General features: G+C 53.6%; 3 protein-coding genes across 9 annotated transcripts in view; 1 reads left to right on the forward strand and 2 right to left on the reverse strand.

The window, feature by feature from the left end:
* Positions 1-427, forward strand: part of NPAS1 (neuronal PAS domain protein 1) — a 15,772-nt gene extending 15,345 nt beyond the window's left edge. The window contains exon 11 of the mRNA XM_037059275.1: positions 1-427. This exon is cut by the window's left edge and continues 100 nt beyond it. Coding sequence (XP_036915170.1) covers positions 1-364 — 364 coding nt within the window. The 3' untranslated portion in view covers positions 365-427.
* A 163-nt stretch (positions 428-590) lies between these two features.
* On the reverse strand, positions 591-2,878 carry TMEM160 (transmembrane protein 160). The gene is made up of 3 exons (XM_037059282.1): positions 2,644-2,878; positions 1,540-1,632; positions 591-938 (listed from the first exon to the last, which is right to left on the reverse strand). Exons 1-3 carry the CDS (start codon positions 2,849-2,851, stop codon positions 673-675), a joined length of 567 nt encoding a protein of 188 aa, XP_036915177.1. The 5' UTR covers positions 2,852-2,878; the 3' UTR covers positions 591-672.
* A 9,326-nt stretch (positions 2,879-12,204) lies between these two features.
* On the reverse strand, positions 12,205-50,777 carry ZC3H4 (zinc finger CCCH-type containing 4). 7 transcript variants are annotated; one of them, XM_037059311.1, is made up of 15 exons: positions 50,694-50,777; positions 49,434-49,590; positions 34,109-34,328; positions 33,687-33,797; positions 31,691-31,913; positions 29,613-29,764; positions 28,866-28,962; positions 28,621-28,757; positions 27,967-28,074; positions 26,437-26,548; positions 25,839-25,948; positions 20,348-20,712; positions 19,814-20,157; positions 16,832-17,083; positions 12,205-15,741 (listed from the first exon to the last, which is right to left on the reverse strand). In XM_037059311.1, exons 2-15 carry the CDS (start codon positions 49,583-49,585, stop codon positions 14,225-14,227), a joined length of 3,900 nt encoding a protein of 1,299 aa, XP_036915206.1. In that variant the 5' UTR covers positions 49,586-49,590; positions 50,694-50,777; the 3' UTR covers positions 12,205-14,224. The 7 variants fall into 7 exon arrangements, with proteins under 7 accessions (XP_036915206.1, XP_036915197.1, XP_036915226.1 ...); XM_037059302.1 differs by having other exon boundaries at positions 49,714-50,754; XM_037059331.1 differs by lacking the exon at positions 50,694-50,777 and adding an exon at positions 47,961-48,022 and having other exon boundaries at positions 49,434-49,520.
* Between the last annotated feature and the right edge of the window lie 10,171 nt (positions 50,778-60,948).

Raw genomic sequence — 60,948 nt, forward strand, 5'->3', positions numbered from 1 at the left:
AGAGACGAAAGACGCGGAGGACAGCGGGGAGGAGGAGCCGGCTGGCCACCCAGCTCCACCGCGGCACGAGTTCACATCCGTCATCCGGACAGGGGCCCTGAAGCAGGACCTCGTGCGGCCCTGGGGCCTGGTGTCTCCCGGGGATCCCCCACCTTCCCTGCTCCACGCAGGCTTCCTGCCGCCCGTCGTGCGGGGGCTGTGCACACCCAGCACCATCCGCTACGGCCCTGCGGAGCTGGGCCTCATGTACCCGCACCTGCAGAGGCTGGGCCCAGGGCCCGCCTTCCCAGAGGCCTTCTACCCACCCCTGGGCCTGCCCTACCCGGGGCCCACAGGCACCAGGGTGCAGCGGAAGGGGGACTGATGGCTGGGACAGCCTCCTACAGAGCTGGACCCGGGGGATGGGTGCCAGCCCCTGAGGGGGTCAGGAGACTGTCGGCCCCATTGGGCGCTTTCATAATTAAAGACCTGCTCCCCAACTGCAGCTCAGTCTCTGGGGGCCACAGAGCTTGTCCCTCCTCCCTGCCACCCCTTCCCTCCCCCCTCCCGCAGGCCCAGCCTTCCCCCCGTCACAAGAACCACCGCTTGGAGCGAGGGGAGGGTCAGGTTTTAATGTCCTGGTCCTTGGACCCAGGCTGGGGGTCACCCGGCCACTGCCTGCAGCCCCGTTGCTCACTCCGGCGGTGGCCGGCCAGCTTCGTCGGGGCCTTCTGTGGTGGCTGTCCCATCATCCTCCGGCACCAGTTCCATGTCCAGCTCCAGCTGGCCCATGTAGAGGCCGACAGCACAGGCCCAGAGCAGGCCAGCAGCCAGCACGGCGCCCACGCCAGCAGCTGCGCCCCCCAGTGAGAGCTGCATGGGCCCCCGCAGCGCCGCCAAGCCCACCACGTAGGAGGCACCGCCCCACACCACGCACAGGCCGCCCAGCAGGAAGAAGCCTGTGGGAGAGGGTGAAGGCCAGAGTCAAAAGAGGGGCGGGCCCAGGGTCCTGGGCTGAAGGAGAGGGGTGTAGGAGGAAGGCCAGGGTCAGGGAGGTGGATCCTGGAGACAGGGCAAGGGTAGGGGGCTGAAGTGGACTTACAGTGGGGGTGGGGCAAACTCAAGGGCAGAGCAGGGGTCAGGGGTAGTACAGAGCCAAGGTCACGAGGCATGAGAAGGTATCAGAGGGGTGTCACGGACTTAAAAAAATGGGGTCCAGGAGAGGTGAGGGGGCTGGTCTGAGAGCAAAGATAGGGTTGGAGGGGCAGGGGCTGGAACCAGGACCCTCATCTTTGCTCTCAAGTCAGATTAGAGGGGCAGCCCCACAGCCATGCCCTGGGCTGCCCACTCTGAGGGGTCTAGTGCTCACAAAGTGGAGGTGGGGTAAGGGGGCGGAAGGGGGACACAAGTGAGGGCGAGACAGCTTCCGGTGGGGGAAGAACGAGGGGTTCTACACTTACACTGGGGGGAATGGGGCAGGAGGAAACCTACACTCACCAGGGAAGGGGTTCCGCATCCCCCAGGTGGGGGGACAGGGCAAGTGAGGGAGTCCGCACTCACCATAGGCAGCCTCCCGACCCATGTCACTCTGCATGAAGGAGATGACCCCAATGCCGGATGCCAGGAGGCCATTTCGAAACCAGGACAGGAAGGCTTGGAGGGAGGTGGAAGAGGAGGGAGAAATTAGCATCAGCCCAAACCCTGCCCCCAAAGCCCCTCAGTCCAGTCAAACAGAGGGCATCTAGTCATCCCACCACCCCATCCTGCTCCAGATCCCCACCATGTCCCCAAACCCTCTCTGGTCTCCATCTCTGAACCCCTTTTCTCCAAACTCGGCAACAGTGAATAATTCAAGTCTGCAGGATGGAACGGAGGATCTAGGGCCGAAACTGCAGAACCTAAATCTGAGGACAGGAAGACTCCAAGAGGTCATCTTGGTCCACCCCCTCCCCATATGTATATCCCCACAGGCTGCCCTCACTTCTTTCTCAGCCCTCCTGGCACAAACTGTTCCCCCTCCCCAGATGTGATGCCACTCACATCCGTTCAAGTCCCAGGTGTGGGCGCTAAGGGGCTAACTGGGTTACAAACCACTCATCCCTACACCATCCCATATCTAGACGGCCCATCCTCTCCAATCCTGGCATGAGGCCCCGCCCCCTGCAGCCTGGATCAAACTCGCCCTCCAATCATCCCATAGGTTCTCTACTATTGGTTGTTCCCTCCTCCAATCAGAAACTTCGGCCTCTTCTGTGGGGATCCGTACTCCCGCCTCATGCAGAGTGGTCACCTCTTCAGTCCCAACTGGCTCTTCCAAGGAGGACCCTTCTTGTAGACAGTTCCCCCGCCCTTAGCCCTCTTTGGAAGCCTCTCTCGTCCGGACAGCACAATTCCATCAGGCCGCCTGTCCTAGCCAGACCAGCCTCCCCGACCCCTACAGCACCCCAGTAACCCGTCCCATCCGCGAGCTCTTCTCCTTTGCGGACACACTGCGCTCTTGCAGCCGGCGCTTCCCTGCGCGTATACGGAAGCCCTTCTGCTACTGGCGCCGGGGTCCTATTTCCAGCAGAAGCCCCACCCCATTCTCCGATTCGCGAGCGCGGACTGCTCCGCTTTCCCGAGCCCCGTCTGCCGCCCGGGACGACCCCGACCCCAGCCCCAGACCTGTCTCGTGCGCCTTCCGAAGGAGCCAGGCGTCCGCGCGGTCCAGCTCAGACACGGGGGGCGGCGAAGCCCCGGCGCGGGGGCCGTGGCCGGGGGCGAAAGACCCCCGGGCGCCCCCGCTCCGGGGCCGGGGAGGTGGCAGCAGCGCCCCCCGGAAGCGTAGTCGGGCCAGGCGGGCGGCCCGAGCCCACCACCAGCCGCCTCCCATGGTTCGCACTACAGACGCCGCGCCCCGCCCCGCTTGCCTCACAAGGCATCCGTAGGCTGAAATACTCGTCACTCACACAGAGCGGCTCACCCATTGGCTTTGCGCGCGCCACTCAGGTTCAGTGTGCGCCGTCCATTGGTCAGAATGGCAATGATTCCCTCTTCTGTCATCTGTGCCGGTACTATGCGTCCTACTTTGGTTCTGCTACTGGACTACGAATCCCAGCGGTCTCTGTGCCCGGGTAAGGCCGGTCTTCAAAAGCCGGAGGCGCGATGTCCACCAGGACTTGTAGTTTTTGTTGATTAATTTTAATTCCAATAGTCAAAAAAACAAAAACACCTGGCTGGTGTAGCTCAGTGGATTGAGCGCAGGCCCGCAAAACAAGGCGTCGAGGTTTGATTCCCAGTCAGGGCGCATGCCTGCGTTGAGGGCCAGATCTCCAGGAGGGACCCTGGGAAAGGCAACCACACATTGATGTTTCCCTTCATTTCTCCTTCCCTTCCCTCTCTCTGAAAATAAATAAATAAAAATCTTCAAAAAAAAGCAAGACTTTTGCAAAATCTCGAAGAACCCAAAGGAGAAAGTGAAATTCACCTGAAATCCCCCAATGAGCGATTTCTTATATTTTATTTTATTCCTGTTCTGTATTTATTCCTGTCCTATATTTTATTATATTCCTGTCCCGTTTTTTGTCTATGCAGATGTAAAATAAGATGCTCTGAAAAAATAATTTTTTCACATAACAATAAATCATTAACATTGACCGGTGGTGGTATCTTTCCACAGCATAATTTTTAAAATTATTTTTTAAACATGGGACAAGATGCAAAAGGTACAAAGGCGTCTAATGACGCTTTTGAAGTAACTGCCACCGGTGTCTCCGCCAGCCCATTGCGTGCCCTGTCCCACAGATTCAAAGTTAGCGGTTCATACTGAGGCGTTCATTACAAGGATGTAACACAAGTGATTCCCAGGCTCGAGGTTGCTTCCTAAGTCGCCTGCTATAAACAACTTTAGTTTCCTTGCAGGTGTAAGTTTATGTCTGAGTCCGCAGGGACCCGAACCCACCGGCAAACTTATCTCAAGCTTCTGCCTCTGGGTCCACATATGGCTTTATGTACCCCCTGTTGACCTTAAACGTGTCTTTTTCTCTCTAACAACAACAACAACAACAAAATAAATGGGCCCGGCTAGTGTAGCTTAGTGGATTGAGCGCAGGCCTGCAAAGCAAATGACCGTGGTTCGATTCCCAGTCAGGGCACATGCCTGGGTTGCAGGCCAGTTCCCAGAGGGGGACGCACGAGAGATAACCATACATTGATACTTCTCTCCCTCTCTCCTTCCCTTCCCCTCTAAAAATAAATGGATACAATTTTTTAATGGGTTTATCCGGGAATAGCAAAGAATTACAATTCAGGACAAGCAAGCTATAGAAAAACAGTAGGCAAATTCAACAAAGGAGACAAGCACGATCACTTACGGGAGAAGAAGGAAAGGGTTAGGAGGTCTCGTTTTGAAGGAAAACCCATTGGGGAAAAGCGCGAGTTCCGGGACATGACAGTTTCTCAGGGCCGAGCTGCTGGGGGAGTCGATTTCTGGTAGGAGATGCAATGTACACGCTCTCCTGCTGGGGCCCACGACTGATGATTCTTTCCGGTTGCCTTTTTTTCTTTTGAGTCCTGTCTGTAATTGACCATTTTTCCTATAATTGACATCAAGTGATACTGTGTGAGAGCTCCCCCTTCTGGCCGCCGACTTTATTTTAGTTAGGTTTTCCTTTCCTGACTTTCACTGTCCTTTCTACCCTGTGGCGTAAATGATCTCTATACTTATCTGTCAAGGCCATCAGTGTATCAGCTTCCAATGGACTGGTCCTTGACCGGCGCATCTCCGTGTCTCCCCACTCATTGTAGGTCGGGGACTTGGCAAACACTAACAGCAAACATTCACTACTGACTTTCTCTGTGCCTGGAATGGTGCTAGGCACATTATGTGCATAATGTTATTTAATCCTCATTGTAACCGTAGGAGTTAATGATTAGAATATTGTTTTATAGAGAAAAAGGAGGCTCAGAGAAGTGAGGTAATAAAAGTTAATGTTTATTGAGCGCTATCCAAGTGTCAGACTCTGCTCCCGTTTTACAGGGATATTCTCATTAAGTCCTCAGAATAACGCTAAATGGCACACAGTATTCTTATCGCCATTTTATAATTTTTTAAATTTATTTATTTATTTATCTTTAGAGGGGAAATAAGGAGATAGGGAGAGAAATATCATTGTATGGTTGCCTCTCGTGTGTCCCCTGCTGGGTACTGGCCTGCAATCATGTGCCCTGACTGGGAACTGAACCTCGATCGTCTGCTTTGCAGGCCCGCACTCGATCCACTGAGCTACCAGCCAGGGATCTTGGTTCCATTGTACAGAGGAGGAAGACAAAGATTAGATCGATTGCCTTAACTCACACTGCTTATTACTAATTACGTAAGTCCAATGTGAAATTACCAGCCACCCTGTGAGTTTATGCAGCTCAAACTCATTCGCGCTTGCATGCATCCGGCACTTACTGGGCCCTTGGTCGCTAACTGCATTATGCTACACATTTTGGTATAAATCGGCAAACAAAACAGACAAGATTCTCTGTCCTGAAGTTCCTCAATGTGATCAAGAGCATTTACAAAACACCTACACATATCGTCATTTTTAGTGATGAAATAGCGACTGTTTTCTCTGTAACAACGGAAACAAAGCAAGGATTTCCGCCCTGGCTGGTTCGATCCTCGTTCAGGGCACATACAAGAAGCAACCAATGAATGCATAGCTAACTGGGACAATGAAGTGATGTCTCTCTCCCTCTCTCTCTCAAATCAATAAATCTTTTTTTTAAAAAGCAAGGATTTCCACTCTCCTCACTTCTAATCCACATTGTATCAGCAGTCCTAGGTATCGCAACAAGGCAACAAAAAGAAATATAAGGCACTGCCCTGGCTGGGTAGCTCACTTGGTTGGAGCGTTGCCCCCAATACACCAAGGCTGCAGGTTTGATCCCCAGTCAGAGTACATACAAAAATCAACCAATGAATGCATAGATAAGTGGAACAACAAGTCAATTAAAAAGAAAAAGGAATACAGATCAGAGGGAAGAAGTAAAATTGTCAATATCTGCACGATGTGATTGTTCATGCAGAAAATTCTAAGGAATCAGAATAACTACTAAAATTAAGTGAACTTTGCAAGGTGGTAGGATCCAAGATCAATATACAAAAATCAATCCTACGTTAGTAGCCTAAGCTGGAAGCAATTGTAACCTGTGACTGAAAATAATCCCCTTCACCATAGTACCACAACCGGAAATTCTTAGGACTAACCTGAACAAGAGACATGCAGGACTTCCACACTGGAAAGAACAAAACCTACTGAAAAAGGTCTGAGCGAGTGGAGATGCACGCCCTGCCCACGGACTGGAAAACTCACTCCTCCGGAAGCTCACCTTCTGTGCAAACAGGCGTGAAGCTTGCTAGGTAAGTTCTAGGGAAAGTGCAGTGGACCCAGGGAGCCGAGAGAGGGCACCCAACCTGCCCTCAATACGGGGTCGGCAAGGGGGTGTGGGAGTCAAAACCTGAGCTCGGAGTTGAAAACCCTGCAGAGAGCAATCCTGGTCTGAGACAGCTTACTCTACAGTGAGTGTAGGAGACTGAGCATAAATAATAAATAAACTCCACTTATTTGCTACCACGAGGTGGTTTCCTTGCTTGCTTGTGGGCAGCTGCGAGAACGACATTTTCTGATCTGCTCCGGGAGCAGGGGCGGCGTGAAGAGATCTTTTGAATCCAGAACGAGGGCTCTCCGCCCACCCTAATCGCAGCCAGAGCAAAGCCTCTCCAAAGGCACTCCGTTCAGTTCCTGGGTCGCTTTCAGCATCCCCCCGCCCCCCCAGTCCTGCCCACTAGGGAGCCTGGAGGGTTTGTGCAGGGGCGGGCTGCATTCGACTGACCTGTTGGGGTCACTCCGCCTCCCTGTGGAGGACGGACTGGAGCAGAGACTGATGGGAAACTTGACGATGAACAGGTGGCCCTGACTGGTGTGGCTCAGCTGGTTGAGCATCGTCCCACAAAAGCAAACCGTCACGAGTTCGATTCCTGGGCAGAACTCAGGCCTGGGCTGTGAGCCGGTTCCTGGTGGCAGGCGAGCCAGAGGCCACCAGTCCATGTTTCTCTCCATCCCTTCCCCCTCCCTTCCCCCCTCGAAGCACCGAGTTTTTCAGACTATAAGACGCAGGTAGGTGTTAGAGGAGGAAAACCCATTTTGAAGCAAAAAAATATGGTAAAATGTTTAATGACATAAGTAACATAGCACCCCCCCCCCAACATACACACAGCAAGCCAGGTAAACTACATTCGGACTATAAGGCACACCTCCTTCCCTCCCAAATTCGGTGGGGGGGGGGGGGTGTCTTATAGTCCAAAAACAGTAAGTAAAATCTCCAAAAATCTCCAAAAATAAGAGGAACAGGTGACCCCGTCAGTAGCTACCTCTTTCCGTTCCTGGCCCAAATCCTCGATAACTTTCACCTGGACAGCGGAAGCCTGCCGACTCATTCATCACTGGCCCCGGAGCCCCTCCACGGGGATTCTCCATGTACTGACGTAGCAAATGTTTCCCGAGGACCTGCGAGGTACCGAGGTCTGTTGGAGACACCGGGGACATCCCAGCGGGCCACACAAACCACGCACAAACAAAGATGCGCTCCAGCTTCTGGCTGTGACAAGATCAGGGAGGAGGGACCAAAGAATAATTAAGGTAAAAACCCATCAAGTGTAAAATCTGTAAAGAAAATGAATTATGGTGACGCGGTAGAGAGGGACAGGCGGAGGCAGCCGGGCTCCACCACAGTCCCAGCAACTGGGGGAGTCTCTTCCTCCCACACCCCGTCAGGGCTGGGCTCTGGGACCAACAGAACGCTGTGGAAGTGACAGAGTGGGGACCCCCTGCCCCTATGGGTCTCTGGGTGACTGCTGCCTTGGCCCAAACCTCATGAGAGACCCAGAGTGGCACCCCTCAGCTGACCCGACCCTGTGGGGTTCCTGACCCCCAGAAGCCTGGGGACCATACCCTGGTTTATGGTTTTAAGACACTAGGCTCTTCGGGATGTGCCATGTGACAAGAAGTCAGCCATGCAGTGATGAGGAAGAGCAGGACTGCTCCAAGCGGAGAGGACAGCACGTGCAAAGGCCCTGAGGCTGGAGTGTGCTTGAATGTAGAGGAGTAGCTGGTGTGGGGGGAGCAGAGTGCGTGATGGGGAGAGTGGGAGGAGAGGAAGTCCCAGAGGAGACGAGGGCGGGGAATTGTTGAGGTCTTCTGAGCTGAGGTGAAGAATTTGTATTGTATTTTAATTTTTTAAAATTTACTTTTAGAGAGAGAGGGGAAGGGAGGGAGAAAGAGAGAAAGAGAAACATCGATTGGTTGCCTCTTGCACCAACCACGGGGCAGGCCCACAACCCAGCCATGTTTGATTCCTGACTGGGAATCAAACCAGGACAATGCTCAACCCACTAAGTCACAGCAGTGAAGGCCACGGGAAGTTTTACATGAGTATGTAGTCCTGTCTCTCTCTAAATCCTTCCAGAGCTCTCCATCCCCCAGGGGGCCCAGCCCCACCTCCCCCTCGCCCTTTCACCTCCTGTAGAAAAGAGCTTTCATTTTATGAAGAGGGCAATAGGTTCCAGAGCTAAGGTGGGGGCTGCCTTTGGGGAGGGAGTCCAAATGGGCTGGAATAGAGAGCCTGCCTGCTGGCAACAAATGCTAAGCATTAAATGGGCTTAAGTGGAAACTGAAAATATTTGAGACACATTGTTCACATTCTTGGCTGGTGAAATGGTGAGGGGAGGCGGGGGCGGGGGCACAGTGGGGAGTTGAATGCCAGGAAGGGCCAGGGCATAAAAAACAAATCCTCCTTAAAGAGACAGAGCTGAGCACCGGCTAAATGCCTTGGCACCCGCGACCACATCAGTAGTTCTGCTAGGAATCCTCACATCCTCAGGAGCTTTGACAAAACACCAGCACTCCAGCCCCACCTGGACCAGCGCCATCAGCGTCTGACCGGGCGTCAGTCTTCTCTTCCGATGAATGGAAGTTTTTTTACTCGCCACAAAGAACGGTAATTATGTAGCAATACATAACTGTAGTCAGATAGAGCGACATGGATCAAATCATCACATCGTACCACTTAAACTCAGTGTTATATATATAGGTCAACTATATCTCAATTTAATTTTTTTTCAGAATACATTTTTATCGAGAGCTCACTAGGCCCTGGCCGGGTAGCTCAGTTGGTTAGAGTGTCTTCCTGTTATGCCAAGGATATGGGTTGGGTCTGTGGTGAGGGCACATACAAGAATCAGCCAATGGGTGCATCAGTGAGTGGAGCAACAAATCAATGTTTCTTTCTCTTCCAAAAATCAATACTTAAAAAAAAAAAAAAAAAGCTCACCAGCCCTGGCTGGCATAGCTCAGTGGATTGAATGCGGGCCTGGGAATCGAACTGGCGACCCTTTGATTCCCAGGCCAGGGCACATGCCTGGGTTGCAGGCCCAGTACCCGGAGCTCAAGAGGCTGTTTTCTCTCCTCTCCTTCTCTTCCCCCTCTGTCTAAAAATGAATAAATAAAATCTTAAAAACATAATTTAAAAAAAGCTCACCAGATGTCCAGAATGGTCCCGAAAACTGTGGACACGACAGTGGACCAAAGGGACACTAGCTTTTGTAGCAGGACGACTTAAGAGTGTGAAGGGAAGGACAGTGTCACCTGGTGTCACCCACAAGTCAGATGCTTATCTGGGCTGTCCTCTAATCCCATCAACTGCAGTCTCCCATCGTCCCTGGGCAGGTGCTCACGGCCACTCACGCCTCACCCTGCCTCACTGTAAGCTGGGGCCCTCGCCTCCGCACGGCCGGGGCAGCTCACTCCAGCTGTGAACCAGCACTGAACTGAAACGTGTCCCCTTGTCAGTTTCTCCAGAACAGGCCCTTCCTGTGACCCACACTGGTCAGTTACTTACTTCCCCATATCTATCCAGTTTGCACTGACTGCAAAACCCTCTTACCACAGAAAAACAATACTTTTTTTTTTTACAAATCCTCACCTGAGGATATGTTTGTATTGATTTTATTTTTTAGATTTTATTTATTTTTAGAGAGCAGGGAAGGGAGGGGGAAAGAGAGGGAGAGAAACATCAATGTGTGGTTGCCTCTTGTGTGCCGCCCCCAGGAACCTGGCCTGCAACGCAGGCATATACCCTGACTGGGAATCGAACTGGCGACCCTTTGGTTTGCAGGCCTGAGACACACACACAGAGAAACACTGATGGGTTGCCTCCCGTATGCACCCCCACTGGGGATCCAATCTGTAGCCAAGGGTATGTGCCTGATCGGGAATCAAACCCACAAACTTCTGGTTTATGGGACAATGCGGTAATCAACTGAGCCACCGGCCGGGGTAAAAAGCAACACCTTTTTCTGTTTGATTCTGAGCTGATTGCAGATCTTTGAGAAGGATGCTTCCCCCTGTCGCCGTGGTCTTTTTGAGTCAAGTTTCTCCTTATCTCAGTCCGAATATGTTGTTCTTGGACAATTTCTGTTAGGTTCCCGTGCGTTCTTCCTGTTAATTCCTAGATTTCTTACCACATTTATCGCTTTGAGGAAGATTCTGATTTCCTACTGATTTCCCAGCTGGTCAAAGAAGCACACTGTTGGTTTTTAAATTTGAGTTCTAATTTCAAATCCCATGAAATCCAACCTTTTCATGGGTGCAGTTCAGGGGTCTTTGGTGTCTTCACAGGGCCGGGCAACCATCACCACCATCCACCTGGGGAAACTTTGATTATCACTGAGAGAAGTACCATCCCATGCCCGCTCTCCCCCTCCACCAACCGGGCCCCCACAACCACTAATTTACTTTTTGGGTCTGTGGATGTGCTGATTCTGGACATTTCATAAGGAAATGGAATCATTCAGTACGTGGCATTCATGCTTTTCTCACTTGGCATAGCGTTTTCAAGGGTTACCTTGTAGCCGCATGTGGACCAGTACCTCATTCCTTCCTTCTTGTCTTTATCCACACCTAAGGATAATGCTTTTGTTGATTTCTAGAGAGAGGAAGGGAGGAGGGGGAGGAAGAGCGATCAGCTGCCTCCCATAGGCCCCGTGTGATTAAGGATCCTGAGGTGGGAGATTACCCTGGATCGCCCAATCTAATCTCGCAGGCCTTTAAGAGCAGAGACCCTTTCCCAGCTGTGGTTGGAGGTGTGCCCAAACAGTGAGGGCCAGAGCCACACAATGCAACGCTGCTGGCTGTGACGGGGGTGGGGCGGGGGAGCCGTGGCCTGCAAGGGTGGCCTCTGGAAGCTGGAGAAGGCAGGGAAACAGTCCCTGTTCCTTCGGAGAGGAGAGCGGCCCTGGCCAGTTGGATTTTGGCCAGGGGCAACCTGTCACACTTGTGACCTCCAGAACAGCAACTCATTTGTGTTTTTAAACCACTAAGTTTGGAAAGTATATACCGCAGCCATGGAAAACGAATCCACTGAAACACAGAGGCCAAAGGCAGTCCCATGGAGACAAGACCCAGTACTGCTCCTGGTCACACCCTGGTGGAGCAAGAGGTCCTCCGATAAGACGCCTGGTTAACGAGTGGGTGGTGTCTGCTATCACACAGCGCCGTGGTTCTGGAGACCGGGAGTCCAAGATGGAGGTGCCAGCGGGTGAGGCCTGGTGCACGCTGCTCCCGGGGTCCCAGACGGCTGTCTTCTAGGTGCACCCTCGCCGGGCCGACGGGCCAAGGACATGACGGGGGCAGCTCCGCGGGGGCCTCCCTCGTAAGGGCACTATTTCCATCCTGGGGGCTCCATCCTCCTGACTGACCACCCTGATACCATCTCACTGGGGAACGGGTTTCAGCGTATGGATCTTTTAAAATTTTAAACAGCTTTTGAGAGAGGGAAACATCGATTTGTCCCACTCTTTTATAAATTCACTGGTTGATGATCCTTGTGTGTGCCCTGACCGGGGACCACACCCACCACCTCGGTGTGTTGAGGTGACGCTTTAGCCAACCGAGTCACGCAGCCGGGGCCACACTCTGACTTCTCGGGACACAGACACTCAGTGTACCGCAGCCAGCTCTCCTGGGGCCGGTGCGCTGGTCGGCCTTGCCGTGTGGGCCCCCGCTGTCTCTCTGCGGGAGACTGAAGCCACTGAGGATGGAGGCTGCCTTGGGGTTGGCCGTGTGAGGCCATCTCCCACCCTTCCTGCCCATTCTGGGGCTCGGGGGACAGGCGCCGGAGAGACACCAGAACCACAGACTTTTTAAAATAACTGCACCCTTTAATGGCAGTAATACAATTATTGGGTTAAGAGAGCACAGGAGAGAGGGCGGGCAGCGCTTCTGGAAGACGGACGGAGTACAAAAGGGTGGGGTGGAGGCATGCGGCGTCATTGTAAAAATACAGTACGTTATATACATATTTGCACCATCAACTCTCAACTCTGAAATAGTATTTACATTTTTGTTACAATCCTGGTTAGATCACAATTTTTCTTTAAAAGCTCGGCCTGGTGGCAAACGAAGATCTGGGGTGAATTCATAGTCCCGTGAGGTTCTTAGGCTGAATATCAAAGAAGGCTCCAGGTTCTATTTCATCCACAAGTTTCCACTTAAAAAAGGTATTTAATTTGCTTTTACAAAAGAAATTTCTCCGGAGAAGAACAAGACCACCGCCGCCCCACTGTGCGTCCCCACCTACCGTATAGGCGCCGAGCGCCGCAGCCCTGCTCAAGGCCAACACTGGTGGCCGAAGAAAAATCTCATGTTTAAAAAAAACAAGACAGAAAAGACACAGACACGCCCAACCAACCCAACCCTCACACACTGACCCTGTGGGCCTGCCTCTCCCGCCCTCGCCTCTGGCCCCAAACTCAACCATCTGTTTCCCAAGAGAGGGGTCTGGCGCGGCAGCCTCGTCCACCTCCCACACCAAGGTGATTGGGGGACGGAACCCTCGGGCTGGGTCACCAGACCTTCTCCTTTGCCAGGGCCTTAAGGGAGGTGGCTGCGGTGGCCAGACAAGTGATGGGCAGAAAAGGCTGGCAAGGACTGACATGCTGGCAAGGACTGACACACGGCAGGAGGGATCCCCCAGGCCACGTCCAGAGGGCAGGCCTCCTCTGGAGCTCCGTAGACAGGACTGGACCCGAGAGAGGCCCGGGGAAGGGGGGGGCGGGGGCAGGACACAGGCTTCTGGCCCCATCCCCCCTGCAGGAGGTCCTGGCCCCTCTCCTAGAGGACCCAGCAGTCCCACCCAGCCAGGGGCACTCTCCAGACCTTCCCTCAGCCCCTTTTACAGAAGGGCCCACAAATCCAGCAACCTGACACATCTCTGAAGCTGTGAGTTCAGAGCCAAACACATGGAGCCCAGGGGCCCTGGAGACACGGCACAGGCAGGGTAGAGACAGGGGAGGACACAACACTTGGCCGAGAACCCGCTAGAACTCCTGTGGGGAGCCTGGGGGGCAGCCACACCACGGATCCTTGAGTGGTCTCCAGAGGCACCAGGGCCAGCACACTGGGCACTCTAGCATCTGAGGACCAGGACAGCCCCAGCCCAAAGGGAGGCGAGTACGGCTGTGACAGGACAGGAGCTAATACTGACAGAAAACAGGCGATCTGCGGAGCACGCCTCCGGGGTGCAGCTCAGGGCTCGCCCCCCACCGCCCTGGTGCCTCCAGGCCCATCTCTCACCCTGGAGTCTTCTGTCCAGGGCCCGGGTGCAGGGTCAGGGTCAACGGTGGACTCCAGGCGGTGGCTCGAGGACCGTGTGCGAATCCATGTGAGGTGGCAGCAGGAAAGGGCTCGTCTCTCCCAGCCCCGGCAGGTCCCCAGGGCTCTGTCCTTTTTCTTGGACATTTGTTCACCCCCCATCCCCGGCGGGTCCTGCAACGCGGGTGTGCAGAGCCCAGGGCCTGCACAGCACCTACTGTGTTCCCTTTATCCTGGAGGGGCACAGGCAGAGGGGCCAAGCTGTGCCCAGGAAACCCACCAGAACCCCAGTTTTCAAGGAGTCCCTGAAAAATAGGGCTGGAGTGCCGGCTGGGCACTGGTCGCTGTTCCCACGCACAAGCAGGTGCTCCCAGCAGCACTGACCAGAACTGAAGGGCATTATATACAATTTATCTGTTTTAAAAGGAAAGTGTTACCAGAGAGAGAAAAAAGAGAGGAAGTAAAGAAAGAATACCCAGACCCCTCCCCCCAGGGTCCCAACTCTGGCCGCTGCGCTTAACCACCACCTAGGAAGGGTGGGGTGCGGGGCTCCGCCCAGCCTGACGCTACTGGCAGAAGGGGGAGGCCGTGGGGTCAAAGCCTTTAAAAACATCTTTCAGGGACCCTGCGTCCTGCTCGCCCTCACGGGCCGGGCTGTTGCCAGCGAACGGGCTCCCAGAGCCCGCCTTTGGTGCCTGCTTCACAGTCCCGAAGAGGGTGGGCACCGGCAGGTTGTGCACCCCGGGCTGAGGTGGGGTGCCCTCCGAGGGCGGGGGGCCCGTGGCAGCGGCCGGGGCTGCAGCAGCCTTGGGCCGGGGCCGGTTGTAGCTGTTGTATCTGTCTGTGGCTGTGGCCGCGCCCCCGTCCGCCCCAGACTTCCCCGGCTCTGGCTGCTCCAGGGCAGACTTGCGGACAAACGGGGGCTCCTTGGCCTTGGCGGCTGAGCTCTTGCCGTTGCCCTCGGGGCCCTTTGGCTGGGCACCCACATCAGTGGCCGGCTCTGCGGCTTTACCACCTGCGTTGGGAGTCCTGGGGTCATAGAGGCTGATGCCGCTCAGCACGCTGCTCTGCCCGCTCCCGCTGCCTTGGCCCAGCCCACCGGCCGCGAGCACCCGGGGGTCGTAGGGAGCAGTGGCCGGGGGAGAGGACTCCCCACTGGGGCTAGCAGCTGGAGAGGGAGCTTCGGCAGAGCCGGGCTTGGCAGCGCGGGAGGAGGCAGCAGAGTCTGCCGTTTTCTGCAACCGAGGGTCGGTGGGGGCCTTCCGCACCCGGGGGTCACTGGGCTTGTCGCTGGGGCCGGGGGTGGTGGAGGGGCCTGCAGCATTGACAGTCTTGAGGATGCGAGAGAGGAGCTCGAAGTCAGGCAGGCCGGAGCCAGACGAGCTGGGGTCCGTGGAGGTGCCCGGGCGCTGCCGGGGGTTGGGGGGACCCGCAGCGGCGGCCCGATGCAGCCTGGGGTCCAGTGCAGGCATGGACTGCAGGGCCGCAGGGACGGGGGGCACGTCCTGCTTGGGGATGGGCAGGGGGATCAGGTCCTCCGGGTTCCAGAGCACGGTGCGGGCGAAGCTCGGCTTGCTTAGGGTCACATCCTTCTTGATGTGGCTGAACTGCTGCAGCTGCGACCTCGGGTCCCGCAGCGGGTGCCCCGGGAGGGGGTCCAGGGGAATGTTCACGGCCTTCTCCCGCAGGGCCCGCTCCCCTTCCTCCTCTTCTGCAAGGGGTGGTCCAGACCCCTTGGAGCTGCTGGGGCCTGTGGGGTTGGAGTGAAGGCCTCCTTCGGGCTTGGGGGCAGGCAGGGAGCGAGCCAGCCGAGGGTCAGAGGGCCCTGTGTCGCCTGGGCCGGAGCCGCTGGAAACCTCGGCATGGCGGGTGAGCCTGGGGTCCCGGCTGAGGCGGGGGTCGGCCAGCCGGCCTCCCGTGGGGTGTCCCTTCTGGAGACGAGGATCCCCCAGCCCACCGCCGCCCAGCTCCCCGACAGAAGCCTGGGGTCGGCTGGAAGTCTGCTGTCTCAGGGTCTTAAGGATAGAGGTGACGCTGCTCCCACCCTCGTCCTCGTCACTTGAGTACCAGTTTCCAGTGTCACCTGAGAAAGAGCAGAGAAGCAGGGAGGGGTAAGTGGCCACCACAGCCAGCACAGCGCCAGCACCCTCAGACCCCACGGCAGCCCACCCGGACGCATGCCTCCTCTGCCCCTCCCCTCCCCTCCCTGAAGCGCCCGGTACCCTCGGGCTGCCTGGGCACACAGCCAGCGCACTCGGGCTGGCAGGGCACCGACCTGGCAGGTCCCTGGACCCTCCCCCATGTGTCAGCACCATTCTAAGTGCTTTGCCTCATCAACCCTCAAAACCACCTGGAGGCAGTGTTATATCAGGCCCATTTGACAGATGAGAAAACAGAGGCATGAACGACACCCTGAGAAGGGGACAGAGCAGGACTGAGCTGACTTCAAGCCTGGGGCACCGCCACTACCTCCTCACCCTGGGGCAGCCTCAGGCCCCGACGTGGCGGCCTGGGAGCAGCTGCCACTGACTGGGCTCTCGCTGTGCTTGGGGCCCGCAGACACTTGCCCCCAAACCCCCACACGCCACCACTTTCTGGGAAGGGCGATCACCAGCTAAGAGGCAGGGCCGGGCAGGCAGACCAGGAACTAGCCCAGTCCAACCTCCTAGGCAGATAAAACCGGAGCCGCCAGGAGAGGCGGTTGACCCCTCATCCCACTGTCGCCATTTACTCCAGGGCTCCTGTCATGGCCACCATGGCCCCTGGCTTCAGGTTGTGAACACAATTTGTCCACCCCACCTCACTCTGGTGGATGCCACCAGCCACCACCAGCCACCACACAGCCCCATGCCACTCAGCAGCTGTGTGCAACTCTGATCATTCCTGGTCATATCAACGCCTACCACCACCTCCAGGGACCGGCCTGCCCCTCCTCCATGGGGTCAGGGTCTCTCCTGACCCCAAGGCCCAGAAGGGCAGCCTTGACTTCCAGTTTTCTCAGGACACGCAGAGCCCCAGCCTGACTTCACAGCCCGAGGCAGGGGCCCTCCCTGGCCACAGGCTCCCTGCCGGCACGGAGCCCAATCCAGGTGCTCCCCACCGCTCCCCTGCACGGCGGCCCGGGAGGGGCTGCGCCCGTCAGGGGAAGCCCCGGCCCCGGGGAGGACACATGCCTTCCTCATTCTCCCGGTCCTGCTTGCTGCTCTCAGCCAGCCTCCTTGCTCTCTCCTCCTCCTCCTGTTGCTTCTGCTGGATCCTCAGGTACAGGGCCCTCTGGGCTGAGGGCAGGAAGTCGGGGACACCGGCGCCCGGCTTCGGCCGGCCTGGGGGCCCTCCCTCAGAGAAGCTGTCGGGCTCCAGAGGGTGCTCTGGGAAGAGGTGCTCCCCAGGCTCCCCCGGCAGCTCTTCGTAGTGCCCGTAGTCCTCTGTGGCAGGGAAGAACCGAGGGTTCGTGTCGGGGAGGGCCGAGGCGCCAGCTCCAACCCACCCAGGCCCTTGACCGGAGAGCTGCCCCGTGGGATGGGGATGGCGATGGCGATGCGTGAGGATGCGCAGCCCACCCCTTCCTGCCCTCTCAGGGGTCCCCAGGGAAAACCCCGCAGTGGGGGACGGAGCGGCTAACCAGGGTGCAGCCAGGATGAGGACGGGGTTCACAGTGAGGTTTAGTGACACGGGCAAATGCCATGACATGGAAACAGGGTGGGACATCAAACGGATGTTTGTAAAATGCAAAGAGGCGGCTTTGGAAAGACAGACAGAAAACAGTCCCTTTGGGAATGAGACTTGGGACAGAGGGACAGAGAGATCTTTTCACTTCTGTTCCATACGCTCTGACTTATTGGAAGCATTTGCCATGAGCATCAGTTTGACGGTTTGTAATAATGAAGACAAACACTGCACCATGTAATTTTAGGCACTGGGAATTAACCACGGGGAGTAAGACCCGTGAGGAAAGAAGGGATACACCACAGTGTCGCTACACTGTTGACCAAGAAGCTCGAGGTGGCTCCTTCTGCTCCTTCCCTCCGGGTGTCTGAGCTGCTATACGTGGGGAGGGGTTGAGAGACTGCAGGGTGGGGACAGGGGACCTGGAGACCGTGTGTGTGTGCATGCGTGCGGATGTGGGAACATGCCTGTCAGTGCCGCCCCCCAGCACGCTCTGCAAGGACAAGATGTGCCACACAGCTGCCAGTGTCCTCATGGGCCCAGTGCACAACTGAAGTGTGGCCAGTGCTATTGAGACGGTGAGCCTGTGATGCAATTTAAATTAAATGCCTGGGACTCCAACTGCTAAATGGGTAAATGTCTCCCATACAAGGCATAAAGCTGAAAGTGAACGGTTGCCCTCTTCTAGCCCTTGAACTGTGTAGCTCGTGGCCTTGACGACAAGCCTGATCTAGACCACACCCTGGCTCAGGGCTGGGACACCAGGGGGACAGGTCCCCCACCCCGTGAACACAACTTTCCCTCAAGAGCGACTCAGTGGCGGTGCACCTGTGAACGCGGCCGTGCCTCACATGACATCCTGGCCAGGTTCTGCGACGTAAAGCAGAACACAACCAAACCAACGTTATGGGAGGCCAACTGATACAGACAGAAGCTGAGCTTCCAGGGCACCTCAGGAGCATCACCGCGGAGTGGTGTCGGGTGAGCCGTCACTTGAGGACCTGCTGTTCACTACAGACCACTGGGCTGCACACTCCAAAGGGCAGGTTCCCGAGGCAGGAGCGTGAGCGAGTGACTCTAGGGCCCAGACTCACCCTCCTTCTGTACCCAGCCCTGTGGTGGGCACGTCTCACAGACATTTTCACAGGTGGGCGGGGCTGCGGGAAGTCACCCCCCCAGCAGCCCCCTTTTCTCACTCAGGAACCTGTCACTGTCCCTCTGAAGCCCCTGGTCTGCACCTCAAACACCTGCTCTCACGGCTTCAAACACCAGCCAGATGCCAGAGACGCTCACTGACCTCCGGCCTGCTTGGCTCCGACCCCCACAACAGGTCCACGCGGCTGTCACAGGGCATCTCACGCTTCCCCTGGCCAAGGCACTAGTGAGGCCCCCACCCGCTGGGCTCCCTCCTGCTGGACTTCCTGGCCAGGGACAGCGCCAGTGCCCTCGGGGTGACTGGGCCCACGGCCAGTGCCCCTGCCATGCCCGCCCACCATGTAACACACACATGGGGAATTACGTTGGGCCCGTGGCACCATCTCCAAACCAAGAAGTCAGCCCTGCTTCTCTCCTGCCACCCCCTGGTCCCACTCCCGCCTCACCACCCTCCGCCCTCTCTGTCCTCCGCTGCCACCGTCTTCCTTCCAATGGGGCCACCTCACCATGAGGACAGAGGCCCCCTCCCGCTGGGATTTCTCTCTCGTCCTCTGGCTCCAAGGCACCTGCTGCCTTTGCTTTCCTCACACAAGCCGACTGCCCGGGCCTCCGCCCCACTGTGCCCCTTGCCCCTCGCATCCCGCTCACTCCCAGTCCCCTCTTAGGGGCCTCTGCCCATTGGCACTGCCAGAGCCAGGCCCGCCTACGGCCTCGGTCCCTCCCAGCAATGGCCAGGGCCGAGGGGCTCCACCCACTCAGATGCTGCTGAGGCCAGGGCTGTGTCAGCTCACTGGCTCTGGCACCGGGGCCAGAGTAAGCCGGGCACTAGAGGCCCTGGGCACACCCCATCCTTCCCGCAGGTTGCATGCTACCTCCTAGGGCCGCAGCATCATCGTTGTTACTGACACCGGTTCTTGTTTTAGTGAGAAAGGAGGAAGGAGAGGAGGAAGGAAGATGGTCAGACGTGAGGACAGGACTAGCAGGACCACAAGGCTGCCACCGGCAGCCCCAAACCAAGAACTTCTTGGAAGGAAGCTGCTCTGATAAGGTCATTTCAACCTCTCCGCCCAGCACCGGCCCACATCTGCCCCTCTGAGTTCCCGCACCCCCAACGCCAGGGCAACAGGCAAGACGTCTGAGAAACTAGGATTACGGTGACGATGATCACACTAGTCCTCTTGGCCTCAGCAGGGTAGTGACTCAGCCACAAACAACATTCAGCCACTCACGGGACAGAGACGGAGTGGAGCCGTGCTCCCACACGCCGAGTGAGGAGCCCCCCGCTCTCCCCTGTGCGCGCCCAGCGGCCCGGCCCGCCCACCGGGCCTGCGTACCTGCATCCCCCATGAGTCCCGGGTCCATCTCCATGCCTTCCTGCTGCTGGTAGTAGTTTTCATAGAAGTTCTGGGCTGGTGGGATAGGGGGCATCATTCCAGAATGTGGGGAGTCTCCCGGGCCATAGGGCATCATTGGGGGGCCGCCAGGTCCCATCGGCGGGCCGGGGTTCATGCCGGGGCCCATCGGCATATCAGGGTGCATGTCCGGGTGCATGTCGGGGTGCATGTCCGGGTGCATGTCAGGATGCATGTCGGGATGCATCGGACCCCCCATCGGCCCCGGGGGTCCCATATTGGGCCCAGGGCCCATTGGCCCTGGGGGTCCTCCGGGTCCAGGGAACCTAGAAGGAGGAAACGGTGCCTGTGAGACGGGCTGTGGAAGAAGGGTGGGGGCCACGCCCCCAAGGAAACATGGAGGCCTCAGTGTGGTGGGCAATGGGGGGCTCTGCTGGGGCCCCCAAGTGTTTCAGAAAAAGGCTGTGTGCGGACTGGCAGAGCGCCAGGCTCACAGTGACAACCCCCAGTGCTCACCTCACACCCAGCTTCTCTGCCAGCTGCCCTGTGGGACGCACCACGATCTCAAACAAGGAAGGGATCTTCTTGTTGTACATGTCCTGCTGCTGCTGCAGCTGCTGTGGGGACAGTGGCTCGTGCACCGGCATGGGCATCTGCGGGGGCCCAGGTGGCGGGGGAGGGGGAGGCGGTGGGGGTGGGGGGCCACCCTGCATGGGCCTGCCATTTGGAGAGGTCGGGGCCGGGGGGCCAGGAGGCCGGGGTGGGGTGGGGAGCAGGCCCACACCGGGGGGTGGCTTGGGCAGGGGGTTGATGCCCTGCTTCTTCAGTTCCTCAACTTCCTTCTCGTCCTCAGCGCCGGCCTCCGCGTCGTCAGCCAACATCTGGGGTGGGAAGGGCAGAGGGAGTGACAGTCAGAGGGGACAGGAGCTGGGCTGGGCAGGCCTTCAGTGCTAGGAACTGCATGTGCCGAGGACACCTGAGCTCACGAGGCCCTGAGGGAAGACCTCACAGCTCAGGCGAATGACCACAAAGCCCCTTAGTCACAAAAATCACCACCCCACCCCACTGCCACATTTGCTGCGACCAGTGGGCAGGGAGGGGGACCCGTTTCTGTCCTGCAGCAAAATACTCGTGACATGAAAGGTGCAACAATTTCACCACTTTGAAGCATACAGTTCAGTGACATTATACATATTCATGAGGTCATACAACTACCACCTCTGTTTAGTTCTAGAACTTTCCACCCCCTGCTCGTAAGCGGTCACTCCCCACTCCCCCTCCCTCCAGCCCCTGGAAACCACTAACCTGCTCGGTGTCTAGAAATTTCCTGACTCTGGACATTTCACAGAAAGAAAACCCTACAACACAGGACGGGGTCTTTTGTGTCTGGCCTCTGTCACCCAGAATGAAGTGTTCGAAGTTCGTCCACACTGTGGCATGTGCCATCTGTCACAGCTGGCCAGTATGGCACCATGCTGTTTGGACTTTAAGGGCTTCTCACCGCACTTGCCACCAAAGCCCAACTCCTCACGGGGATCCCCAGGGCCCAATGGGGCTAGGTTCTAGGAAGCCATGCAGCACCCAGGCGGCTCATTTCCTCCCCAGACACCCCAGACTCCTGCACCCCAAGCACCCAGCCCCACGTCTGCCCAATGCCAAGCCCTCCCCAACGGGCCCAGCCTGCGCCCCAAGCAGGGGTTTCTCCCTTCATTCCTGACGGTGGACTCCACGTCGCCACAGAGGGTCTCCCACGTTCCCCACCGGAACACCGCCAGCCCCCCCGCCGAGCTGCCCACGCTCTGGCAGATGGCGTGGTCTGCTGCTACGCCTGCTAATTCCTGGCCCACCCAAAGGCCAGCAGCTGCAGGAGGGCCGCAAGGCTGTTCTCAGCCCTGAGGTGCCCCAGCACCCAGCTCGGGGCCTGAGATGGGGCAGGTGGACAATTCCAGAGTCTGGGTTTGAGTAGAATGTCGCACCAGTTAGGATCCTGTGCAGAAAACACAGCAGGCCTGCCCACTGTCCTTGGAAAACCTTACAGCGTTGGCCTTCACCTGGTGTTTGGGAGCCAGGATTTCCAGAGAGTTCTTAGCATTCCCTGACTGATAAGGGGGCTCCCTGTGCCTCAACTCTACAAACAATGTGCTTTCTGCTGGGCACCCCCTTTCCTTCTGGGGGTCAGGAATGCTGGCACGTGCCTGGAGGGGCTGCCTACTTGCCCAGACCCCAACGGAAGCCCTGGGCCCTGAGTCTCCAGCGTGCGTCTACCCAGGGAAGGCGGAGATGCAGGTGGCAGAAGTGGGACCTCCTGGCGGGTGCCAGGCAGTTCTCGGCTTCTCTCCCCTTACAACTGGCAACATGGTCTGGACCCTGGGACAGCGGAACACAGGAAGAATCTGGCTTCCAGGGGATGAAAAACTTGGAAAGCTTATCGGTGGACAACGTTTTTGTCCCTTCAAGTCCTGCTACTTGAGGTATGGCCAGTGTGGACCTGCTGACTGGGAACGTTTTCACAGGTGCCCGCTGCACTGTGGGAAACGCCGCCCAGGACCAGCCGTGCAGGGGAGAGCCCAGGGCTGTAGTGCCTTCTGTGGGGGTTGGGGAAACCTCCATTTCACTGCCCCCACGTTCCGATCACTTTCCCCCCTCCCAAGGAATCGGCCCCTTTCAGTTCCTCTACTGGATGTGCGGCTGTTGCTCAGGCTGTGCCCCCTGCCTGGCACACGCCTCCCTCACGCTTTACTTCCTGCCCAGTACGCCCTGGGCACTGACGCAACACCAATTCCTCAGTGAGCCTCCCCTGAACGTCACCTGCTGGGGAGCCCTCGGGCTCCATGCTCGCTGTCGCCCTGACCCTGGTGTGCAAGCAGGCCCTGCCGAAGTTTGGATCCTGGCTCCTCGTCACTGCGCCCCGAGTGCCCAGGACAATGCCTAGCAGCAACTAGGCAGTGCCACACATTCGGTGGCTAAGTGAGTGAGGAACACAAACAGGGCGGAGCAGCAGAGCAGGCAGTGGGCACACAGGGTGTAAAGGAGCTAAGGCCATGACCAGCCAGCTCTGCGGCGTGGCACTCCTCTACAGAGGGCCTTGGACGCACGCTAGCCTGTGCTGCAGGGGCCACCTCTGCCTGGTTGCTCCCCGTCCACAAGCTCCGTGTTCCCACCCCAGCCAGGACCTGGGGTACAGCTGATTCCTCCCTTCTCTCACCCCCCACACCCAAACACTGGCCTGGCGCGGGTGCCATCTCACCCCTGGGCCTCACTGGCTCGGACTGGCACCCTGCCCTGGCTTCCTGTCTGGTCTCCCCACCACTCTGCACACCAGGAGAGCCACCTTCAGTCACAGCGGTGGCTGTGCCCCTGCTCTGCTAGATCCTGTCAAAGGCAACTCAACGCCCTCAGGTGAAAGGCAAAACTTAACACGGCTGTACCTCACTGAACAGGAACAAACTCGACCACGACCTTCTCTCCAGACGGGCCACATTCCCTGTACCTCCCCAGCTCCTATGTAGAATGCCCCATCCATTCTCCCCCCACCTGACGCCCATCCTTCCTCCAGGTCCCCTGACACCAGCTTCCCGAGAGCCTCCTGCCTCCCTGGAGGAGGGGCACCCGTGACCAAGGCGCTACACCGCCCGGCACCCAGGAGCACTGGCCTGCGTCCCTCCTCCATCAGACTGCCAGCCCTGGGGATCGGAGCTGTGGCGATCTTTTTCCCCCTGCCATTCCCCGGTGTGGAGCATGGTGCTGAGTGCACAGTGGGCACCAGTCTCCCGTCAGCAGAAGGACCTGCAGCTCTCCCATACAAGACAAGCTCTGCGAGGGCAGCACTGCTCCTAAACGCCCACCCCTGGGGCTTGCCTGCACCCAGCACTTCAGCCTCTCAGCCCACCCTGTGGTTAGGGCTTCCGTCCCCATCCCACGCTGGGTAGAAGTCCCACCTCGCACGCCACGCAGCCAGCCCGAAGTCAGACCCCACGACGTCCTGATGAGGACTCCTCTCAGACGCAGACCAGCCCTGCTGAACGCACTCACTGGTTCCACCCCTGGGCCTCGAGTGCTGCCTCTGAAGCAGGGGCTGGAGTGCATCCATGCCCAGATGCTGACACGTAACACACGAGTCAGGTGTGAAACGGGAGAAAACATCGTTCCCACCAGAAAAGCTGAACCCAGTCCAGCCATGTGTCTTCCCCAAAGACGCTGTGGAGGGGCCTCTCCAGCAGTGAGGAGAGGCTCCCAGGACCCCCGTCCTCTGGTGCGACAACCAGGGCCTAGGAGGTCCCACAGCTGCCCCACCAGGACTGATGCAGAGTGACCCAGGGGTCCCGGCTCCACCACACCCACGGACACACAGGGCACACAGGCCAAGGCCCATAAGGCCAGAGAAGCAGGGTCATATCAGCTGGTTAAAGATTCCAGATCTCTGCCCTGGCTGGTGTGGCTCAGCGGATTGAGCGTGGGTCTGCAAACCAGAGGATCATGGTTGATTCCCAGTCAGGGCACATGCCTGGGTAGCAGGCCAATTCCTAGCAGGGGACGCACGAGAGGCAACCACACATTGACATTTCTCTCCTTCTCTCCTTCCCTTCCCCTCCAGGGATAAATAAATAAAATCTAAGAAAATAAAAAGCCCCTTTCATTGTGCCACAAACCTAGCAGGTGGAGAGTTAAAAAAAAAAAAGCAAAAGCAAAAACAAAAACAAAACCGGGGCTGCAACGTGCTTCCGGTTGGACAGCACTGGTCTAGAAGGCGGACTCTGAGCCCCCAGCAGGGGGCAGCCTCAGCCAGCTATTGTCCAGTTAGGGAGGCAAGGAGTCCCGCGATTCTGCCCACTGCTCACCCCGTGAGAAAACCCACGGACGTTAAAGATCTACTGACCTCCAAACTCTGGTCCTGGGGTGTTAGGCTCCACGAAGGGCCTAGCCAAAGTGAGAACCTGCCCCATCGTCCCCTCTCCTCTGCCCGAGGAGCAGATGGCCCTTGCTCTTCCTGTGCGCAGCTCCGCCGACCCCTCGGGCAGTGCCAGCAGCCGTTTAAACAGGGCAGTTGCCCATGGGTGGGTCCATCAGACTGACTGATGAATTCCATCCTTTCCATTCTTTTTCTTTTTAATTTTTATTTAATCCTCACCCAAGGACATTTTTTCATTGCTTTTAGAGAGAAACATCAAGGGGAGAGAGAGACACGCCGGGACCAGGGATGAAGACCACAACCTAGGTACTATGTGGGTGCCCTGACCGGGAGTCATACCAAGACCTTTCAGTTATGAGACGATGCTCCAACCGAGCCACACTGGTCAGGGTTCTATCCTTTCCGGGGTTTTTTTTTTCCCCTTTTAAATTATTTTTTCCCCTCCCATTCTTAAAAAATAGCCAACTGCTCCAAGCATCTGCAAACTAGAAGGCAGAAAAGCCTCAGTTTGAAAGGACGTATTCTCTCAGATTCCCTTGATGTATCAGGAAACCAAGGCCAGGGACTTGGGGCTCCCAGAGTCCTAAAGACTCAGGGAGAAAACCAGATCCTAGAGTGAATTTCAAATGTCACCTGATGTTTCTGAAAGTCCTGACACCTCCCCTGGTGACGAAGTGTCCCACCAGCCCTGAACCTCCAGTTTCCCTGTAACATTTCTTACTGATAAACAGAACCCTTAAAACTTGGATGGAACCATTTGACACTGCCATCAAACGCAACCCACCCCAGGCCTCCTCTCTGTGTGCCGGGGGCTCTCTCTGAAGGACTAAAATATCATACCGTCAGACAACACTCCTTTTACGTGGCCGCCCCAGTGAAAACTGCACTGGCTGGAGATACGACACATGTGTGATCACCCCCCCTGGCCCTGCGGGCGAGAACAGTCCCCTCGCCTCCTTGAAACAGCCCAGCTCCAGATCAATGCGACTGGGAGTCCCGGCCCCGCACATAGGTTGGCCGGCGGGCTGCCGAGCCAAGCCGACGGAGCACACAGCTTCTGGTTCCAGTCACCACAGCCAACGCCACCCCCCGAGTTACCTTATCCAAGAGCTCTCTGGTCTCCTCAGTCAGAGGGTCGTGGGAGAACATGCAGTCGTCCCCATTGATGCAGTTCCCAGTCGTGTGGTACAGCTTACACGGAAAGTCACGTTCACGGCAAGTTAAGGCAATGCTTCACCTCATGGAACCCCAAGGGCAGAAGCCCACCCCCCGCGTTTAGGAGATGAGGAAGCTGAAGCCTGGAGAAGACAAGACTCCTACTGCGGAGTGCTCCCCGCCCACCAAGCTGGCCCCGGAATCCTCACGGGACACGAGCAGGGCAGTGCACCGGGGGGCCCGAGGTCACACCACCCACTGCAAAGGTCTCAGGAAGGTACCAGGTAACAGGTGCAGCGAGCCTCAAGGGCCTACGTTAAGAGAAGACACAACACGTGTGCCGCGGCTCCCTCATCTGCAGGGCGGGACGGCAGGCCCGTCACAGGACGCATGGGAGGGTGGAGTGAGATTCGGATGGCAGAACTCCCGGACCAGTGCCGGGAGGGAGCGCGCGAGCCAACGTAGCGAGGTCAGCTGTTATCATGACCAGCGGTGGCATCCTGCCCCCTCACTTGGAGTGGACGTGGGCACCAAAGGATATCGTGCATGTAGGGGCAGTTCTCCGCTCTGGCACAGAAGCCGGTGATGTAAAACTTGCACAGCTCTCGCTTCTTTGGTAGCTCGATGTCGTGGCTGAAATTACAGTGGTCCCCCTGGAGGAGAAGCAGCGGAGCGGTCAGGCTGTGATGCGGGGAGCCCTACTCTGCCACCGCTGGGGCACAGGGCTGTCAAGACACAACGAGTCCCCTGCTTCCCGCCGTAAAGGGCAGGTTTCCCACCACTTCTCCCGCTGACCGAGTGTGCTCCCCTCTCTCGGGCCGCTGCCCCTCCCCCACACCCCAGTCCTGTCTCCACTCCAGTGCCTCTCACTGCCTCCTAACTCTTCCCTCTCTTCCCGTCCCTTCTTCTTTCCCTTTTATCCACCCGTTTTCACTGTTTGCTGCATGGCAGCCAGTATCCAGTCCCACGCTTCTTCCCAGCAGAACCCCAGTTTTGTTCGGGAAAGAATGGGCCCAAGTGAAAATACTCCATTTCCCATTTGCCTTAAAGTTCCAGCCATAAGTACAGGCAAAACTCCCCAGGGACGACAACACAGCCTCAATGTTTTAAAAAATCCCTCCACCCATTTTCCTGCCTCTCAGCCCTTAGATGTGATGATGCCTGGAGGAATGGCAGCCATTGTCCAGCCACGAGGACAAAAGCCACGTGCTTAAAAGCGGCAGAAGAGAACCCAGGAGCGTGGGCCCCCCAGGGTGCCACTGACCCTCCATGGCCTACCCGCCCCCCCGACTCTGTTCTGAGGGAGAAACACCCGTGCGTTTAAGCCAGTGGAGCTGCATTTTCACTATCTGCAGCTGGACACAAATCAAACACAGCACCCAGGTGAATGGCTACTCATTTCTCTTTGTTTACAGGTATTGTAAGTTTCTAAAAATAGTAGAAATTGCACAATAAGGAGTATTTTATATCACACGCACATTTCCCTGAAACATACACTGTTCTCTCAGATGCAGACGTATGTGCAGCGACCCCTGCATGCGTGTCTCCCAGCACCTGCCCACCGCCACTGACGGAGAACGAAACACCATCTGACTGAACTAACACTGGGTTACACTGTTTCCTACGAAATTCTCTGGTCACTGGTCCATCTTGGGGCACTAAATTCTGCTGTCGAGTTTGAGGCTAGCCTGATTCCCACCCCTCCTTTCCTGTAAATGTCTTAATAATTCCTTTTCCAACGTTAACATTCAATAACTAATCAGAATACATTACATTCTGCATTAGCATCAATCCTAACATGACAAGGCTTGAGGTCTTAGTTGAAAAGTGTGGCCAAAAAGATTCCCCCAAACCAGAAAACCCCAGGTGTGTCATGCTGCTGCAGCCCCAGTCCCTCTGAGAAGGTGCCCGAGCCTCCCAGGCCCCACAGGCACCTCTTGGTAGCTGATCAGTCCCGCCCACCCCAAGCATGCCCCCAGCGAGCATGGCCTCTGGAACACTCCCAGGGGCCCATGGGTCCCCCTGAGAGGCTGCCAACCGGCTGCAGGCACCAGGTCCTGCAGCTCCTTACCCAGGTGCACCGCCCCTCCACGAAGTATTTGCAGATGACTTTGCCTTTCTTGTCGGACTGCTGGTGGGGCTTGTCGTGATCACTCCTCCGGTAGCTTCCACCACCATCCTGTTAGGAACACAGAGGGTGACTGTAACAGGAATGACAAGGAGGGACAGCGAGGGCCCGGTGCAGGCCAGGTGGAGGCGACCTCCGAGTGAGGGGGAGCAGCAGGGGTTGGCTGGCGGGGGTGGTCACAAGGGGTCTAAGCCCCAGGACAGGGAGCGCTAGCATGGGATAAGAAAAGCCCTGGCCTTTGGAGCTGCTGGCAACGGAGACCCGTGCGCACCTGTGAGGGAATGCGTCCGCCTCCCAGGGGCAGAGGTGCCTCCCGTGAGACTCCAGGGCTACCTGGGCGGGTCACAGCAAACCCTCCGAATCTTAGAGACTCATTCTGAGTGACTGCAGGGGTTACACAGATGTGACTTTAAAAACAGGGTCTCCCCAGCAGCACGAGCCCCAGGAGGGATGATTAGTGCTTCTCAACCCCGCAGGGAACAGCTGCTGGGAGCAGGGGGACAGGGCTGGCCTCGGAGGACAACTCATTAAAGGAGAAAAATGAAACCCAAGAAGGGGCCCGGCTAAACGCATCAGATCAAAATAGAGTCAACTCACGCCCATGTCGTCGTCGTAGAAGTCGTCATCGTCATTCATGCCCTTGTTCATCCCCCCTCGGCCGCCGCCTCGTCCTCGGCCCCGGCCCATCCCTTTGCCTCGACCTCGGGAACCCCGGCCACGGCCTCGACTTAGCCCTGCAGAGGGGAGAAATGGCACCAACTGCTGCCTCTCCCCAGAACCCAACTACGACAGCTGCCACAATAAGTCCTACCAACTCATCACCTCCCGGGCCCCCGGCCCACCTCGTCCTCGGCCATCCTTGGACCGGCGGTACTGGTTCAGCTCCTTGGAATAGTCGTCATAATCGTCGTCTCCCATGGGTTCCTCACAGTCTCCATACTGGAATTTCCGAAAGGAGAAGGGAGGTGTCAGGCAGGGAACAATGAACACCGTCCCTAACTACACGTTCTGCCCGCTTTGCCTCTTCATTTCAAGGACAACTTCAGACTCCTAAGACCAGGTAAGCAGCCTGAGCCTCGGGCCTGTGCCCCCTCCTCACTCACCCCAGCCCGAGCGGTGGGTGGTCCTAATTTTCACTACAATTACCCGGGCCGATCTGCTAGGGCACCTCCGTGCACCACAGGTGGCCGTAATAAGGCAGAGAAAGGCCTCGGCAGGCACAGCACAGAGCGTGGTGGCCCTCCTCTGTGAGAGGGTGTGTGCGCGCAGGCTGGTAAATAAATAAGCCCCCCCCACCCCCCGGCAAAGGCCTACAGTAGTTCAGGGCACACTCAGGAACCCTGTCTCCAGGGACGGGCACTGAGTCGCTGGGAGAGCAGTGAGAAAGAAAATGACATTTACACAGCTTGCCCTTCAGTATCTTTTCAATTTGAACCCTATGAAGGTGTCTCAATTCCAAAGTCACATGAACATTTAAAACATGCAGATCTGCACCTCACGCTTTCTTTCCCCGTAAGTCTCACAGGCTGCCCCCAACAACTCATGCAGCCCCCCAGCCACTCCCACCCCTGGGCGGGAGAAAACCTTACATCCATCTCGTCATCGTAAAAGTCATCTTCATCCTCCGGGTGGTCTCCCATGGAGCCCCTGCCCCTGCCTCGGCTGCCCCGGCCCATGCCTCGGCCTCGAGAACCTCCTCGGCTGCCCCGGCCTCGGTAGCCCCTGCCACGGCCTCGGCTGCCTGCACAGCAATTCAGAGAGTCAGTGCGAGAGCGGGAGCGGGCCCCACCAAGGAGAGACACTGACCCGTTGTTCGCCCCTGAGATCAGTCATTTCATCCTGATCCGCCTCCTCCAGGAAGCTTTCCCAGCTCTCCCGGGCAGACTGTCAGTTCCCCTGGACCCCTCGATGGGGGTCCCTCCGCACTGCGGGCACGTGACTGCTGCACGTTTCCTTCACACTGTCCGACAGGGCAGCCACCTGTGGCTACTGAGCACCTGAAATGCAGCTCCCAAACTAAGAGATGCTCTAAGTGTAAAGCACATCTGGATTTCAAAGACTTAGTTAAAAAAAAAAAAAGAAATGTAAAGTATCACATTTACTTTGCTTACATATTGTGATAAGATTTGGAATGTATTAGGTGAATAAAATATATTAACTGCCCTGGCTGGTGTAGCTCAGTTGATTGAGCACCAGCCTGCAAACCAGAGGATTGCAGTTCGATTCTCAGTCAGGGCACATGCCTGGGTTGCAGGCCAGTTCCCAGTGGGAGACCCATGAGAGGCAACCATACACTGATGTTTCTCGCCCGCTCTCCTTCCTTTCCCCTCTAAAGATAAACAAATAAAATCTTTAAATATATATATATATCATTTATATATATATATATATATCATTAAAATTAATGTCACCTGTTTGCTTTTACTATTTTTTAAAAGATTTTATTTTATTTTTATTTTTTTAAAGGAAGAAAGGTCTGTTTTCCTTTGAATTTTTAAAAAATATTTTGTCTATTTTTTGAGAGAGGGGAAGGGAGGGAGAAAGAGAGGGATAGAAACATCAATGTATGACTGCCCGGGCAGACTGGGAGCACCCCCTACTTGGGACCTGGCCCACAACCCAGGCATGTGCCCTGACTAGGAACTGAACCAGCCACCCTCAGCTCCCAGGTCGGCACTCAATCCACTGAGCCCCACCAGCCAGCTATGTTTACTTTTTATTTATTTATTTTTAAATATTTTATTTATTTATCTTTAGAGGGGGAGGGAAGGAGAAAAATATCAATGTATGGCTGCCTCTCATGAGTCCCCCCGCTGGGAACTGGCCTGCAACCCAGGCATGTGCCCCGACTGGGAATCAAACCGCAATCATGTGGTTCGCAGGCCTATGCTCAATCCACTGAGCTACACCAGCCAGGGCGTGTTTACTTTTTAATGCGAACACTAAAAAACTTCAGATTACATGGTGGCTTACAGTCTATCTCCACTGAGCAGTGCTGGTGTAGAATCTGCAAAGGGCAGTGCCTGTGCAGGGAGGTGTCTGGAAAAGACTTCTTAAAGGAAGAAGGGCTGAATGGCCATTCAAATAACAAGCTGGGCCTTAGCTGGGGCTGAGCTGGAAGGTCCTAGAAGACCCCTTGGGGTGGGAAATCTCACTGGCAGAAGACAGTTCTAAGAGGCCAGACCAGGCACTCTGCCCTCCCCCACCCTTCTCCTAATGGCCACAGTTCAAGGTTCAGAGGTGTGGCAGTCCCTCGGGCTGCAGCCACACCTTGTCAGGTGATAAGAGCTGGGAGGATGGGGGAGGAGGCCATTAGGGGTTGAGGCAGCCAGCTGTCATTATGGTGGCCCCAATGTGAGAAGCTGCCCCCTTTCTCTCTCCTCACAGCTGACCATGAGGTGAATCCCCCTCTCCCTGCCGCATCCCAGCCTGGCTCCATCCCAGCCAGGGCCTCAGCACCGGCCCCTCTTCTCCGCTGCCTAACTCCCGGAAACCTCCCCTTCTGTGCTTCTCTCAGCCCTAAAGGGCTCCGCATCTCTTCTCCTGGGCTTGGGGCTCGGTGAGCACTGAGCCTGGCTCTGCACCACCCCTCCAGCCCTGCCCCCTGCTCCCCACACACACCAGGCCCGCTCAGACGCCCAGGGAAGGAATGGAGGCAGGATCTCACCTCGGCCCCGGCTGCTGCCCTCCTTGGCGCGCCGGTACTGGTTCAGCTCTTTGGTGAAGTCGTCATAGTCCTCCTTGCCCATGTCCTCCTCCTCATCGCCCTCATACTCCCCGTATTGCTCGTTCTCGTAGTCTTCATACACACTGTAGCCCTTGCTGTCCATCTTGGAGTAGGACTTCTTGGGCATGGACGTGGTGTGCGACGGGGGGTACTGCTGGTGGGACTGACCGGGACAGGATGGTGAGCAGGCCGTGGGGCCGTGGGTATAGCCCACCCCGATCCCCACTGTCCCCTGATCTGACACATCTGTCTGGGTGTCTCGGCTCTCCCTGGGGAGAGCCCCCAGCCTCTCCAGGGACAGGTTCCCTTGAGTGGGATCTGGGCAGTAGGCCCTTTTGTTTCTATTCTCTGGACAGGCCACAGCTCAAAAGATAACTGAGAAACACAGACCCCATGATCCTGGAGAACCAGGGAGAAAAGAAAGAGGGCTCTTTCCCAGGGTTATAGCGCAATCTCAGTTGGGGGGGTGGGGCTGGTAGGCAAGAAGGATGCTTCTCAGTCAGAATTTTCCAGGGCCTTGGAATTCAATTAATGACTTGCTTGGCAACCCAACTAGAAAGCCATTTTATTTAATTTATTTACTTTAGTGAGAGGGAAATGGAGGGAGAAAGAGGAGAGAAACACGACCAGAAACATGACCACAAGAGGTATGTGCCCTGACCAGGAACTGAACCGGTGACCTTTTACTGTGTGAAGACGCCCAACCAATTGAGCCTTGCTGGTCAGGGCTAGAAAGCCACTTTAAATGACGCTTTCCAAACAAAATGTGCTAGTGCCAAGAGATACTGGATGAAATTAAATATATATAAATGGAAGCCGCCAAAACGTCCTCAGGCCACGAATGGATAAACAGACTGTGGCGGTCCAGGCAATGGCGTGTTTCCCACTCCGCGGGGAGAAGAAATGAGCTGTGGAGCTACGAATGGACACAGTGGAACTGTGGACACACACCGTTCATTGGAAACCGCCAAACTGAGAAGGCGACACCGTGTGAGCCCAACCCCGTGACATTCTGGAAAAGGCTCGACTACAGAGACAGTAAAAACACCCGTGGTCGCTGGACGCTCAAGGGAGGAAGGGGATTTTCAGGGAACTGAAACTATCTCACGTGATAGCGCATGGTGAGTACGTAACTTTATGCAGCTGTCAAAACCCAAGGAACTGTAAAACCCTAACGGAGAGCTGTGGACTCTATAATGCATCAGTATTAGCTCATCAGCTACAACAAATGCGCCACTTCAATGCAAGGCATTCGTAATGGCAGAAAGGGGGTGGGCGCATGAGGAAATATGCGCTCTGCTCAGTTTCCCATAAACCCCACACACTCATAAAAAAGAGAGAAAATACAAATCAGAGGGAGACAGACACACACAACTACTTGAGCAGAACTTAAAAGGCCTCAACGCCCGGTTCCCAAGGAAAGGCCATGGCGCTGCCTCCCTTCCCGGCCTCCCTCAGGTTTAGTCTGAAGCTGCGTTGGCAGATCAGTGTCAGCTGTATCTTACAGTAAATCGTTTGTAATGATGGATGGCGCTGAGTCACATGACACCTGGGACCTACTTGCTTTGAAAGCATTTTTTTATCATAAGTTGAAAATCTACAGTGGTGCTCTTTCTCACCAGTTTTGCCAGGGAAATCAGTGCGCACACTGTACAAATAATTTAACTTCATGTTTAAGGTCAGAGCTACAGTATAATTTACTCTTGCTAACCATTTCATTGTCTTGTCAATATACACAAAAGTCCTTTCTGAACAGTGGAAAGCAGTCAGCTATGACAGGGACAGATCATCATCTTTCCTGGCAACGGGAGACACACGCCAAGGCCACAGGGAGAGGCAGCCTTGAGAACTGCCGACAGCATGGCTTAGCAGAGGGCAAAGCACTCGGTGGACACGGCAGCTTCGCTCCGTGGAGCCCCGCCCCGCAGCCACTCACCGGCACATATGGGGGGCTGTACTCTCTGTACTTGCGGTGCCCCTTCTCGCTGGGGCTGAAGTCCGAGTCATCAGAGAAGTCGGAGAAGTCATCGCTGGAAGACGCGTGGCGCTGCAATGACAGGGGGTGGACTCAGGGACTGCGTGGCAGGCAGGCCACTCTGGCAGAGTCCGCCCATGCGACAAGCACTGCTGGAGTGTGCCCGGGGGCTCTGTGCTCTCCAGGAACGCCTCACCTAGGGGCACTGAGTGCCAAAGGGGCAGGAGCTACCAACTCCTTTAAAAAAGGTCTTTGAGCAACTCGGGGAAGGGAAAACACTATTAGGAGTATTCTTTGGCCTGACAAGACAAGTTAGGCCCCAGGGGCTCTCAGCAGGCAAAGGTTCAAGGCCAGGCCCAGGGCCCTGAACCCTGCAGACCTACTTTGTGCTTAGATTTCCTCCTCTTCTTCGATCTCCTCTTCTCCTTCTCCCGCTCTTTCTTCCTCTTCCGCTTCAGTCTCCTGTGAGACTTCTCCTCGTCCGAATCGCTGTGGTGCTTCTCCCCCTTTTCCTTTCGGCCCCTCTCCGGCCCCCCAGCGGTGTCCTGGGTCTCCTCTGCCCCGTCATCTTCCAGTTCACCTTCTTCCAGCTCACCATCTTCCCTACAAACCAACCCCAAAGCCAACATGAACACGGGCGGAGAGGAGGCCACCGAGGGCCGTGGGCTGGCCAAGAGTGATAGGAACTGACGGCCCCGCTGCTGCAAACCAGACTTATAACCCCTGCCAGAGGCCCTGGGGGAAGTGGGGTCCACTACCTCCCGCCCGACCCTGTCCTCCTCCCGAAGGATTGCACCTGCTCCCAGCAACCCTGCTGGGGGCTGGGGAAGGGGCCAGGGACTGACCCTGCCGGAACAGTATTTCCCCAACTGTTCCCGAGGACTGGAACTCTAAGAAGAAAAGTGACGAGGCTCTCTGGTCAGATGAGTTGAGGGAATTCCCCACCTGGGGGAATCACAACACCTAATGCTGGGACAGAAGTTCCCAGAAGTCCAACAGTCAAGAAACCCATACGGCTCGGCCTCAGGGCACTTCTGAAATTCACTTGACCACAGACACTGCGTCTCTCAGGGAAAACGGACCAGTACCCCTCCCCGTGTACGTGGCCTAGGCTCACCACTTGGCCCCAGGCCTGTGGATGTGTCCTGCGAGCTAAGAGCAGCAGCCATGCACAGTGGTGAGAAGGCCATGGCTCTGCACCAGGTCCCGGGGCCCCACCCACAGGCAGGCCTGAGGACACCAAGGCCTTGCCAGGCCCACTAGTGAATAGGCTCTGGGGTCTGACCCACACCGTGAGCTCCATGGCTCTGGGCTGGAGGCAGGAGAGACTGCATGGCTAAAAGGGGCGAGGAGAAGGGTCCCGGGCTCCAGAGCCCTTCTGAGGCCTTCCTGTGAGGGCAGTCAGAGCGCCTGCAGGAGGGCCTTCCCCCACCTGTGGCTCAGCCTCGTTTCCAACCCGACCTGCCTCACCTCTGGGCACCCCTCCTGGCTCCCTGGCCTGGATTTCTTCTGACTTTGTCAGCTCCCTTAAGTACCTGCCCCACCACGAAGTTCCCACCACGGCAGAGCTGCCAACAGGACCCTAAACATCTACATGTTGGTGGGGTGGGGTTGGGTGAGGGGACAAACAGGGTTGAGAAAGGAGCAGCTGGGAAAAGAACCCAACTTTTCAGCCAAACCCACAGACACAGTGCTCACAAGTACAAAAACTGGTTTTAAATAAAAATTAAAAAAACGTAAAACATTCCCCAAGTTCCTCATGCACGACCATGGAAAAATATGTGAGGGCTTAAAAAATGCCTAACCAATTGCCAAGGACCCAAACTGAAGATAAGGAAGAGTACCAGGATAAACCCAGGGGCCAGAAGGCTAATGACAGAGGGAAGAACTCCAGGCAGAGAGGCGGCGGTCAGTGTGGGAACAAGCTCACAGGCAGCCGGCCTCGTGGGGAAACAACAGACTGACCACTTCTCCAAGGACCCCGAGGGGCCTCACTGCGCCACCCCCCTTGTCTGCCTTGGTGCTGCTCCCTGAACGCCAAGACCTTCCAGAGGAGATGTGTGAACTCCATTAACTCGCATCCCAACTCAAAGGAGCCACATCAGCCTGAAACCCAGTGGTCCAGCCCCCAGACACCCCAGCAGAGGCCAAAGGCAGCTCTCAAACGCAGGATGCAGGACACGAAACTCTTGATGTTTCCAAGGAAATACTGCGGAGAGGTGACCGTGAGGGTTTCGTGTTGTTTACTTTACAGGGCCGGACTGGCCTGGGCTGGCCTCACGGGAAGACGCCCAGCAAACCCTAGAGAAGGCAGCATTCCTGACAAGTGAGACACCTTCCGGCTCGGGTGTGGCCCACGGAAAGAGGGGTGGCACCAAGCAGGGCTCTCAGGGGACACAGGCAATCCTGCTGGCATGGCCTCACCCACAATAAAAGGGCCACCTAACTGGGGAAACTGGTTTGGGTGAGCTTGCCGACCCAAGGGAGAAGCTGTTATTACGACACGGCAAATTCCTGCCGTCTGAAGTTGTGGAAGACACTGGCAGAGTGGCTACTGGAGACAAGCTGTGTGCCCGAGGGGAAGGCTGGGGCGGGCCAGGGGGCCACACCTCAGGAGAAAGACCAGGAGAGGCAGAGACACAGTGGAGCTGGGGGCGGCCCAGAGACAGATTGGAGAGGCAGAGGCTGGTATCCGTGAAGAAATGCTGTGAAGAGCTGCACTCTTGACAGTTTAGTCAGGACAGGAAAAAGCTGAGAGGGACGCCCTCTCAGAAACCCGGGACATGGGTGCACGGAGTGCACGGCACAGGAACTGCCTGGGCTCCCAGGAGTCTGGATAAAAGACATAAAGCCCAAGACTGCCCACAGCAAAAGACGCTCCTGGACCAGGAGCGCCACCAGAGCAGAAGAAACAGTGCCATCCCCCCTCATTTCAACATGAGGGGGAGTACGTGAAGGGCCTGGTCGAAGTCAGAGAGCCAGGGATGACATGAAAAAAAGCCAAGACTGGCTTGTCTCCTGGCTCTGAGCCCACTGTTCTTCCTACTCAGCGAGGGCAGAAAATGGAAGGGGGGAGACCACGTATTCACTGCCTACTTGAGGCCACAAGCACCTCTGAGCATCTTCTCTGTGCCAGGTTCCTGAGCACCTCCTTTTCTGCACTGTCCTCATAGGGAAAGGCATGAATGACAAGAAATCCAGCCACGGTGTAGCTCAGTGGATTGAGCGCGGGCCTGCGAACCAGATAATCGTGGTTCGATTCCCAGTCAGGGCACATGCCTGGGTTGCAGGCCAGTTCCCAGCAGGGGATGCACGAGAAGCAACCATACATTGATGTTTCTCTTCCTCTCTCCTTTCCTTCCCCTCTAAAGATAAATAAATAAAATATTTAAAAAAAAAAAAGAAATCCAGCCACTGTGATACAGGGCCCAGGGAGCTGAGCCAGCGTGGCCTGCACCCCACGGCACGGCAGGAGGAGGTCTTGCCCATCATCAGCTGAGACCTCCGTCCCTGTCCTGCTGCTGCACCCCTGCCTGGACCCACGTACTGGCTGCTCTACATCTAATACTGGGGGCGGGGCCATAGGAGATGTCTGACCAACCCCACAGCCTTCACCATCACCAAGAATGACTGCAGAGGAAAGCCCTTCATTCCAGAGGACTCAGCAAGGCGGGGCCACCCCACAAAGACTTTCAGCCAGAGGAGTTCCCTGCATTATCTGTATTAACAGCCCCACTACCCCTGGGCTCAGTGGGAATCTACCATAGGACTGACTGTTCACACGGCTTTTTACAAAACAGGGAGCTGATACCTGAAACTTTCTTTCCTTTGAGTCGGGAGAAACAGAAAAAAAATAAGGCATTAAAAAAAATCTCTGATGATTTATGGAGGGGAACAGGGTACTGGAGGGGACACTGGGAAGGTGGCGCACAACTGACCACTGCACACTCTCAGTGCCCCCTGCCCACGCCACCTCTCAAACTCCTCGGAGCCCCAGGCCAACCTCTGCTCGCCTAGGGGGTGCCCTCTGCTGCCACTGGGGAGTCCCAGCTACATGTCCGGCATGGGCACGGGGCATGTTTCCTTCAGACTCTCCAACAGGAAGAAAACCCAGGAGACTGGGACGGAGGGCAGGAGCGCCGAGGGCCACAGACAGGACCGCACAAAGGCAGGCCCCACAAAACGGCAACCAGGTCTCAGCGGTGCCACTTCACAGGCTGCCGGCAAAGCCCGTGTCAGAGCGGGATTAAGTGCCGAGGGAGCATGCTTAATAGACTGTGACATAATCCCCCAAGAAAAGTCGGGGAAGCCCCACCGCGCAAATCGTTTCAATCAAGACCTGCCCAGCCCTCTTGAGACCAGCATGCAGGAGAAGCCCTGCAGCGTCCGCCTGGGCAGAGACCGCCGTATTCCCAGAGCAGTGCCCGGGGATGACAGCTGCGCCAGGGCTGGCCTGCCAGGGCCGTCGGGGCAGCGAACCAGCCATGCTGGGCGACCAACTTGGAACAGGCCCTGGGAGGAACTGGGAGAAGGCCAACGTCTTGCCTAGTCAGCTCTGCCTTTTGCCTCCTGAACTAAGCTTCTAGGGCATTTAACTTTCCATTCGCTGAGCTGGTGACAGCCAGCTCCTCCTCTCGGGTCAGGTCACAGAAGAGTCTGGACACCCGTTCTAAGGCATGCCACTATTCAGCCAACTCCCAAGGACACAGGAGCATGCTGGGCTCATCACATACCAGGGGTAAAAGTGCTTGACAGAGACAGCACTTTTACCAAGTTTCCAAGTAGGCTGGTCCCACCCACCAGCCTACACGGTTGGGCATGGGCTTTTCCCCACTGATCAAGTGATACCGCCAGCTCCCTCTCTTCCCTAGAGCATGCTCTCAGCACACAGAACCGCAGCCTTGGTGTTCTCATCGGTACAATGGGATAACTATAGCACTTCAAGGGCTTGTGAGGATTGAAGGAGAAAAATATGGATAAAGCCCCTGACAGGGGGGCAGGCATAAAGCGCCAACCAGTAGCTACTGGTTCTATGAACCTTAGCACCCTGCCTGGTCCTTAGAACCAGGACTGAGTGCCCGTCTGTGAATCAAAAAGGGTCACAGGACCGACTCCCAGGCAGGGCACAGGCCTGGGTTGCAGGCCAAGTTCCCAGGCGGGGGTGCACGAGAGGCAACCACACATTTGACGTTTCTCTCTCTTTCCTCCTCCCCCTCTCTAGAAATAAATAAAATCATGAGAGAAAGAGAAAAAAAAAGGAACCAGCTAGCATTGAGTGTACCTCTGCATAAACAACCCTAAACTTACTGGCTGAATGCTCACTGGGAAGCATTTTCTCAGCCAAGGCTACAGCCAACTCCCCTTAGGGACCACTGCCAACAGCTGGCCGACGAGGTCCCATTTCTCTTAATCCAACCGTGCAGGCACCGTCCTCCGCTCCCAGCAAATCCTGATGAAAACGACCAATGCACATCTCCCCTTCCTTAGCACTAATCTAGGTGGCACCAGAAAGCAACTATGCAGCTGCCCACGGGGAGAGCTGAGCCCCAGGCAGGAGGGACAAAGACGCCTTAGGAAAACAAAGCTTGGCAACATGGAAATCCTCTGGACAAGAGCTGGATGGAAGCTGAAAAGGGCCTGCGTTTGTCGATCCACCTGGTTTACAAAAAAAAATAAAAAAGAAAGGAAGGAAAGAAGAAAAAAGAGAGAAATACCAAAGAAGGAAAGATGGACACTCATGGGAACAGTGACTATTACCTGAAGACCATGAGCGCCCCTGACAAGAGGCGGCTAGGTTAGTGTGAAGGTCAGGGTTATGATCATTAACTGCCCAAACTCTCAACAAACTGCCTGAGTAGGCTCTGAATGATCCATTAACTAGGGACAAAATTACAAAAATTACAAGGAAGCTCCGCCTCTTCAAATGTTTGAGGACAGGCCTAAATGCAGAAGTCCAGGAGCCCCAACTCCGACCAGGGGGACAGCCCTTTACTAGGAGCGAAGGCTTTCCTTTAGAAAATCGGCTCAGGGCTCGTCCTGCGGAAGGCCCCGGCACCTTCGCTCAATTTGGGACATGAAGCAGCCCCAGGGAGGGGAACCTCACTGAGGGATTTTCAGAGGCAAAAATTCTCGAAATAAACCTCTGGGTCTTGCACGTGTTTTTTCAGTGTCCTTACAACCTAGGTTCATCAACCAGAAATCAAGGGCAAATGGCTCTGTGTCTCCCTTTCCCTCAACATTCTCAGCTGTGGTCATAACTGGCTCTGTGACATGGCACCATTTCCATGGTAACGTGCTCACACCACAGACACCACCTGGGCTTCGAGCACAGGCCCATGACAGAAGAGAAGCCGAGCCACCAGCACCCCCATCGCTTCGATTCAACACACGTAAGCGCAGAACCTGCCCCTGCCAGGACCTGGATGTGGACACGCCTACTGCCAGAAGTCAATGCAGGGGGGGGGGGGGGGAATTGGAGAGATCTGAACCTGGACTGGGTATTTGTCATACTAAGTAATTACTGTTAATTTTGATAGGTATGATTATGGTTTTGTGGTTGTTACAAAAATCTTTAAGTTAGCCAGTCACACTAAAGAATTTACAGGTGAAATGAGGCAAGATCTGGGATCTGCTTTACAATATGCAAGGGCGGTGGAGGTGGGCGAGAAGAGGCAAAACTGGCTGATATTTATGTGTGTTGAAACTGGGCGATGGCACAGGGTAATCTACAACACTATTTTCTTTTCTCTTGGCTACGTTAGAAAATTCCCATAAAAAGAAGTTAAAAAAGCCAAAAAGATGCCCTAAGTAGAGACAGTCTCAGCAAGGTGAAGAGAGTGTGTGAAGTTCCTAAAGGGGTAATTTCCCAGCCCCGAGCTGGAGCCCAGGGCAGGGGGCCCCCAGCCCTCCAGCCCTCTTCACTTCTCTGCCCTGGTTTTCTTAACTACGACACCTGGCTAGGTACCTCAGGGTCTTATCTTCAAGTCCAAGTGCAGTCGTTAAGTATTCATTCCGAACATTCTGTGGCAGCAACTCCCATGCGGGCACCAGGCTGCTGAGCTCTCTCCACTTCTACTCAACTCTCACTGAAACCCACTCGTACGCCTATTAGGTAGTGATTCACTAGTTGTCTGTTTTACAGAAAAGGCTCAGAGATAGAACGAAATTTTGCCTATAGGATCAAAACAGGAAGAAGCAGAACCGAAACCTGAATCTAGGACTTTCCAACCCCAGGCCCAGCTCTTAACTGTGCCATTAAACAGAATTTACCCATCAGGCCAACTCACAGAACAGCTCCTCCCCTAAAATTTGTAAGTGAGTTGGAAACAGTAAGACATACATATGGAAAACCGTATCCCAAGAACTGCCAAAGTGAGGCTCAAAGACACTGGCCAAGGGGCTCTGTGCCCCCATTTCGACTGTGAAGGGAGGGCGGAGCTGGGACCTCCAGGATTCCTGTCCATTTCCCAGATGGACAGGAAACCATGAGCATCCAAGGGACAGAAATCCAAGGTCCCCTAAATGCTGGGAGGAGGGCTCCACCCAAGGGTACACCCACACTGGGGTCCATCCAAGCACCCAAACCACTTGATCAGAACGTTTCTGCGGGGCTGCACACAAGCTGACCAAGGGAAAACCCGGCCTGTCCCAAGAATCTCACAGAGGCAGAGTGTCACAGTCTTTGCCCGAGAGAGACAGTTTTGTCCCACTCTCGCTCCTGCAAAACAGCTCGTGGGCTTGACAGTTCTCTTTCCAATCCAAGTTTCTCCTGTCAATCAATCTCTGAAATCTGCTTCTCAGCAACAAAGAGTTTCTGAGCCTTCTCACGCCAACCACGCCTGAGACTGCTGAAAGCTGGGAAGACGCTGGTTCCCATCCAAGGACAAACGGTGTCTGTTATTCCAGAGAGGAAAATCTAATGGATTAAGTTGCGTTCCAACTAAGACCTCTCCTTGTTCCTAACTCTTTCAGAGGAATCAATCTGGCTCCATTCAGCCAAGACAAAGTATTAATATCTTCCTCTTAAAAGCCACCTGGCCCAGGACTCCACACACCACTAAAGAGTTCCTCATGACAACTGGTTGGTTCTCTGCAAGGGCACTTGACTCGAACTTCCAGCAAACTAGCAGCTGCAGACGCTGCAGGTCTGACTTCACCCTCACACCTTTCCCACTGGCCAAAAGTGCAGGAGCATTCAGCAAATAACACGAGACAGGCCAGGCAGATGCGCACACCTGATTCCCATGGCGAATATGGGGATACTGTGTTAGCTGTGGGGCCACCGCTGTGTTGCTGCACGGATGTTCACAGCAACACAGACTGGAAGGGAACGGAACCTGCCCCCCGCTGGCAGTTACCCCGAATGAATGGAGAGATCCATGATCATCCCAGCTGGTACAACCATGAATTGTCTCAAAACCAGCTCATAATTGATGCCAAGGGAAAGCACTGTATACCTTCAAAATATGGCATGACTGAAAAAATAAAGTACATTTTAAATCTTAAAAAAAAACCTGCAATTATCTGCATGCAACTATTTGTTCATTTCTGGTCACCTGTGGCCTGTTGGCAGTCACCCCAAGTTTCCCTGCACCCCAAGGGCACAGCACAGAGCCTGAGGGACAGTACAGCCTGGGGGTGGGGTGCTCAGGATACAGTATATTCTACACACACAGCATCAACCTCAGCACCCGAGACCTTCTTTGTCAATTTCACCAACAAAGACGTGGGACCATTTCTGGGACTGTTCCCCTGGTGGCAGCCTGGATCACTTAAAACTCTCATGTTTACTGGGGCTTCCTGACAGGCCAGAGGTTGACTGACGACAAACCATCTGTGATCAGTGTAGCAACCAAACAGATGAGCGTGGCTGCCAGCCACCCCCTCCCACCCCAGGATGCAGCCTGCTGAGAATGCGGTTCCCGGGACTGTTCCGGCGCCCTGAGCAACGGCAGGGCCTGGAATCCCAAGGAAACCTAAGCCTTGGTGTCCGTTAGGAAAATGAGGAGGGCACTATTCCAAGCCACCTGCAACAGACATGTAGCCAAGTGACACAGCCCGGCTCCCTTAGGTCAGGACATGCAGGGATGTTAGCTGAGATCCACTTCTACACTGGGCTTCAAGAGTCTCCAGTTACTTCTAATGAATGGAAATCCCTTCAATTTAAAGGCTCGAAAGCCCAGGCTCGGCATCTACATCCGCTGGAACGAGTGGAACCCAGGGTGACGGAGCCGCAGCCGGTCCCGGAGGGGTGGCAGCACACCCTACTGTCTTTGGGGCCAACTTTATAGGGGATTCTTCCCTGCCACCTCCAGCACCACAACAAAAGTGACGACCACAGCTGCAGACAAGCACTCGTCAACAAATGGACTTCACATCTTTCTCACGGCTGCACAATGCAGGTTGCAAAACACTCTATCAGATCCCCTACAGCATATGGGCTTAGAGCTCAGTCCTGACTACAGGCGGCCAGGGTGCTAACTCTGCTCTACACCCACTACTAGCTCCGTGACCTTGGACAAGTGACTTCAGCTGTTTCTTCAGCTGTTTCTCAGCTGAAGTCTTTCAGTTTCTCAGCATAGAGCTGACATGAACCAATACAGAAGCGCTCAGAAGGCCCCTGGCAGGTAATCTTTGATCTCCACATGACAGTGGGGCACTGCCAAACCTTTGGGAAGGCTAGGAAACTGACTTAGAAGATGAACAACTCCGGTCTGCCCAACCGCCATGTCCACGGCCGTCCACCACTCCCCACCCTCTGCCTACCAGAAGAGGGCCGACCCTGGTGCAGCAAGAACAGGCAGCATCCGTGCTGTGTTAAGCTTTATGTCCCTGGGGTTTCTGGACCCCCAGAGAAGGACAACAGGGACAAGGAAACCAGGTGCTGAGCCTGCTGCTGAGCCAAATTTTCTGACAGTCTGCCTGTGTGATCTAGACACTGAGTCTAACCTTACAGATCATTCTTAAGGCCTCTGCCTTGCAGCTAGGTATCAGGAGCTGCAGAAGTCACAGCAACTCCCTACCATGGCCAGAAGCTGCAGAAGGCAGGTCAGACATGGGAAGGAAATATGAGGCCCGGTAAAGGCCTCACCAACCTCTGCCCGACTCTAAATAAAGTCCTCAGGAGAGAAGGGTTGCTTGCGCATGCCAAAAACTTTTCTGCTCCAAGAAAATCACGGGACAAGTCTGGCTGGTGAATGAACCAACAAAACCTTCACTGACTCAGCCAAATTCCAGGTCTGGAGCTGGGGCGGACAGGGCTTGTTTCTCTGAGAGAGGGCAAAGGACTGGCTTCAGGGGATGTGACTAGTTGGCAGCTGCGGGGGGTGGGGTGCGAGGGCCCTGCCTCTCCGGTTCTCAGCAGGCCTATCAAGGCTGGCTGCAGCACCGACTCAGACCCCAAGTGCGTGCGAAAGATGAACACAGGAAGGCAGTCAGCACAAGCTTGAGACAGCATGGCTGTTCTGGTATCTATAATGAGGACATTATGCAATCAAGAAATGCCTTAAGATGGCTTCCCCTTGGTTTCAACCCCAACAGACTCCTTGCAATTGAATAAGCCGACCAGACACCAACTAAGTGAAAGATAAGTGGAACTTCCTTCAGAAATACAGATGTTGTTCTTACTTCTGCTTATAGGCCAGACTGTAAATGACACTTAGAACTTTTCTCCAATAAGGACAGCAGGGAGAGAAAGAAACCAAGACCCACTGAGTGCCAGGCGTCCTGTGGGTGTCCCGCACATGCCCACCTCACCGCTACGACCCTGCACGGTGGGCATCACCGTCAGAGCCCACTGCACGCTGCAGGCTGGGCCCGGCCGGAGTACAAGCTTATCTGCCTCCCAAGCCCACACTGTTCCTTCACATGCTGGAAGATGTCCCCACTTGCCTTACAAATAGGGAGCTGAGTCACCAATTTACACGCATATGAAATGACAAAATAAATACCAGATTCTCCATCCAGAGCAATTTGACCAGAAGGAAACTATGCGCTAAGCAAATAACCTGTGTTCTGCTAAAAAGTTATTCCAGCGGCAGGACGCAACGAAGCTTCTTTAGCCATCAACTGACCGAGTCGGAAATTTATCTGAAAACTGCTCACGGAACCCCGTTACCGTTACTAAGTGAACAAAAATCCCGCACACCGTCTCTGAGACTGCCCTTGGTGAGCCACCACAAGCCAGAGAGGAGGCCGACTCTGTGCGGTTGGGCTCCCTGAACAACGTTCCCCCTTCATTTACCCGAGTGAACTTCGTAAGGCGCCCCAACAGACAGCGAGGCAGCCATTCCACCCTTCCCCTCCGATCTTAATTATGAAACCAGCCTCTATCTATTCTGACGGAATCCTGCCACCTATGAGCCGGCTGCTGCCGTGGGCCCTCGAATCAGCTCACTGAACACCAAGTGCTAGAAATCTCAGAAACCATCCTCTTCTCTCCTTATTGTGCTGGCAACGTTGCCATGGTACAGGCAAGCGCCTAGCTCGGGTACAAACCCAGCCATTTCACTCAGCGCTGAATTAGTTTCTGTCACTCCACCTCCTACCCTGGGTCAGAACCAGCCACTCCGGTACGCGCAAATTATCGTCTACAGGGACCAAAATTAGATTGTCTGGAACATAAGACATGCACAGAGGCCTGGAAATACTTCCAATAGCAATTTGCACCATAGAGGTATTCACTGCAACTGGATCTGGCCTGCAGCAGATGGTTCTAGGACTTGATATCCGCAAGAATGCCAGCAGAGTAAGGCAACCCTAAGACATCCATGTTTCTCCTTCTCAGCAAAGGGAAAAGATCTAAGAGAAAGGAGCGGAGGTGGAGGCATTATTGAAGACACACTCCTGTACCCACCCAAGGTGACACTATGTTCAACTGGACAGAAACAGGCTCAGAGGCAACCCCTCATCCCTAACAGCTGGGAAAAAATTTCCACAGGTGCAAAACAATTTTCCCCTGGGATCGGCCTTCCTGACGAATGAAAAGCCACCTTTGTGGCTTTTGAAAAGAGCTCTAAGTTAAAAAAAAAAAAAATTCTGGCTTTCCAAGAATTACAAAATTTAAACCTTCAGAGCACATTGAAACCCCACCTGGGAGACAGGACAGACTGTGAATTACAAAGGCCTTTTGGGGAATCCTCTTTTTTCTTTTGAAGAGATTAAGAAGAAAAATAGGGGCTGTAGGAACCAGAATATCCATGTTTTCCTGGTCACAACTGATTTTGTTTCTACTGGGAGATTTCTATTTGCTTTTCAAACTCTCCTCAGAGAATATGGAAATTTAAACATTACAAGTGTATGAGAGTTGCTGTTAAATCAGGGATTCTGAGTGACACCCTTTTTTTTGTTTTTGTTTTTTGCACTATCCATTAATTTGAATTTTAACTGGTACATCAGTTTTGGGGAGAAAAAAGGCAGTACTGTGACATTTCAAAAACAAAGGCTACCAAAATAATCTGACATAATTACTGGGGTTTCTTGGATTTGATACATGAGATTCCTTTGAGGAAAAAAAAAAAACAATAAATCCTTGTGTTGATATGCCTGAGCCCTTTTTAAATGTCTAGGGCAATATTTTTTAAACTCAATGATTGCTCCAATTTTTACTGACCAAAGAAATCCCATTCCATTCACATTTCAAAGCAGTTATTAAATTAGGGTTGCTCAACTTAGTAGCTCCTGATACTTGGAAGGTCCATCTGTTAGCACCCAGTCTCTGCATCTGCCCCCCCCCCCAGAAGGAATTTCGCAGAAGGCAAACTTTAAATGCAATTCCTTTCCAGCTGACCCTGCACGCTGGAGAGTGTGTTCAGTTTGTGCTTCAGACTTTTTTTTTTTTTTTGCAGGATACTGGACTGTGCGGACACTCCTTCCTCCCACAACTGACTTTACACACTAAGAGCACCACTTCCCAGCGGTGGTAAACACATGGAAAAGGAGAACCAGTGGCCCGCTGAATTGTAATTCAAAGGCAATTTCCACGTTTCCTCATCCGAACGTGGGTGAATCTTTTTCTCCTCTTTCAGAAGAAAACAAAAAGGAGACAGGATGTTTTGGAAGCGGAAGAGGGCTGTGTGTTAAAAAAGCTTTCTCTACCAAAGTATGTCAGGGGCCAAAAGTGGACAAGAGGGAAAATGGAACTTCAACGTGTTTTTTTCTTTTTTGTCTTTTAACAGGAGAACTTATGCTTGTAAAACACATCGGAAGTACAGTGTTTGGTTCTGCAAGTCATTTCTGTTGGCTGTTTTTTTTTTTCCTTGTACTCGTGGGAGAGGGGCACTGAGAGCCAAAGGCGGTGTTCTCTCCACCATGAGTGGGCATGTAACGCGTTTGTATCAACTTTTCACGGGCAGGCATGTGCTTTCCAACAAAGGAGAGTGGAGACAAGGACAGGAGAGTGGGTATTGACACACTTTACCGATTTGGTGCTTCAACGGTACTTTACAAATGACTTGCTTAATTTAAACGTCCATCACCGTAAGAGACACTGCGGTAAAAGAAAATGGGAGCTACTTGAATCACAATCTTGGGGGGGGGGGGGAGTGGGGCAGAGGGGAGGGAGAGCCTGAACTTGAATGTAAGTATCATAAACCAAATTCAGTAACCTTGTCTCCTACAAATGGACTTGAAGTATCCACTTTCTTCAAAGACCAAGGCTGGAGACAAAGCAATGAATTGAAATGACAAGAGGGGACACCAAGGGTTGGAAAACGTGGGCCTTTTACAGAGGTTTTTGTCACGTTACAGTAACACACTTTTTTTTCCTTGGAGAAAACTGTGTACGTCAAATTTTAAACATTAAACACTGAAAGGACGTGCAAGTCGAAAAGGGCTCAACGGTTAGAATCCTGATTTGAACATCAAAAGTCACTCTCTCAAGCATCACTTTGATCTACAGGCGAGGAGGAAGGCAGGCAGGAAAGGGACAAAAAGAGGGAGATAATTGAATTACTCAATAAAAGAGGCTACTTACCATCCCAACCCACTGTAAGACATACACTTCTGACATAAGAGAACTCCTTAGAGGTCGAATAAAGCCTGTAAGCACCTTTGAGTAATGTACCTGCCCCCAAGAGGGGGCCCGGAAGCCCAACGTGGGCTTAGCGGAACAGACCTTTGCTAATCTGTTTATTTCCTGGAACTGGAGTCAGGCTGCGATGGGCTGCGATTCCCAGGACGATACATTTAATTAGAACAAAACATAACAAAACAAAAAAAATTGTTGTAAAAGCTCACCAAACTGCTGCACTTGTGTCTCTGAATGTGGGTGGCATTTCTTTTAAAAGGCAAAGTATGGTCTGTGAAGGAGAAAGGGAAAAGGGGAGGTGGGAGTGGGGAGAAGGGGCTATGGTGCCTGGCAGAGAAGCCCTAGCTAAGACCCCTGCCTGAGGGCGGGGAGGGGGTCAGCGACCCCCCCCGCCAGCCAGGACAGCGACGGGCAGCCATCTGTCCAGCGCGTTCTCTTCCCCTCCCCGCCCCGGGCTCCCTCCAAGACTCGCTTTCCTGCCAGTTGAAACGCTCCTTCCACGTCCAAATCCACTCTCTAGCTACCGCTTCCCCGGCGCCGCCAGGGAAGGGTGGGCGAACCCTGCACCCTAACCTCGTGCTGGAGCAGGGGAAACGCGGCCCAACCTCGCCCTGAAACGCGCTGGGCTGGCCCCTTTATCACGCTCCAGAGAAGGGTGTGGGGCGAGCCCATTTCGCAATTAATAAACGCGAGGGGGGGAGCGCTCCCTTTCAACCCCTGCCAAGGCACAAGAAAGCCTCGTTTTCTCTTCCGGGAGGGATGGCGCCGTACTTTAGCCCGAAAGAGGAGGGAACCCCAGAAAAGGGGACCAACTTGTTCTCTTCTCTATGGCAGGGAAACCAAACCTCTCCCGCTCCCCTCCCCCCCAAAACGGCATCACCTACCTAAAAAAAGCGAGAGGACCCCTCCCCTTAAGGAAAAACAAGGGAAGGGTCTTCTCCAAAAGAGGCAGGGGCTTCCATCAAGGGGGCTAGAGATCCCCCACCTTTTTTGCCCTCTCGAGAGTAGCTAGGAAACACCTCCCTCCAAAAAAAGAATACTGCAAGAGAACCCCCACCCAGGGACCACCCCCCCAGTAGGAGGATGGAGAAAGAATTGAACGAACCCCCACTTCCTGCCTCCTGAGAAAGCTAGGATTACCATTCCAAGTAGGGCAGGGCACACCTCCCCCAGGAGAAAGGATACTGCCGGGGGCTGGGAGACCCCCAACGCCAAACCCCAAGAGCGGGGCTGTTGTTCGAGATCCCCCCCGAAAAAGGGTCCGGGGGGCCCCTCCCCCTCCCCTTCCCTGAAGCCGGGCGACCGGCAGGCGGGTCCGTGGCTGCCAGTCCGGGCGCAGGGGCAGCCTGGACCCCCCGTGGGCCTCCGCAGCGCCCCCCGGCGCCCCCTCCCCAGGGCGGGCAGGCGGGCGCGGGGGGTCCGGGGGGCGCCTCCTCACCTTCCCCTCAGCATGGCGCCCAAAAAAGACAGAGCGAGTGCGAGGGAGAGCGGGCGAACGCCGCGAGGGGGGGGAAACGCATGAGGCCAGGAGAGAAAGCAAGCGAGAAAGAGCGAGCGAGCGAGAGACACCCACCGACCCCGCCCTTCCTCCTCCTCCTCCTCCTCTGCGGCCCGGCCCAACATGGCGGCCGCCCCCCTTCCTCCCCCCGGGGACGCTGCCCCGGCCGGGCCGGGGGCCTGACCTGTCGTCAGGGAGCGGGAGGCGGTGGAGGAGGTGCGGGGTGGCCGGGCAGGCGTCGGGGGAACACGGAGGAGGCGAAGGCGTTGATGGCGGCGATGGCGGCGGCGGCGATTCTGATGGCGGCGGCGGGGGGGTCCCGGGCGCGGCCTCCATAGTTCCTTTGGGGGGGAGGGGATGTTAATGCACGAAAAAGGACTGCTTGGGCGTGGCGGGAGGGGCACACTTCAGCTCTGAGGGCTCCTGATAGGAATAGGTATATATTTTTTCGGTTTCGGAATCACCTCTGCGCCGACCTCCACGTAAGCCGCGCGGCCTAGGCCTCGGCGGGCCGCTCGCCGCCTGCTTTCTTCGCAGCCCGCTCCTGGGGTCAATCGCTCACGGGCAAGGGGCCCTCATTGGGGCGAGAGCCCCCCCCGACACACACACACCCGCGGGCCCGGGAGCGGGACACCCGGGGTACACGGACACTGGTGGGTGGTTGGGTGTAATTAGCGCGGGCCGCGCGCAATGGAGCAAGCGATGGGGAAAGGGGGAATAGGAGAGCGAGCGAGGGGGGTTAAGAAAAAAGGATTTCAGGGAGAGAGAAACGGGCCGACTGTCTTGTCTGTCTGCCCGCCCTCGGTGCCCTGGCTGTCCGGCCCGCGCCGCAGTCAGAAATTCACACAAAATGGCGGCGTGGCCTGGACAGGCTGGGAGGCTAAGGCGGGAGGAAGGGTGAGGTGGGAGGGGGAACTGGGAGGCGGAGGCGGCGTCACGTGAAAGAGACGGGGTACGGGCCACTCTCCCGAAGGGCGGCGGAAAGAGCCGAGGGGAAGAGTGAAGCCGAGAGGAGTCGGAAAAAGCCGAAAAGAGCGAAGCTGGAGCCGGGGAGAGGCGGAAAGACCCGAAGGTGGTGATGAGGGCGCAGCTTGGGAGAAAAGTGGGCGGTCCCAAAGGAGCCGGAAACAGCCGAAGTGGATCGGGCCTGGGAAACAAGGAACTAAGGTTATCCGAAAAGAGCCGAAGTCGGCGTCGAGGTGGGTGGCAGAAGGCGGAAACAGCCGACAGAGGCCGCGCGCGGATAATGAGATTTAGAAGGAAGGAGCTGAAGGGCGGGTCAGGGAGTCGGTTAAATAAGAGAGTAAACGATTTTGAGTAATTCACTGGAGAGGATGCGGAAAGAACCGAAGATAGCTAGCTCGAGGGTAGGCGAGAAGAGTAGAAAGTTTTAGATGGAAGGATGGGAGGGAAGGATTTCGGGCTACGGAGAGAAAAAAATAACCTAAAGCCGGAGGCCGAGTGCTGGAGTTGTAGGTTTCCGGAGAATGGGAGGATGGAGCCAGGCAGGCGGGCAGATGATGTCATTAGGGACCTCGGTCAGTGACTTCATCCCGGGGCGGTGCAAAAGGGGCGGGCTTTGGTGGAGTTTAAGAATCTGATGCCTGGTAGGTGGAAGTCTCTCAAATGCTGTACTTGGAAGCTTTAGCCGGCCGGGTTCGTACAGTATAAGAACGTAAAATCCTCTGACCCTCACGACTAAGGTCAGGAGCGGTACTATTATTCCCATTTAATGGGTGCAGACGGAACTTGGTATTTAAGTATTTGGCCCAAGGTAATAGGATTTACCATAAGCATTGCAGATTTTTTTTTTAAATCATAGCTGGCATTCCATTGCCTCCTAGGAGTAGTGTATGGGCCTCTGGTAAGGCATTCGCCCTAGGGTTTTATAAAAAGTTATGACCTGGCCCTAAACCTCCTAGCTCAGTTGACTGAGCTTCATCACGCAAAGCAAAGGGTTACCGGTTGGATTCCTGGTCACCGCTCATGCCTGGGTTTCGGGCTGGTCCTGATTGGGGCGCATGGGAGAGGCAACAGATGGGTGTTTCTCTCCCTCTCTTTCTCCCTCCCTTCTCCTCTATAAATAAATAAATAAATAAATAAATAAATAAAATATTTTTTAAAAAGTCATGACCTCTTGTTCTGAGAATTAGCTGTTGGATTATTCATGGATGCTATGAAGACCAAATGACTGGCCACAGTCCCAGATGATGACGTATTATGGGACACACCAAGTGATGAAGAGAACAGGCCCAGCATCACGTCATCATCACCCTGAAATGGTATCTTGGAACTGAACTCAGTGTACATCAGGTCTTTCACTGTAAACCGGTGTAAATCCAGTGTCCCACTTCCCAGCTACTGGTGGCAGATTGATTACAATGGATCCTTTCTGACGGGAAAAGTCGCCAACTCACCCTCACTGGAATAATCATTTTTTTGGAAATTGGAGGGGTTTTTTCCCCATTGGCTGCCCTATTTCTGCCAGCATTACCATTCCCATCACTTTATTATTTTTTCAGTAAAGGTTTTTTAAAGTTAAAGACACGCCCCTCACCCAAAAGCACTGTGAACATGTATCAATGATGTTCTTTTCATTCACGAGAGAACCAGCAGGACAAGAAAGCTGCTTCAAGGGAGGACCTTGAAGAATGCGTGTGTGTAGACAGTGGAGGAAAGAGTGCTAGAATAAGGTTGGAGGGTTTGATATAAAGCCCATTGATGTCTTTCAGGGTTGTGTTTTCTGTCAGACACATGTCATCTGAAACTTCAGAAGCAACCATGACCTAACCACGTCTACACCCTAATCAACAATTAAGTAGTTAATCCAAGTAACATGTAGAATGTCAGAAGGGCTTGGTGTTGTCAACACAGGAGGAAACCTTGCCTGATGAGATTGGCTGGTACTTTTGTTTTCCTCATTCCCTACAAGCCAGTGGCCGCACAGAATTGTGGGATGGCCTGTTGGAGCTTCCGAGATGGCACCAGCCGGAGACCACACTGTAAAAGGACCACACTGTGCTATCCCCCTAGGTATGGCCTATGATTTCATCCATAATTAGAATACATGGAATTCCGAAATCGAAACATAAAATGACACCTTTTACAATTACCCATATTGACACATTGACAGCATTTTTCCTTTCTATTCCCATGACCCTGCTCTTCTAGTTCTTGGTGTGTTTAAAAACAAAAAACCACCTTTTTCGGGCAATTGCGTTATGAGCACGTGCCAATATTTTATTACAACCCTGCATGCAAGGAAAGAAAGTTCTCTCCCATAAGCCAATTACAAGATTTGCTCTTGGTAGGGACGTTTTATAAGAAAACATTTCTGAGATGTCCTAAAGGAAGCAGGCCAGCGGAGGGTGGAAGGAAGAGATGAGAGGTGTTCATTCGTTCACAACTGCAGAGCAGAAGCGACACGAGCTTACATTCCTGAATGTACGTTGAAACTTTGAATTCTAGGTGGCTATTGGCAAGAGTCTCTAGAAAGAAGAGGCAAGGCTGGCAGCGCCTGTCAGTTTGAGAATCAATCGTTTGGTGTGGAAGCAGAGTGACCAGAGCAGGGAAGACAGACAGGAATTCCCCCTTAGAACCTTTGAAAGCCAGCCTGGCCCAGTTAACTACAGCTGGACAGATACCGGCACTGTGATTCAGCAGGTCCACCCAGGAGTCCACGTATCTAATGGAAATGCAAAAGACATGAACAAGAATGCGCACAGCAACACTATTTGAAATAGCCCCCGACACCTTGGCTCTCAGAGCAGCGCCATGGCAGTTGGCAACAATGAACACCTTACAAAAGGAGGCGAAAAGGGAGCCAAGAAGAAAGTGGTTGGTCCATTTCTCCACTGAGAAAGATTGGCGTGAAAGAACCAGCTATGGTCAGTACACGAAATGTTGGCCCTGGCCTGGCTGGTGTGGCTCAGTGGACTGAGCACCGGCCCACACACCAAAGGGTCACCAGTTCGATTCCCAGTCAGGGCACATACCTGGGCTGTATGCCAGATCCCCAGTAGGGGACACATGAGTGGCAACCACACATTGATATTTCCCTCTCTTTCTCCTTCCTTTCCCCTCTCTCTAAAAGTAAATAAATAAAATCTTTAAAAAAACTCATGTCGATGTCAAGACTACTGATGATTATTTCATCTCTTCTGTGTCAGTATTACTAAAACAAACCCCGCCCCCCACAGATTCAGACTTCTTTCACTCAGCGTCAACAGATCCGCCACCCCGAGGAAGATGATGGAAATCATGACCCAAGAGGTGCAAACCAATGACTGGAAAGAAGTGGTCAATAAACTGGTTCCAGAAAGCATCGGGAAAAGGCACGGAAAAAGCTTGCCAATCTATTTATCCACTCCATGAGGTCTTTGTTCGAAAGGTCAAATGCTGACGAAGCCCAGGTTGGAACTGGGAAAACTCATGGAGCTCTGGCTGGTGTAGCTCAGTGGATTGAGCGCGGGCCTGCGAACCAAAGGATCGCAGTTTGATTTCCAGTCAGGGCACATGCCTGGATTGCAGGCCAGTTCCCAGCAGGGGACACATGAGAGGCAACCATGCATTGGTATTTCTCTCCCTCCTTCCCTTCTCCTCTAAAAATAAATAAATTAAAAATTAAAAAAAAAAAGAAAACTCATGGAGCTTCACGGGGAAGGGAGCAGTTCTGGAAAAGCTACAGGGCATGAGACTGATGCTACAGTTGAATGAGTGGATGGATGTCAGCCGCCAACCGAAGAATCTGTTTAAAATTCAGACTTTTAATGGTGACAAATAAAAAAAATCCTACTTGTGGTATTGAAAAGAAAGAAAGAGCCCTTAACTTGGAACTACCTAAACACCCACCCGTAGAACATGCAGTAAATTGTAGTATATTAGCCACTTTTGAGAACCACTGCATCGCTGGGTTAAAAGACTCAGGTGGCAGAATCCTTTGCACTACACCTTGGACCAGCTACAGAACCTCCTCTTGCACAGCCCCCAGCAGCTTCAGAGCTTTCTCTGCTTATCAGTGAGAGCAAACTCCCAACCATGATACAAGTTGCATGCAAAATTCCAAGAGGAGTACCAAACATTGTGACTTTTTCTCAGTGTGTGTGTGTGAAAAAAATATCCCTTTGTCTTGAAAAAAAAATTTCAACAGATCCCTTCCCCTGGGTCTCCAAAACATTTCCGAGCTGGCGGGTTCCTGTATTTGTCTGAGATGCAGCCTTCTGTAATGCCTGCAAGTGTGACCAACGCTTCCATGGTGCCTGTTTCTTTCTTTATTTAAAAAAATTTTTTTAAAGATTATTTGCTTATCTTTAGAGAGGAAAGGAAGGAGAGAGAGAGAGAAATATCAATGTATGGTTGCCTCTGGTGTGCCCCCTGCTGGGAGCTGGCCTGCAACCCAGGCATGGGCCGTGACTGGGAATTGAACTGCAGTTGTTTGGTTCGCAGTCCCGTGCTCAGTCCACTGAGCTACGCCAGCCAGGGCAGAACATCATTATTTTCACAACGGATTTTATTTTTCTAGTTCCTGGGGTGGCTCTAGGGTGGGTTCTTTGCACCATGGACGAGGGGTCCTTTACAGAGAAGACATTCAGCACAGCGTGGACAAAACAAGAGCAGCTGGCTCCAACTTCCCGAGACCCCCGTGGGGGAAAGGCAACCACTGGCCAGAGAGAGGCATCATGGCGCGTTGCACCCTGCTCGTTGCCAGTCCGATAACCATTTCCCCCTTTTTCCTTGCTAATCCAACCCTGGATTTATTGGGGAGATATAAAGTTCTGCAGCACACACAAAAATATATATATTTTTTTACTAATCGGATTTTTAAAAATAAGTATAATGTTGATTCATTCACACCGGACAGCTATTATTGTGTCGGCTCTTGTAGTTTTTTTTTTTTTTTAATTTGACAATCTCAGGGAAAAGAGATCAGGATCTCCTAAGTAAGTGTCGCATGTTTTAAAAATTCTTGGGGCACACCGGGTGAAAAATCACTAGTCTGCCTTGTTCTTGAGGAGATGATGTTGCCCCCTAGAGGACATTTGGGATATTATTGAGGGAAATTAATTTTGGCTGTGAACTGGTTTTCAAGGAAATAGCATTGCTCCCTGAGGGGGTGTCTTGGAAATTTGAGGGGAGTTTTCCGGGCATCACAATAATGAGCGGGTTGTTTCTGGCACTAGAGGACAGAGACCGGGGTAATATAATGCCCTGCAACATGACAATGGTATTGAATGATCACTTCATGAAGTTAATGATCTTCATGAAGTTTTTTTTTAAAATATTTATTTATTTTTAGAGAGAGGGGAAAGGAGAAAGAGAGGGAGGGAAACACTGATGTTTGGCTGCCACTCACACACCCCCTACTGGGGATCTGGCCCGCAACCCAGACACGTGCCCTAAGTGGGAATCAAACTGGTGACCTTTTGCTCCACAGTCCAATGCTCAGTCCACTAAGCCACATCAGCCAGGGCGTAATGATAATTCTTCAATAATGGAAATAACTACTTATACTAAGTTAGATTAACCTATAATGCCAAACTTTTCCAGGTCCTTTGAAATTGTGTGCATAGTAAAGTCAGGGTAAGACTTGAGAATTTACGAGTGTACAATATATCACTACTTTTGGGGTAATGAAAATGTTCTGGAAAAAAAAAGAAAATGTTCTGGAACTAGATAAAGGTGATGGTTGCACGTGGTGAGTGTACTAAATGCCACTGAATTGTTCACTTTAAAATGGTTAATGTTAGCCCTGACCAGTGTGGCTCAGTTGGCTGGGTGTTATCCCACAAAGCCAAAGGTTGCCGGTTTGATTCCTGGTCAGGGCACATGCAGGTTCAGACTCCAGTTGGGGACCAATCGGTGTTTCTCTCCCTTTCTTTCTCCCTTCTTTTCCCTCTCTCTAAAAATAAATGAATAAAATCTTTTTAAAATTTAAGTAAAATGGTTAATTTTATGTTACTTGAATTTCAACTCAATTTCAAAAGTTTAAAAACATATATACCCCCAAACTTGGCAATATACCATTATGTTAAATTTTCTCTACAAACCTTAGAAAACATATGGGGGAAGCCCTGGCTATTGTAGCTCAGTGGGTTGAGAGTCATCTTGCAAACCGAAATGTTGCCACTTCCATTCCCAGTCAGGGCACATGCCTGGGTTGCAGGCCAGGTCCCCAGTTTGGGGAGCGCTAGAGGCAACCACACACTGATGTTTCTCTCCCTCTCTTCCTCCCTTCCTCTCCCTCAAAAAAATAAAAGTAAAATGTTTTTCTAAAAAAGAAAATACACAGGGGAAGAGAGAAAAGACACTTAAAATTTTTTCTACTTACTGATTTTTTTTTTAGAGGGAGAGGAAGGAGGAAAGAGAGAGAAGGAGAACAATGATTTGTTTCACTTATCCATACATTCATTGGTTGCTTCTTGTACGTGCCCTGACCAACCCCCAGCTTTGGTGTATCAGGACAATGCTCTAACCAGCTGAGCTACCCTGCCAAGGCTGGGTGAGAAAGGATACTTTTAGATGTTGAATGAGTCTAGAAGTGCAAGAGAAGATGATATACGGAGCAGTTCGCTGTATTTTCAGGGCTCTGTCACACAGGGATCATTTTACAAAAGTTGCTGTATGCTCGCAGATAATGGCTCCGGTTTCTCCCCAGCCCGTTACAAATGGCTGCACACCACGGATCTGCAGGGTCACTTTCCCGATCAGTCTATTAACTAATAAATCATTTAGTGCTCCACATCTCTTCCAGTGCCTCAAAATAGTTTCGCTCCCTTTCTTTTTCTTTCTGGGATCCATGTCCATTTCACTTTAGTAAGTACAAAGGAACTCAGCATAAGTGTTTATTTCCAAAGCCTCATCCAAAAGGTACGGAATCCAGCCCTCAGCAAGCGGTCACTCCATGACTTCTAAACACTGTTTCTGCTCAAAGAGGTTATTTGATCCCGTTGTTGGCCTTCCTCCCTGAGATCAGGAAGTATCACTGCATCGAGTGATAACCTGGGACTCAGCACTTAGAAAAGGAGGGTTTAAAAGAGAACTTTTTGTTATGGAAAAATTCAAATGTGTACAAAAACAAAGGAGGAATAAAATGAACCTTTAGATGCCCATCACCCTCACAGCCAGGCTCAATCCCTTCCTCCCAGCCATTGACCACNATCCCGTTGTTGGCCTTCCTCCCTGAGATCAGGAAGTATCACTGCATCTCGTGATAACCTGGGACTCAGCACTTAGAAAAGGAGGGTTTAAAAGAGAACTTTTTGTTATGGAAAAATTCAAATGTGTACAAAAACAAAGGAGGAATAAAATGAACCTTTAGATGCCCATCACCCTCACAGCCAGGCTCAACCCCTTCCTCCCAGCCATTGACCACCCCCAGCTCTGCTAGAGTTAACCCAAATCTCGGACTTGTTCCATCTAGCTGGCTAAGTCCCACAGGTGCATATATAATTATTTCTACAGAGGTCATTATATATTTAAAATAGGCTCTTGGACCTGTACTGGGTTACATAGTATCTCCCCTCCACAAATCTGTGGCCTTCCTGGAACCTCAGAATGTGACCATATTCGGAAATAGGACCAGTGAAGATAGAATTAAATTAGATTAAGATGAGGTCACAGTGAAGCAACGTGGGCCTTTACTGCCATATGACTGGTGTCATATGAAGAGAAGAGACACGGACAGACACACACAGGGAGGACGCCCCGTGACAACAGAGGCCAAGAACGGCGAGATTGGCGTGATGCATCTACGAGCCAAGAAATGCCAGGATTGTTGGCAACCACCAGAAGCTAGACAAGGAAAAAAAAAAAACGATCCATTCCCCGGGGCCTTCAGAGGACTGAGAACTTCATTTCAAAGCCCCCAGGCCTCAGGCACTACATTTATGTTGTTTTAAGCCCCCTCGCTCACGCTAGTTTGTTGTGGCAATGCAATACCACAGGGCTCGTTCCTGCCTCCACCTTTTCTGCGTTTGCGCCTTCCCCAACGCCGAGCAACCTCACTTCGACCGTTCCTCCACGGAATGGGGTTATGAATTCACCCATCCAATGGCAAGCTGAAAGTACTGCAAACTGGGTGCCTTCAAACGACAGTCATTTATTGTCTCATAGTTTTGGAGGCTAGCAGTCCAAGATCAAAGTGTCGACAGGGGCGGTTCTTCCTCAGGGATGTGAGGGAGGATCAATCCCACGCCTCTCTCCCCCAGCTCCTGGCAGAGGCTGGAAAGCCTTCGTATTCTTTGGCTCAGAGATGCATCCCCCTAGTCTCTGCCTTCAACTTCCCATGACTTATTTCTTGTGTGACTCTATCCAAATTTCCCTCTTTTTTTTAAAAATCCTCACCCGAGGACATTTTTTCATTGTTTTTAGTGAGAAAGAGAGAAAGAGAGAAAGGTCGATGCAAGAGAGAAGCATGGATCGGCTGCCCTCTCGCCAGTGCCTGGACAGGGCATTATATGTGCTTGAACCAGGGATCAAACCCACAGCCTGGGGATGTGCCCTGGCTGGAATCAAACCTGCAACCCTTCGGTTACGGGATGATGCTCCAGCCGACTGAGCTACATCAGCCAGAGCAAAATTTTCCTTTTCTTGTAAAGACACCAGAAGTATTGGAGTAGAGCCTACCCTGACGATCGATCTCATTTTAACTTGATTACATCTGCAAAGACCCTGTTGTCAAATGAGGTCATATTCATAAATAGCACAGATTAAAACCGGAACATGTATTTTGGGGAAGGTGGACACAGTTCTATCCACAACACATTGTATAGGTGAAAACCCATCTATCTGTATCATGAAATATTTATAATGTATTGTAGGTATTACACTTTTATTAAAACCTATTAGTTTTTAGCCCTGGCCGGGTAGTTCAGGTGGTCAGAATGTCATCCCAATACACCAAGGTTGCAGGTTCGATCCCCACTCAGGGCACATCCAAGAAGCAATCCATGAATGCACAAATAAGTGAAACAACAAATGGATGTTGTTGTTTTCTCTCTCTCAAACCAATTTTTAAAAAGGGGTGCAGAGCCATGAGGATATCCAGAGCTCAATCCAATGTCTTTTAAGCCGGCCTAAGAGTTGTGTGATCCTAACAGGAAGAATAGGAAAAGACTTGAGACGAGGGTGAAGCAGCAGCACATAGGTCTTTCTTCCACCGTTCTCCCCACGATTGCACCTTAGAATCACCTGGGGAGCATTTTATAAAAATCCCAATGTCTCAGCTCCCCCCCAGACCAATTAACCAGTCTCTAAAGATGGAGAGCCTGGGCACCATATTTGCTGAAAAGCTCCCCAGGTGATTCTAAAGTACAGGTGGGATGGGGAGCCGCTGCCTTGGTTCAAGCTGGGTAATCACCTGAGGGGAGGTAATTATTTAATCCTTAAACCCAGGAGCCTTATCTATTGCATAATTGCTCCCCGCACCCCTTTGGAGTTACTAAGTCTCAGTTTGGCAGCTGTTCCGGTTAGCTGTTGCTGAAAAATGAACTGCCCCGTGGGTATATACCCAAGAGAATTGAATGCAGGGTCTCGCCAACTGGGGACCTGGCCCACAACCCAGGCATGTGTCCTGACCTGGAACCTAACCAGTGACCTTTTGGTTTGCAGGAGGATGCCCAGCTGATTGAGCAACCACACATTGATGTTTTTCTCCCTCCCTTCCCCTCTGTCTAAAAAGAAAATAAATAAAATCTTTTAAAAAATTGGCTTCCAAGTATGTGTTTGAGTCCATGTTTTCAATTTCTCTGGGTGTATATGTGGAAGTGGAATTCCTGGTTCACGTGGACCCCGAAATACGTCTGGGAATTTAAGGTCCCCAGCCATCAGCCAACATCTACTTGCTAGTCATGTGAGTCACCTTGGAAGGGGATCTTCCACCCTAAGCCATCTGCTGACTGCAGCCAAAAGTTACATCCGACTGCATCCTCATGAAAGACCTTGAACTAGAACTTCTCAGCCAAACTGTTTCTGAACTCCTGAAGCATGAAAACTATAGGAGATAATAAATGCTTATTGTTTTTTAGGTCCCTTATTTTTTAAAGCAGATTTTAAAAAATAATTTATCTGTTCATTTTTAGAGAGAAGAGAAGAGAAGGAGAAAGAGAGGGAGAGAAATAATAGTTTGTGGTTGCCTCTCTAGTGCCCCAGACTAGGGACCTGGCCCCAAACCCAGGCATGTGCCCTGACTGGGAATTGAACCGGCGACCCTTTGGTTCGCAGCTCGTATTCAGTCCACTGAGCCACACCAGGGAGGGCAAACTCTTAATTTTTGCATCATTTATTGCCTATCATAACCAAAGAGTAGGCATTGACCAAGTTATTTTTTAAATGATCTTGTGACCTTGGACGAACTGCTAACCCGTTCTGAGTCCCAGAGTTGTAGTCTGTCACAGGGGATGAACTATCCGCCTCTGAGGGACACAGAGTACGTACCTCACGAGGCAGGAGCAGATCAGATCACTCAGTCAGGGCTTAATATACCACCAGCGGTAATACCTCTTTTTTAAAAAAAGATTTTATTTATTTTATCTTTAGAGGGGAAGGGAAGGAGATGGGGAGAGAAGTATCAATGTATGGTTGCCTCTCATGCGTCCCCCTGCTGGGAACTGGCCTGCAACCCAGGCATGTGCCCTGACTGGGAATCGAACTGTGATCCTCTGGTTCGAAGGCCCTCGCTCAATCCACTGAGCTACTCCAGC

Source organism: Sturnira hondurensis, unplaced genomic scaffold (genome assembly GCF_014824575.4).
Source record: "Sturnira hondurensis isolate 20B ecotype Veracruz unplaced genomic scaffold, ASM1482457v3 Scaffold0001020, whole genome shotgun sequence".
Classification (NCBI taxonomy): Eukaryota; Metazoa; Chordata; class Mammalia; order Chiroptera; family Phyllostomidae; genus Sturnira; species Sturnira hondurensis.

Excerpts from the sequence above, each read along its gene's own strand:
- ZC3H4 (XM_037059311.1), bottom strand. The coding sequence starts at position 49,585 with ATGGAGGCCGCGCCCGGGACCCCCCCGCCGCCGCCATCAGAATCGCCG. Across the intron at positions 25,949-26,436 it reads GAACTGCCCCTACATGCACG|GTGACTTTCCGTGTAAGCTG; the intron begins ATATCCTTTGGT and ends CTTGCCGTGAAC. Across the intron at positions 15,742-16,831 it reads GGACCGGGAGAATGAGGAAG|GTGACACTGGAAACTGGTAC; the intron begins GCATGTGTCCTC and ends GCTCTTTCTCAG.
- TMEM160 (XM_037059282.1), bottom strand. The coding sequence starts at position 2,851 with ATGGGAGGCGGCTGGTGGTGGGCTCGGGCCGCCCGCCTGGCCCGACTA. Across the intron at positions 1,633-2,643 it reads TCGGAAGGCGCACGAGACAG|CCTTCCTGTCCTGGTTTCGA; the intron begins GTCTGGGGCTGG and ends CCTCCCTCCAAG. Across the intron at positions 939-1,539 it reads GGGTCGGGAGGCTGCCTATG|GCTTCTTCCTGCTGGGCGGC; the intron begins GTGAGTGCGGAC and ends CCTCTCCCACAG.